The following is a 58,321-nucleotide window of genomic DNA, read 5'->3' as shown; positions in this document are numbered from 1 at the left end:
TGGATTCTGCGTCTTTTTTCTCCCAATCTCTCAGGTTTTGTAAGGTTTCCAATGGCTTCAGATCTTTTCTGTGTGATGTATGGGCGCGAGTGCAAGTACGGAGCTCCTTACTTCTCCGCCATCTTGCCCTCTTCTGTCAAGGTAAATGCATTTTGAAATACATTTGAAATAGATATGCATTTAGGAATCCATATGGAGGAGAATCATGAAAAAAAATAAAACTAGAACAGGTTAGTGTGGAGTAGGATTGATGCTGAAATGTGTATTATTTGGTAAAGTAAGGTAGATACTGTTTAAGCCTAACTGAAAACTTGGCATATAGGGATTGAAAGAGTGGAACTCATTTCTAATGAGCAAAATGCAAATTAGCTCTTCAATAGGATATCATTTTATCATTTACCACTCATGATACAACTTTTCAGTCAGGGTTCAGGAGAGTGTTAAGATATAATCCCTTAAGGTCTTGAACATTTGTAATGAATTAACTTCTCTCCAGTTCATTTAGAACAGTACTAGTTATATTCCATCCTTGGGAGAATTGAGAAGATTGTCACTCATTTCATTTTGTGTTCTGTGATTCAGATAAGAAACCCCAACTGAGAAAGGCTGTGAGAAGAATAATTTTAATAATTTGCTAATATACATTGAGGAAGAGGTTATATGAGGTAAATTTGTAAAATATTTTTATGAGAATTTGGCAATATACACTATAAATGAAGATGTACACACTCATTGAGGTAGCAATTTTCTTTCTAGGCATACACTTCTGGAAACATTTTCATGTATGTAGGTGTAGTTAGGGACAATAGTATTTGTATTAGTAAGATTTGTTTGGGAAAGGGGAGAGCAAGGGAGAGTAAATGAACTACAGCTGCACATTTTTATTTATTAAAGTGTTTTCTTTTTTTAAGAAATTTAAATCCAAATTAGGTAACATATTGTGTAATAATAATTTCAGAAATAGACGTTAGAGATTCATCACTCCCATATAAGACCCAGTGCTCATCCCACCCAGTGTTCTACCTGATACCCCTCACCCATTTAGCCCATCCCCCACCCAATACCCCATCAGCAACCCTCAGTTTGTTCTCTGTATTTAAGAGTCTCCTGTGGTTTGCCTCCCTTTCTGTTTTTATCTTAGTTTTGCTTCCCTTCCCGTGTTCATCTGTTTTGTGTCTTAAATTCACATATGAGTGAAATCATACCATGTTTGTCTTTGACTTATTTCGCTTAGTGTAATATACTCTAGTTCCATCCATGTTGTTGCAAAATGCAAGATTTCATTCTTATTTGATTACCATGTAATATTCCATTGTATATATATACCACATCTTCTTTATCCATTCATCAGTCAATGGACATTTGGGCTTTTTCCATACTTTGGATATTGTTGATAGTGCTGCTATAAATATTGGCGTGCATGTGCCCCTTGGAATCAGCACTCTTATATCCTTTGGATAAATACCTAATAGTGTTCTTTTTACATTTCCCCTTTTAGAAAGTGTGAATAGGATTATGGCTTATATCTCTTTTTTTCTCATGCTTAATAATTGAAAAATACTACCCATTCTTTCATTTAAAAACATAAGGAAACACCCTAAATATTTTGCACAACAAAGACAGAAAATAATACAGAAAATTCTGTATTTACTCTGGCATATTTACTGTATTATATATTATGCTGTTTGATATTTAACACATTTGATCCTTTATCTGCCTATCTCCTTAATTCATGCTCTCTCCACTTCTGAATTTCCACTTGTTTTGAAAAAAAATAGGAGGAATTAGATTTACTTCAATGTAACTTTCATATTTATTCCAATGAATTGTAACTTTGTTTACTATTATTATTAAATAATATATTGAAATTTAACATTTTCTTTATCCCTGATATAATTATACATATTTATTTTCACATATTTGTTAAGTTACATCTTACCTTCTGTTTACATAGAACAGATTTAGGATAATAGATAAAATTGCATCCTAGAACATTGAGTACTGTTAATAAAAACCATGTTTATAATATTTATTAATTTTCTCTGATTTTAGTGCCATTTTATTAATTTATTAAATTAGGACCAGAGTCTTTTCAGGACCTATCCTATGAGAACTTTATTTTTAATATTCTTCAACATATGCTTTATCTCTGCCGCTTGCTTATGATGATTCCAACATATCATATCTCAATATTTAATCCATTCTATATTTTAAGGGTAACCTCAGTCTTTAGAATTCCAAGGAAATTATTCTAGTTGAATGAAGTCTGCTCTTCATTATGTGGAATTAATAACCAATTTTAACTTACATATGGAACTTTGAGATTTTCTTTGATTTCTCCATTGTTACTGGGACTTCTCAGCGCATCCTACTAAAAGTCATCGTTGTCCAACTATCCTTATCACTAATTCGTATTTCTCTGATTTCTAATCATGATGCATATTCTCTGGGTTAGAAAAATGCTCTGTCTGGTGTTACAATCTTGCAGGTTCTCTGCCATTAACCTGTGCATCTTTCCTCAAGATGCATTTACTTTTTTAGCTGAGCAATCCTGCATCAGTTTTCATTGCAGCTGTAACTATAAGAAAATCAGCTTTTATTCTTTCTTTTTCCTGCCCACTGGCAGGTCTCCTCATGAGGTTTTATTGAATTCCAAGCAAATATTTCCCACTTTCATTTCCCTTCCCTTTTCTGTCCAGGTTGGCCTTTTCCTTTTGTCTTTCATGTGCTATAACTTTTTTAAAAGCCCATTTGTTCCAAAATTGATGCCGTCTGAAGTAAGGAAAGTATGTGCTGCAAAATGTAAATTAAATCATGCACCGTATCAAAGGTAAGCCTTTTCCCCTCTGTTCTAGTTCTTTTACTTTAGTGCTGATTACAGTTTCAAAAATAATATAAATAAAAATGTTCATGCATTTTATATTATAGGTATCTCTTTGTAGGGAGCAGTGATGAGGAACTGAACTATGTCCCTATTACACCAGTGCCCTTTGGCATTTATTTTAACATGAGGTATTAAATTGTTCAGACCTGACTTCAACAATGAGCTTTGCAGAAAGACGAATACATAGCCCTTGGGTTTTAAGCTATAGACCTTCAAAGGAGGTTCTACCATAGAATGAATCCTCGATTGGTAGAATCTAGGTAGAATGCCTCTAGACAGAGGCATTGTTATCCATATATTACAGAAGAGACTTGTCTGAACTACCTTCCAGTAAGAGTTAGAGGTCAAAATCATAGCAAATTTAATTCTAAATCCTGCACAACTAAATGCAATGCAGTGTTGCTTTCCATGTGACTTTCTGTCAACAAGGTCTCCCCTCTAGATGCCTTCATTCCTCATTAAGCCCAAATTAAAGTAATAAAGCTTGAAAGACAGGGCAGGCATAGTGTTGTCATTGCTATCTGATCTCATCCTGAAGTCACCTGGGAGAGTTCACTAAGGCCCTTATATTTTACTACACTTTTTAACAACAACGATCTTTACTGCCTTGATGTGAGTTTAGCATGTATGATTTTCTTTTACCATTAGGCACTGGAATGTCAATTGTAGGTTGCTTTTTATTTATGCACTCAACAAATTCATGCCAAGTAACTAGTTTTTCCTCAGACTTTAAGAAAGCAATGATTAAAAGTTGACCATGAAACTTAAATTTTAGTGACTGCTAGATACTGATGAATCCACTACTCATATAGTTTTCCTATGGCCACCAGAAATTCTCCTTTAGGACTACTCTAGATGAGACAGAGTATGATGGGTGAATGTCTCATAAGCTTCTACATGTTTAGTACCATCTTTTAGTTAGCTAGTCCTTTGCAATAGGAACTAAATTTTTCCAATTTCAAAAGTGCCTCCAGTCAACCTCACTGCATCATAATGGTGCATTTATGTAATTTCTAATATCATTTCTCTTGGAAAGCTTTCCAAGTACTCAAAATTCATAATGTCTCTTGTGAGAAAAACATTGAAACTAGCAAAGTTTAATCTATCATAAAAATTGTCATAATAGCAGAATCACCTTCTAGGAGATTAAATTAATGGCAACTGCTTCAGATCCATTTTATAATTCTCTTTTGCTATGAGTGTCTGCCTTCAGTCCTTCCTTCTAAAACTTCAGTTAACACCAGAACCAAGTACAAAGAGCCTATTTTCTGTAGTACTTTTATAAAGCCTCTTTACACTTACTAGTTATACGGGACCCCTTTTGTGATGCTTAATTTTATGTTTCAACTTGACTAGGCTAAGGGATACCCACATAGCTGGTAAAACATTATTTATGGATTTCTGTTAGGGTGTTTCTGGAAGACTAGTATTTGAATTCGCAGGCTGAGTAAATATTGCCCCACCATTGTGATGAGGAATCATTCAGTACATGAAGGCCCTGAATAGAACAGAAAATTACAAGAAGGGCAAATTTTCTCGCTGCTTAAACTGGAACATCTATCTATGCCTGCCTTCAAACATTAGCACTCCTGGGGTCCAGGCCTCCAGACTGGGACTGGGACTTACACCATCTGCTCCTCTGGTTCTCAGGCCTTTGGACTTGGACTGAAACTACACCACTGGTTTTCCTGGACCTCAGCTTACAGACAGCAGCTTGTGGGACTGCTCTGGCCCCATAATTGCTTGAGACAGTGCCTCATAAGAAATCCTTTCTAAATCTCTCTATGTATTCGATTGGTTCTGTTTCTCCAGAGAACCCTAACTAATATACCTATTATCTATTAAATAGAGCAATATTCTTGCAAATCAGGAATAGAAGACTCTCACCTGCCTGCCTCTTGTCCAGTTGAGCACAGCCCTTCTGTTGAGAGACTCTATACCAGTGTTTAAGGATGTGGGATTTGGTGCAAGAATATTTGGGTTCAGAGCATGGCTCTATTAATTACTGGTTATAAAACCTTGGCTAAATTATGCAACTATTCTGTCTCAGTTTCTTCATCTGTAAGGTAAGAATATGTGATAATAGTACCTACATTTTAGGGTTGATGTGAGACTTAAATGTTTTAATTAGTGTAGAACAGTGTTAAACTTATAAAAAGCTCTTAGTGGTTGTTATTATTTTATGATTGTGCATTAGATTTCATAGGGCTGTATTAATGGAAATTTGCATTTTCTTTTCAAATATTCACTACAAAAATTATTTTAAACAGTTTATATAAAATATCTCTCAATTCTAAAAACATTATATACACTTTTCTAATTCTCATTCAATACTTGTATCATTCAAAATTCTCCAGAGAAAGAGAACTAATAGGATGTGTATATTTATGAGTAATATATGTGAATTATTTATATATATGTGTGTTGCATATAAAGTAATTTCAAAATATATGTGTTATATAACATCTATATCTGTTATATATGTCTCTAAAACATAATATAATTATCATTTAATAGATTGAAATCTATTTATGAATTCCCTTTTCCCATGGAGCCTTCTATTAGAACACTATCATACCTATCCTCATTTCTGTCGTAAGACAAACATATTTAACAAATTGTCTTACTACTAGACCTCATTTCTTGTTCCATTTTATATCCTCAGTGTATGTCAGTTGATATGTTTCACACTCTCTGCAATTGCTCTTGCTTAAGGAATCAGAAAGTTCTTTGTTACCTTATTATTCAGCGTAGTTTATACTTTAAGTATTTTGAGGGTTTTTTTTTTTTTTAGGGTTTTGATACTTTAAATTAGTCTCCTTTCTTAGAAATGAGTTGTGAAAAAAATCCTACAAGTTAGAAGTGCCTTATGCAAAATAACTCATTGTGAAATATGTAGTAGATAGAATAGTAAGTAGTTTTTAAAAACTCATGCCCAGGGGCTCCTCGGTGGCTCAGTCGGTTGAGCGTCTGACTTCAGCTCAGGTCAAGATCTCACAGTTTGTGGGTTCAGGCCCCGTGTTGGGCTCTGTGCTGACAGTTAGCTCAGAGCCTGGAGCCTGTTTCAGATTCTGTGTCTCCCTCTCTCTCTGACCCTCCCCTGCTCACGCTGCCCACCCCCTCTCCCTCTCTCTCTCTCTCAGAAATACATACATACATACATACATACATACATACATACATACTCATGCCCAGCCAGAAACTCAGAATGTTACCTTGCTTGAAAATAGTGTCTTTGGAGATGTGATTAAGGTAAAGCTCAACATGAGATCATAATGGATTAGAATGGGCCCTAAATCCAATGAGATAGAACAGGACATACAGAGAGACAGGGAAGGAAATGATGTGAAGATGAGGTTAGAGACTAGATGGTTGTATCTACCACTGCAGTGATGTGCCTACAAGGAAAGCCAGTAAATGTGGGGAAGCCAGTAGAGCCAGGTGAAAGGCATAGAGCTGATTCTCCCTCAGGGCCTCCATAAGGAACCAACCCCTGTGACATCTTGATTTCAGACTTCTGGTTGTCAGAATTGGCATAGAATATGTTTTTGTCACTGCAGGCCACCAAATTTGTTGTAATTTGTTTTTGGAAGCCCTAGAAACTAATACAGGATTCATTACATAAACATTTACAAAGTAATTGTTACCTGCCAGACACTGATGTGTACACTGGGCATGTGACATTCTATAAAACCCTGGCGTAGCCATAAATGTTAAGTTTAAGTACAGTAAACTTGGGAAATGATAGTAATATAGATGGATACAATTTGTTAAGTAACTGAGTTTAAGCAATGGAATAGAAAAAAAAAGTTTTTTTCTTTTTACATTTCACTACATTTTGCTATGTTATATTTACATTTACTGGCCTTTCAATGACACTTGAGAGCTTTAAAATATGATCAGCTTCCTCTACATATCATTTACACTCTTCTCTATTGAAGAATGAAGGTAATATCTCATGGGTATAGGTCTATAGCTTTAAATGAAATAAATTAATATTCTCTCTTTCATCAGAGAAGATAATGATACTCAAAGTTATAACTAAGATAAAGCAAATAGAACAAAGTAATCTGAGTTGGCAGGAAACTGTAATTTTCCCTTAATTCTGTATAAACCAAGTAGAGGAAATATTAGATGTAAACACACAAGTTGCTGGAACTCAAAGTTTCAGTAGTGCTTTACTGCCTTGTAAGTTCAAATAATATGAAAAATCAAACAATTTTTTATTTTAATTTTAATTTCTGGGGATACTGGAATCAGATCTGAAATTCATCAACCTCATTTTCTTATTATTTATATATATATGGCTCAGCTTTTTCAAGAATTAAAAAAAAAACTTGTGTGAAGAGTCAGTACACAGTTTCTTTGCTTTCATACTTTCAGGATAAAATGCAAATTTATTTACCACAATCTATTTGGATATTTCAATATTTGGAATTCATGCTTAGGTTTATTTTTATCCATTGTGCTCTGAGCACAAAATCAATAAATCAGTATATTTCCCTACAGTGTCCTTTCACTATTTCTTTTTCCCCCATTATCTATAAAAGACATAAAATAAACTTTGAATATAAGCAGACTAGAGTAGTTTCTTATTATTGGAATACAAAAAGTAGGATTGAGAAAAAATGTGCTTGGAGTATTTTGCTTTCTCTAAAGAGAAATAGTGGGCATTTAAAAAAGAGGTTAACATTTCTTATAGTTAGCATGTTCAGTGGCAAGAAAGACTAGACTCAGTGAAGAATTTGGACATTGCAGCAAAAAATATAGGAGAGAGGTACAGTGATACCCGAGATGGATCAGACAGAACACTTTCAAAAGGAAAGAGGCATGGAAAAACCTAACTGGGTGCAAAATCAGCAATGAATAATAAAATAGGAAAAGGCTCCTTTGTTATTCTTTTCTTAGAATTGGGCCATTATGGTAGAGCATTTGTTTTGAGAAAAGTCACCTCAGGAGAGTCATAGGGGTAACATCAATGAGTTTTGCTAAATGTTTAGGCAGTGAGAAAAGGAAATTCAGTCATCACTGAATTATTTAGGGGCTGATTATCTAAGTGATAGACTCTTTGAGAATTTTTTTTTCCTATTTTCCATCTGTTGCTCACAATTGGTCATTTCACTGCTCATTAGTCTCCTTACCAGAGGGATGGAAATTGTTTTGAAACTCCAGCATCTTTAAATGCTGTATCTTGTTTGCATCTTAATCAAGATTTTTGGGGGTTTGGTTTTTTTTTTTTTTTTTTTTTTGACTCTCTGGATTTCAGTAATCCATTTTCTACTATCAAAGAATATTTTAGAGCAGGAACAACTCTTGAAAAATCATTTACTCCAATGCTACCAGAAATGTTAAATGATTTGTCCCAAGTCACATAGTTAAAAGGAAGGAAAAGAATTGGACCAAACTGCAGGTCTCCTTAAAATTAATGTGTCATTTCTTCCACTGAGGTCACTACCTGTCTTTACTACATTATCATGAAATTGAAAATTAGCTTTAAAAAATAGGTGCATTGGGAATTCTGTAGGTTTATCTACTTACTACTCAGGTCCATCTCACCTTCTCACAAAAGCTGCTCCATGTATTTTTATTTTATAATACCAGCTTAGGCTGCCTGCCATCAGACTTCATGCCTTAAAGGTTCTTTGCCTTTTAAGCCTAGCTATAGCATGGTAAGCTTCTTTGGTCCCATCAAAACAAGCATACATGTTCACTTTTTATGTTAGTGTTTAATGCTTTCTAGATCATTACTGCAAGAATAAGAATCAAGAAAAAGGACAGCTTATTTAGAGATAAATCCTTTCTTGAATGGTAACTGGAGATTTCCAAACTGGAGATTTCATTAAACTTGTACTCTTTTTTTGCTCTGAATTTGGGACTCTCATATGCTCCCCTACTTTCTAACCACAATCCTCTTAATTAATGACTCCAGGAATCAGTTGGGGAAGATAATAGGTATCCTTTGCTTCTAGTATGACTGTCACACTTGAAAGCATATACTTATTTGGGCTAAAGATTTAAATTTTTAAAAGTGGTGGAAAAGGATAAGAAGATAGTATTATCAGTGTGGTAAGTGTTTTTTTTTTTCTGTAAAGGACATTGCTACATGGTGTGTGCACATGTGCATGTGTGTGTATTAGTATGTGTTCTTTATTACCCAGTTTCTGTTTTGCATTTGAAATTAAGTCACCCAGGGGAAACAGAGTGACCTATGTAGCATTTTATAGTCTTTTTAAAATGGCATTTATACTGTTTTTCAATAAGTTGCCTACTTCATTACATTAACTTATAAGTATTTTGCAAGTAATAGTGGCCTTCTGTATTCTCGTTTTTTGGTAATTTTTTAAATTTATTTTTTATCCATAAAAATTTTTTTGCAGTTTTTTTAGTTTATTGTCAAGTTGTGTTCTCAATAATAATAGACACAGAAGTGAGGTGAAAATACCTATGTTAAAAGTCATTCAACATAAAGTTTAACAAACATTTATTTAGATGCTACTATGTCCCATTAATTACTATATCACAATAATGTGATATTTTATCACACTTTTTCTTTTCCATTAACTCTTCCCACATCCCTTTTCACGTAACTAGCCACCTTTATTCAGCATTCCACAAACACTATGTTGAGATTGAGAAGATTGGCCTGTATTTTCAAAACCCTTACCTCTTCATTCTCTGGCTTCTAAGAATGTCCTGTTTCTATAAAACCATATTATTTTAAAATTTTGTTTTTGCATTTTTGTATTAAAATCTCATTTCTTAGAATCGTTGTTCCATGCTTCTAGGTAGATTCAAAGTAGAGAAGTAAGGGATGCTTCGGTGGCTCAGTTGGTTGAGCATCTGACTTCAGCTCAGGTCATGATCTCATGGTTCATTGGGTTCGAACCCCACATCGGGCTCTGTGCTGACAGCTAGCTCAGAGCCCGGAGCCTTTGTTTGGATTCTGTGTCTCCTCTCTCTCTGACCCTCCCTGGCTCATGCTGTCTCTCTCTCTCTCTCTCAAAAATAAATAAAACATTAAAAAAAAATCAAAGTAGAAAAGTGAACCAATATTAGTCAAGGGCCAACCAAATGCCAAACATTTGCCATTTTATTTAATCCTAATTGAAACAAGTAAGTTTGATAACCTTTATTTTTACAGATAAGAAAGTAGAGCCTCAGAAAAGGCTTATTCAATATCATATTCAATATTATGTACAAGAAGTTGTAAAAGCTGTTACTTTGCCTATGATAAACTGACCTCAGATTAAGGTCTTTCCCACACTGAAGCTCTTCACTATATTTTACTATCTTTATGTATATACATATCAACAATGTTGCATTTTTAGCTATCTGAGAGGAGGAACAATAATTTAAACCTTTATCTCCACATATTTTGCCATATGTGGAAAAATAAATGTTTATTGAAGCAATTAAATAGCTGCTCAAAATTACAAATAAAAGAAGCAAATTATACAAAAAGATACACTGAAAATCCTATTATAATTAGGCATTAATAATTTTGAACTGTTAAGCAAGGTGAATGTGATTAAACATATAATAGGTACCTTCAACTGAGGAGGGGGAAGAGGTTCATTAAAAAGCTAATCCTGGGGTGCCTGGGTGGCTCAGTCAGTTAAGCATCTGACTAGCTTATGGTTCGCAGGTTCAAGCCCCTCGTTGCACCCTGTGTTGATAGCCTGGAGCCTGCTTCAGATTCTGTGTCTCCCTCTCTCTCTGCCCCTCTCCCACTCCTGCTCTGTCTCTCTGTCTCAAAAATAAATAAACATTAAAAAGCTAATCCTCAACTTAAATGTTTAAATAGGTTACTGAGAAATCCTGTACTTCGTGGCAATATTTCTTGGGGAACAAAATCTGACTTTGGTTTGTAAGTACTTCTGTAATAGCTGTTAGACTCACTTTAGTTAATCAACCTAGAAAGTTTTGCAATCAGAGCTGGAGCAAGATTCATAGAAAACACTAGGGTGCTTTCTAATAAGGGTAAACAGGATCCCTTCAAATGAAATGCTGTGTTAGCCATATAAGAAGGAGTCGAATCTTTTAACAGTTCCACATGTTATTGTTGCAAGCTGCTTATTTTGTTTGAATCATTGATTTTTTAGTGCCTAAGGTAGATAGATCAGTTCAATTGGGTTTAAATTGATTGATTATGCTTGGCAGTTTTCTAATATGTGAAAGTTAGTGGATTGCATTCCGTAAGGAGAAGAATCTTACATTGCTTGGGAAAGTGTGTATATGTGGGCTGGGTCTTTAACCCATAATAGTAATTAATGGATCATGGGTTTCATCTGTTATTGACTTATCACTCTTTTCTCTGAGGCTACAGACTAAAGCTATAATCCACTTTAGCCCTCAGTAGATGTATGTCACAGGCCTCAAAGGAATTGAGTCAATAAACACTCAACAAACACTGCTGTATTAGTAAAATCTCATACTCATCACTCAAAAACTATTCCTAAACATATGTATATTTAAGGATTGATTGGTGCTGTGATCACTTTACAAGCAATAACACCACCTTCCTACAAGGATTTCATAGAAACTACACAAATGATCGGTTCCTATGTTTTCAATTAGGGGTCTGCAAAATTTCTGTAAAGGGCTAAACGATAAATATCTTAGGCTCTGTAGACCATAAGGTGTCTGTTGCAACTATGCAACTCTGTTATTCTAGCATAAAAGTAACTAAAGACAATACATACACAAATGGCATGGATGTGTTCCAGTAAAAATTACTTAGAGACTTTATTTATAGAAATAGAGGGCAAAATATGACCTCCAGGCCAGATATGAGCTTAGTAAAGTGAAAAAAAAAAGTTTATTTATTTTGAGATAGAGAGAATGCATGCACGCGTATACAAGCTGTGAAGGGGCAGAGAGAAGAAGAGTCAGAATCCCAAGCAGGTTCCACGCTGTCAGCGCAGAGCCCAATTGTGAGGTCGAACTCGCAAACCATGAGATCATGACCTGAACTGAGATCAAGAGTTAAACACTTACCCAGCTATACCACCCAGGCACTCCTGAGCTTTAAAGCCTAGGCTTTAATTTACTGACTCCTACTCTAGATATAATATGGGAATTATTTTATTTAATGCTTATATGTGAATTTTATTATTATTTCTCCTTTAAAAATTAGTACATTGAGGAACTTGATGCTTAAACCTGCTGCCATTTAATTCAGAAGTCCAGGGGGTGCCTGGGTGGCTCAGTCGGTTGAGCGTCCAACTTTGGCTCAGGTCATGATCTCACAGTTCGTGGGTTCAAGCCCCTCATTGGGCTCTGTGCTGACAGCTAGCTCAGAGCCTGGAGCCTGTCTTCGAATTCTGTGACTCCCTCTCTCTCTTACCTTCCCCTGATCACACTGTCTCTGTCTCTCAAAAAAATAAAAAATATTAAAAAAAGTCCAGCTATGATTTGAAACCATATTTTTTGAACTCTTTACCAATACACTTATTCTTGTATGTATTCTTTTGCTCAAGTGTTTGTATTTAGACTAATTTCAGCTCTCAATGACCAAACAAAACAAAACAAAATATTAACAGCTTAATCAAGATAAAAGTTTATCTTTAATTTAAAGTCAGATCAGTGATCCAGGGTTGATATGAAAGCCAATAATGTCCAGAAATTCCATTTCTTTTATCTTGTTTTTCTGTGATTTTCATCAAGAACATTATAACTTGTGACTCTGCCAGGCTTGCCATGGAACTCACGGGTTCTTTCAAAAGGAAAATCACACACACACACACACACACACACACACACACACACACACCTCGCTTTCAGCAGCTTCAGCCCCTGAGAAAAGCAAGGAACAGAAAGACCCGTTACACACAGCCATGTCAGTAACAGATACTGTCCTAATCCCAAACCCTGAAGAAAGTAGAGCTGACATAATGGGCTCCAGAAGTTCAGGGGCACATGCACCATTGGGACCTGATCCTAGAGATACTCTTTTACCTTTTATAATGGGTTAAATTCAAATAGTCCATATTTTATGAAATTTGAAAATGAATTTTGGGGGTGGTTATATCCCACTTTCATAGGGAAGGAAAAGCTGTCAGTGGTCGTTGTGAATTCTTTGTCACCCTCCTGGAGGCTACGGAGATCTGAACAGTTTCCCACCTCTCAGCACAGCCTAAATAAAATTCTGCAGGGGTCCTGTAGAGTCCCCTCCCTCTACATCCATATGTGTAGAACAAAACACATCCCAGTTCATTGTGTATAGTCATAGAGTAGGCAGGAAGGCTACTGTGGCTCCTTCCCACCCACCTGGGTTAACAGAAGCATATCAAATATAAAATAGTGCAATGAACGAGTGAAAATTTTGAAGGTCATCTGTAAGATGTGATACAGATGGTATCAGAACAACAGATTCCATGGCTAGTGTGTTCCTTCCTTTCATATTTTTTTAGTTCCCGTTTCATGTTTAAACCAGCATTACACAAGACAGAAACCTTCATATCATATTGTCATTTTACAGCAGGGCCTGGACCTCTTGTAAATGTGAAGCACAAGAGTTGTAACTACTAGAAAATTAAGACCCACTTATGAAAATAGCTTTCTGCCACTATTCTTCTCAGCATAAACTTGGCAACCTCCTTGTGTTATCTAAGGCAGGGACATATGTGAAGCAAGCTGCTAAAGGAGGTGGTACTGCTCAGAGAAGAGAATATGAAAGGTTTGATTCCCTGGGGAGCATAGAAAATAAATCTACTGGAGAATCTAGCCAGGTATATATTTGCCTGAGAAATGTGATCATTTTTCCCCTTAATTATCACTTGAATACACTAATCCTCTCCTAAAAGAGAACACTATGACGTAAGGACATATTTAGGCCATATTCAATACTTATTTATATCATCTCTCTATTCCTGACATTCAGTCACTCATTCAAGTACTTTGATTAGTTTGGGCCAGGCAGGAAATGAAGCATTTGAAAATAATGGTAACTGAAACATATTCTTTTTCTGTCGTGGATTCAAAGTCTGGTAAATATAAGTAATTGAGATAACTCCTTTTTACAAAGATAAATTATCCTACTGTCATTACAGAAAGCAAATGTATAGATTGCATATTAAGAATGTTCTATCAGGGGCACCTGAATGGCTCAGTCAGTTAAGCATCCAACTTTAGCTCAGGTCATGATGTCATGGTTTGGGTCCATGGATTCAAACCCAGCATCAGGGTTTATACTGACAGCTCAGAGCCTGGAGCCTCCTTCAGATTCTGTGTCTCCCTCTCTCTCTGCCCCTACCCTGCTTGTGCTTGCTCTCTCTCTCTCTCTCTCTCTCTCTCTCTGTTTCTCTCTCTCTCTCTCTTTGTCTCTCTCTGTGTCTCTCCAAAACAAACATTTAAAAAATTAAAAAAAGAATGTTCTATCAGATGTGTTAATTGACTAGATGGGAGTATCCTTTCACAATTTATACGTATATCAAATCACCATCATGTACATTTTAAATATCTGTGTATTGTATACAGTTTGTTAGGCATACTTTAATTCTTAATAAAACAAATCTTTAAAAAGAGAATGCTCAGAGCCCCTGGTGACTCAGATTTTTACGTGTTGAGTCTTGATTTCAGCTCAGGTCATGATCTCAGGATTCATGAGTTTGAGACCCTCATTGGGCTCTGCACTGATAATAAAACACCTGCTTGGGGTTCTCTGTCTTCTCTCTCTCTGACCCTCCCCTGCACATGTACTGTCTCTCTCAAAAATAAACAAACTTTTAAAAAATTAGAATGTTTTTACCAGAAAAAGACACATTTGTTTTTTGCTGCATGCCTATAACTACCCTATATAATAATTATTAATAATCATATTGAAGACATGAAGTAATTAAGCTAAGTGTGTTTGGTTCTAATAGTATTTGCAATAATCTTTATTAGATACCACTAGTGTGCTGATGCTAAAATATCAGATGTAGCTATAGAATTAGATGCTGGAAAATGTAGGAATTCCTGAGATTTTTGTTTGTTTATTTTCTAATGGGGAATAGCAGGCCATTAATAGAAGATGCAGATTTCTATTAACATTTCACTAAACTTTTTTATAGTTTATTTATTTTTAAGACAGACAGAGCATGAGTGGGGGAGGGACAGAGAGAGAGAGAGAGACAGACAGACAGAATCTGAAACAGGCTCCAAGCTGCCAGCACAGAACCCAATGTGGGGCTTGAACCCACGAACTGTGAGATCATGACCTGAGCCAGAGTCGGACGCTTAACTGACTGAGCCACCCAGGCGCCCCTCTGTTAACACTTCAGAAAAGCCTTAAGAATATTTTGAGAAGTTTTGAAGAAAATGGATTATAAGTTGATAAGAATGGATCCATAGAGACAGGTTAGGGGGCAGATTTTTTAAAAATTCTAATTTGAAAAATGAATTCATGGTCTAGGTGATAAGAAGGAGATAATAAAATGATACCAGCTCTCTAAATGAGCAAAGGAATGGATGTACTTTAATGGATTACAGAAGCCTGGTAAAGAAAACTCTGTGTGTGTGTGTGTGTGTGTGTGTGTGTGTGTCTGTGTGTGATTTGTGTTTATTTTTCAAGAGAAGTGGATTCCCTCTTTGAAGCATATGACCTGTGTATAATAGGGATTAATGAGAATTTACTGAATTTATAATTTCATTTCAAAAATCTATGGATTATGAAGGATTCTTGGGTTTCAATTGGTGGTCTTCTCAAACCAGAAGTTTGCTATCTTCTTTCTAGCAAAGTTTTGTTGTGGGATTCTAAGAAATAACTATTCTTTGTTTGTTCCAGACTAGCAAAAGTAGTAATGTGACACTTGTTGGGACACATTGATGACTTTGATATTAGAGTTATGCTCTTGAATTTTTCTTTTTATTCAGTGGTAGCATCATTTTATGATCCATTGAACAAAATAATTTGAGAAAGGAAATTCAAGTTATGTTGAATACGGTTATTTTCATGGACTTATCTCTTTAAGCCTTTAACATCTGTTCTCTTTTCTTTTCATGTTTAAAATGTATATAATTAACTGAGCAATCATGTCATAAAAAAAGGATATGAGTGATTTCAGTGCACCCTGATATTCTTTATATAGCACATCTGTTACAAAAAGATTTTCTTCTAAGCACATGATTCAGGTACAAATCATAGGAAATAATTTTTTCTTTAATCAACTTTTTCTAAAATAATAGAAAACAGAAATAAATTTAAGAATTGTTTCCATTGAAACTACTTGGTAAATTATGGGCAAGAATAGGGTCATTCACTCCTTATGTTATCCACAGCACAAACAGTATAAGAGAATATATTTTATCTCCATTTTTATTTGTCATAACTTAGTAAACTCTACTAAACTTATTCTTAAACATGTTTTTTCTATCACTAGCACTTGTAACATGCTATTTATTCTACTTGAAACATCCTCATAGATTTGGAAATTGTTCTCTGTATAGCACATCTTTCCAGTCATGCTATGCTCACCTTATATTTGCCAGAGTATAACATATATACCCTTTCATTGCAATTATTTATCTATTTCCAGCAATAGATCATAAATTTTGTTAAACTGCAGATGTAACCTTCCTGGTGTAACTAAGTATTCTAAGAATGTAACTAATAATGTAAGCTCAAAAATATTTGGTAAACTAGTTTAATTAATAAATGGTATCCACTACAAAGAATCCACTGACCTATATAATATCTGAAGATGAGTCCAGGAAGATATATATTTGTAGAGAAGCTTTGTCTTTGAGTAAAATAAGAGGAATCCTTTCCTATGTAAATTTCAGTTTCACAATGGACATAGAAATATATGAGGGATATTCCAAGTTAAAAATTTTTTAAAATGTATAGATATGTGTGTGTTTATCACAAAAATAAAATCTCCAGTTACATGATAGAAACATTTAGAGAAAATTGTGCTTGATGAACTTTGAAAGTATCAACATTGTGAGAGAGGAACACTGTACTTAATAATAGAAAAATAATAAATTGGAGTGTAGAACCATTGCTTCATTGTAAATTTTAGAGGAAAATAAGACTTAGATATTTAAAAACAAAATCATTAAGTTTCCCCTAAAATGCAGTCAGCTGTAAGCATAAATTTCACACTACCTGGGAAAAGAGAACAAACAAAAACAATGCAAGAATAGTAGACCACCAAATCCTATTCCTTCATTTCCCTTTAGACACAATTGTTTCCAATTATCTTCTGTTTACACTCTATGTATTCCTTTCTTCTACTTCTTTGCTAACCACACAAGGGCCTATGTAGCCCCAAATCATGTTATCATGGATTAATTTCCCATGAATATGAAAGATCCCCAAATCAATTACTTTATTCTCATATCTTTCACCATAATTCTCAGAACTCAGAATCAGCAGAGTTCAAACAGTGCAATAATTTGACTTCTTTTCCTGCTCCTCTAGTGAAATGACTACTGCAAATATATATGTCTTGATCCAAATGTATTTTACATTCAATCTATTGAAATTTTCCATAGTATTCAGCCCTGTTATAGATTGCTTGACTAATTTATTTCTGTTTAATTTGATTTATTTTGGCAGTTATCTCCAGTGAAAATTACAGTGATAATCCTATTTTCACTAGTAGGAAGGACTAAATAATTAAGTATGACTAAATAATTAAAGCCAAAATACAAATAGAACTATAAGCAAAGAATATTCTTAATAGATATCCTTAAAAATGTCTGGCATAGGGGAGCCTGGATGGCTCAGTTGGTTAAGCATCCAACTTCAGCTCAGGTCATGATCTCACGGTTCGTGGGTTCCAGCCTCGCATCAGGCTCTGTGCTGACAGCTAGCTCAGAGCCTGGAGCCTGCTTCAGATTCTGAATCTCTCTCTCTCTCTGGCACAAAGTTAAGGAATCCTCAAAACCTTAAAGTGTGGTGAAAGTATAATCTTTGGGAAACAAGAGCACTCCAACGCTTGATTACAATCTCAGACTTTCTATCAAATTCTGGAGACCTTAAGGTTCTGTTTTACAGTTTTGAGAGATCTGAAAAATGGGATTTGAACACTAGAACTCACCAAAAGTGATAATCTAAGAAAATACCTCTACACAAAACCCCTAAAACTGTTTACTTTCATTTCAAGAGTGAATGGAGGAGAAATTCAGTATGCTAAAGAGAATAAGAAGAAATTCCCTCCTGAATTTTGATCATGTCTTCAGTGGAAATAAAGTCACAAGTGATAATTGATAACTATAACTCAAATCTTGTGTGATTTTTCAGTAATTAACCAAAATTCAAACTATGCGTATAGACTGAAAAAAAAAAAAACCCTGAAAATTTAATTTAGTGTGATCTTTACCTGAATGCACCAAGAGGCAGAAGTAAGTAAATACAAAAATGTTACAAGGGGCACAAAGAATATGAATTTATACTCCACAATCATAGCAAAATAAAATAAACACCATGAATAATATACAAAAAGAAAATCTTCAAAAAAATTTTAGATGCTTAGTTGTTTTTTTAAATTTAGGGCTCCTTAAACATTTCTTAATAACAATATATTTGGGAATGTGAGATTGTATATAATCTAACCCATTTAGGGCATACTGTCAACTCTACATAATAACTCCAACAGGCACTTTCACTGTGGTATGACAAATTCTGTAGGGTCATTACATTTGAAATACTGCATCTGATTCAATGTATATAATATGTTTTACCCTCAGCAAATTCTTTCTACAATCCAGACTCAATTCATCCATTAAATGAAGGAATTTGCAATAGAGGATATATAAAAGCATTTCCAAGTCTTTTTGTTCTTTGTGATTCTTTAAAAGTCAATATTTTGCTTATTCATTTCAATCTGTTCACACATGTGAAACCTTGGTGTTGGCAAAGCAGAGACAAGCAGCAGGGATATAGGACTTACAGAAAAATAAAATCAATAACCCCGAACTGGATGCTTCAAAGATTATGTGTGTCCTTTGTCTCTCCTCTGGGGGAAAATGCTTGCAAGGATAGAAAAGATGTCAGAAGAAAAAAATTAGAGCTCCTAGGGAACAGCCAGAAAAAAAAATAGAGGGCCTGGTTAACTCTACATAATAACCCCAACAGGCACTTTCACTGTGGTATGATAAATTCTGTAGGGTCATAGGGTAGGGTAGTAGGGAGAAGATCACAATTTCATTGAAAGGGCTTGAAAAATGGTGAGGTTTGTTGAGCTTTAAATACGAAATTTCACAAATGCTGCAAAAATTTTCTTATGTGCAGTTAGTACTTACGTAGTTAATAGGTAAAGTTACCCTTTTGTCTGTCTCCCAACTCCTCCTGCATATTCCCAGAAAAACAACCATGGCCTTCCTATTTCTATATAAAGAAAAGTTTCTGTTTAAATAAACAAATAAATGTTTAGAGATAATGCAAACATATATCAAGGTCACATACTTCTGTTTCTACCCTTTGCCCCTGCTGTCTATTATTTTTGTTACTAGGTTATATTTTGTTATTTTATTGTTTTGTACAGTTTTGTCTACATGCCCATTTCTATCTAGTTCCAGAAAGTCTTATTTTTTTCTTATGTCCACTTTTCCCCCTTTATGATTACCCCTAATAATACTCAAGGCAGAAAAAAATAGAGCCAAAGCATTATTAATGAGTATGCCTCAGAGATCTTGATCAAAGTAATAACATTTTGCATATGAAGAATAAGATGGAGGTGGAAAGTAACTCACTGAACCTCATTTAACCACTAGCAATGTAACTCGAATAAGTGATTCAATCTCAGTTACATAAGGCCATCTGTTATTAGATAAAATGGCAAAGAAAAAATTGTGTATTGTGGTTTTAACATCAATGAATATGTTGTTAAATTGAAATATTTTAATTAAAAGAAATTGTCTGTTTTTACTTACAACATGTTTGTTATGTTTGGTAAATTTCAAATAAGGTAATAAAGGTAAAATTATCTTTCTTCTAGTACTTTTAACCAGAAGTCAATTGAATGGTAGATCAGTAATATGATCAATTTTGTACTCCAGAAAAAGTCATCCTATTATTTCAATGAGAATAAACTCAAAGGTAGAGCCAAGAAAATGAATAAAGCTATCACAAAAGAACAAATACCTCATGACCCCACTTACTCATGAGAAATCTAAAATAGTCAAACTTATAAAAACAGAGAGCAAATGGTGGTTTCCAGGGGTTAGGAGGAATAGGGAGGGGGAAGTTGTTGCTCAGTAGCTACAAGCTTTCAGTTTGCAAGATGAACAAGTTCTAGAGATCTGCTGTGCAACATAATGCCTTTGTTTAGCAGTTCAGGGTTGTACTTAAAACTTTCCTGAGAGAGGAGCTGATGTTAAGTGTTCTTACTTCAAATAAGGGGAGTAGAAAGAAATGTTGGGGGTGATATATTTACTACCTTGATTGTGGCAATGATTTCAAAGATATAGTCTTATCTTCAAACGCATCACATTTTATACATCATATACATTGGAGAAAGCTGAGGCCATCAGGGTGCTAGCAGGTCTTTAAAAATCAACACTTGAGGTTTATTCAAGAGTAGACTGAGAAGAAATCCACCAGAGGCCCATCAAGTGCACTGCTATATGCATCATCCAGGGGTGCTGCCAAATTAGGGTTCAGGTACAATGAGAAAGCCAGTATCTACCTGAAGTTTATAGAGTGAGTTTACTTTTTATACATAAAGGATTTTGCTTCTCAAGCCATTAAATTTGCGAGCAAAGAAAATTAGCTCAATGATTGTACGGTTTAAAGTTAAAACCATACAGATAAAAAACTAGGTTCAACTATTGAGGAGAAGCCAACAGGAAGAGAATGAAGTGGAGTGACTTGGAAAATGGGTTTGGGTGTGTCATAGCAACTAGATTAGATAAAAATTGATAGTTATCTATTCTCTATATAGTTAGTTGATACCTCAAATTTTCTAGCTCTTTTGTAAACCTCATTTTCATTCAAAAAAAAATGTCAGTCTATTAGTTTATTAATTATACTTCAGTAAAGAGGTTTCTTAAAAAAAGGTAGAAGTGAGAGATTAGAAAATTACTTAAAGCTACTTACAATAATTTGAGTGAAATAGAGACCAAACGATTATTGCAGGTGAAGGGAGAGATGATTACTTCCAATTTTTTTGTATTAGATACTTTCATAACATTCAGGATCTAGCTTAGATAAGGATAAGCATGGATTCCAATTGATGGTAAGACAGGAACAGACTAGTTTTTAAAGGAAAAAATATAAATCAGCAAACAGTACATGTTCCATATGCATTCTATATGAGCACATGTATGAATAATCTAAAACAAAAGTTATGAATTTTAAATTCAGTCCTTCCATTTAACCACCCTAAAAGTTAACTACCTTGAAAGTTAACTGGTATTTTTCTTGTTGGGGCTGCTTTAACATCTAACATCTGTTTAAATAACATTTAACATCTGTTAAATAAAAGCAGTGAATTGTTGATTCATTATTTTCTGTATTTTCTGAGTTTCTGAATATTCTGGAACATTTTTTGTGTTCCCAAAAAGACATTTTCTTTAATTTTTTCACCGATTTATTCACTTAGTAAATACTAATAATACTATGCATTTTCACATGTAGAGGCCTCTACAAAGAATGGCCTCTCTCTCCAGTTCCCCATCTCTGTTTCCCACTTATCATATGCCTTCTCACCTGAGTAGTTTCCTTAACTTATCACTCCTAAGCCCCCAACCCAACCCCCTGAATAGCCATGATATATACCTCTGTAGTAAGAAATATATAACACTGCTCTTACTGCCTCTTACTATTTTTAGCATGAAAACATGGACTCATTTGGGCATGGAATGTTTCTTTTTAAATCTTTATTCTCAGTGACTCGGATGTGCCAGGCACAGGGTAGGTACTTGATAATTGAGAGAAGAATAAATGAAGACAGAATAGCATGGACACAAATGGCTTCCCAGTCATCTTAAATTATCTTTTTTATCAGTACATTTCCTGTGGTCCTTTGCAATATTATGCAAATCAGTTTCTGAGTGTGCAATTACAAGCACAATAGCTATCCCAAAAAAGAGTTACTTTTTATTGGAACATTAAAGATTACTGCTTTGCAGAATAGAATTTTGGGTAATTTGGCAGTCTATAGAGATTGCCAGTTGTAGATGATTCTAGTTCCTGCTGAAATCGGCACTCCTTTGATAACCTCACTTTCTGAAGTTATTACTAGGCTCATCAGGTTTCATATACAGCACCTAAACTGATATAATAGTACCATGAAAATCTGCCATGTGTGGGTTCTTAAGCTGATTGTCATTTGTATTATCTTACAGAAGAGGCAAATAAACCACTCAAATACATAAAGCATTGTTCATATGTAGCATTCTTTTATAATGATGCAGAATTGCAAGATGTCCAATTAGGTTTTATGGCACTAAGATTTTGATTTATATTATCTGTAGGAAAGAAAAGAAAAAAATTTAAATGGGGCAATGAAAATGGGACAGTGCCCTATCAAATAAATCTTAGCAACACACATTCAAAGTGTCATATGCAGAAACAGATATAAATACATGAAAGATGATATCGCTGCTAAAGTAATGGCTCATTGAGATGCATGTTTGCTGAGGAAATACCTCTCTATCATGTTTTGCTTACAGGGTCAAACTAGCTATGGAATAAATGCTAACACCTTTCAGTACAAACTGGATACTTTTTTAAAGAAATGAAGAACAAACTAATCAGAAATGTTTCAGATTCACTGTGGTCCTGATATTCTTACACAGTTCCTCAGATTCATCTTATTGTTTTGAAAGGGAAAGTGGATTGAGATTGACAGTTTAGCATCAATGGTCTATCTCGTATATTCTATGTGGCTTGAATGTTACACATTCTACACGTCACAGTCCTTAAAGAGTCATGCTAAAAATTCACGTTTGCTCTGGTTTTGCTTGTTGGTAACTGTCTTAGAATAGAAACACTTCATTTGAAGGATGGTTAGGGGTACAATAAAATATGCAGTACACCTCTTCACCTGATTTTGGAAACTCTGCAATCAAGATGTCAGGTCATAGAGCTGTTTTTGTATCATTTTAGGGTGGCAAAACTCTGCATGTGCCAGAGTCTGAGAAATTACAAAGACAGTTAGGAAGGACCTAGGCTCTTTCAGCCTTGTGCCATATATACATTCATAAACTACATTTCTTACTTCTGCAGCTGGAGTGTAAACATCTTTTCCCACACTTATGCTTACCCTCCTTCGGAACCTATTCAGCTGTTTATCTGTCTGTCTGTCTGTCTGTCTATCTATCTATCATCAGTAGACTTCATGCCCAATGAAAAGTCCAACGCAGGGCTTCAACTCATGACCCTGAGATCAATACCTGCACTGAGATCAAGAGCCAAACTTTTAATCGACTGAGCTACCCAGGTGCTCTATTTATTTCTTATATGGCACATACCACTCTCTGTATTATATGGAAATGACTTTCCATGTATTTACAGAAAATGCAGTTATCAGTAGGACACAAGACCTGTCAGCCTCTCTCTCTCTTCTCCATATTTCTATTTTTATTTCTTTCCCTCCCCAGAATGATAACACATTTTTTCTCTATTTTCTCTCTCCTCTCATCAAAGTCTTATGTTGTCTCTTATATTAGATATGTCCTGAATATGATATTCTAGAATCCACTTGAATTTAAATTCCATTAAAGTGAATAATTTGACACTATTTTTCACTGCTGTATCACTGATATGGAAATAATTCTATGTTGTAATAGTTTAATTGTTAAATAATAAATTAATGATCAAGGTAGAGTCTAGACTTTTTCTTCTCTGGAGCTCTCTCTGCCTATCGTATCCAGGACCTTGAGGTACCATCTGTAAGCTAGTGACTCTTCCACTTTTGGACTTATTTTCTTACATGTCTTAGCTATTGCAATATATCTTGAAACACTGAAGAATAACCTAGGTTTCATACTATAGATATCTCTACTATAGCCTTATAATCCCAAATTGTTTGTGCTTATTTAATTTTTGGATTAGGAATTGCTCATTTTGTATCCCAAATTTGTTACAAATTTTTGCTTTTCTTCCTCATTTTTAGCAAAAATTCAGACATTATTTCAGGTTCTGAGGTACTAAGTATCCTTTCAAGATTTTCTTTATTCTTTGAGTTTCAGCATCACATATTAACTTGGATAAGAATCCCATGTTATGTTCCATGGAACATTTTCTATTGGCAATCCAGACTCTCACTTTTCTTGCCCTAATGACCTATCCAACTCCAGATTTATAAAGAAAATAAAAACCAAAATAAAACCATTCAATTAATTTATTCCTAGTCAACTTGCCTCATTTTACTGATATATAAAATATATTAGTATATTATATATATATATAATATATATATTATACATTATATACATATATGTATTATATGTGTAGTGGCCTACAATAAAATTCAGTTTCTCTATAACAGACCTTATTATTTTTCCCTCAGACCTGCTTCTCTGTCATCTGCTTTGTTAATGTTTCCACTGTAATGCTGCAGAACTGTATAATGCACAGTACAATTTTTATTTTATCATCTTGCATAAAAACACAGAATGAGATAGGACACTGGAGATGGGTCAATATCTTGTGAATATCAGCAATGCAATTCAATCACCCATATTCTGAAATAAATGTCAAAATCATATGCCTTTGAACCATATTTGAGGTCTGATTTTTATTCCCTACTTATCAAACAACTGCCAAGCAGAAAAAAATTTTCCTGTGAATCAGGCAAGGGTATAGAACATTGAATGTATTAAGAAAACAATAATGATTTAAAAATTGCCAATAATGATAAAGCCAAAATATTGTTTTATATATGAAGGACTATAAAATCATTGACCTTACACACATACGTACGTACCTATACATATAAATGTCATATTTGCTATTACTAAATAAAAGCATTGTTTTAAGATACATTTTTTTTAAATTAACAATTTATCATCTATCTGTATTTTTTCATAGGATTGCATATTATGGGTATAGCAAGATTAGCTCTTTCTTGGTTAGTCATATTTAAGGGTTTCTTTCATAATTTAAGATGAAAATTACATTAGTTTCTGAAATCCTACTTTTACAGATGTAGTTTCCTTGGTCTGGAAAATTTTCTTCCCTGCTTTCTTTTTCCTTTTTCATGTCTCAGATGAAATGTCATTTCCTTAGAGAATATTTCTTTGATCTAATGGATGAGATTCCATTTTTAAGGGTTTTCCCCTCTCAATCTTTATTCTTGCCATGCTCCTATTATCTTTGAAATGTTAGGCTAAATATAACTGATACTTAATATAATAATACTAATTCTCTTAATACTAATTAGTGACTAATACCAAATCAACTCTGGTATACCTTAGTGTAAATACTCTGCCACTGTGTTCTTATAGTATCCTGTATTTATCTTCATAATTCTTTCACAGTTTATATCTAACTGTCTGTATGGATAGTTGATGTTTTTATTACTAATCTGTAATCTTCATGAAGGCATGCATTGGATCTGTCTTGCTAATCATCTTATTCCCAGTGTGTAGTATAGTTCCTGGCATAGATGCTCAATAATTGAATGAGTGAACAAATGATTCAAAGAATATCATTGAAAATCTACTTCTGTTTCCATTTGCAGGATTACTGAAAAAGTATATTCCTAGACATAGAATTGTTTCCTAAAGGGGTCTGTGTACTTAAATTTTGATAGAACCTGCCAAATTTCTTGAAGAGTTATGTGTGTTACACAGTTGTTATGCCTATTGCTAGTTAGCAGGGAATGATAATCCATCCAGGAATTAAGCTCAGACCAAACATTATTCTGACATAAGTGATTCAAAAGAGTTAAGAGATCATTTAAGCCTAGATAGAGAGACATAGGAATAAAGGCCAAGTAACACAGTAAATCAGAATGTTATCTGGGTGAACTTCCCTGGTCTAGTGAGGATGACCCTTCCCAATGAGAATGCCATTCTAGATTGTTTTCACAGTGAACTGACATGAACTACTGCCAATATATAAATATAAATATATATATACACACACACACACAAATTGCTGATTTATATATGTGTGTGTGTGTGTGTATGTGTATGTGTGTGTATATATATATATATATATATATATATATATAGCAGTCTCTGTCTCATTAGCATCATAAAACACTCCAAACTTCTCCCATTATTTACCCATTTTTCATTCCAGAAACTTGGAAGCTATCGTAGGCAATTCATGCATCATTTTTCTCCTTATTCATTATATTGATATTCTATTTTGAACTTCAGAATACATCTTAAATCCAAGTGCTTTGATATGCACACATTTACATTAACATCAATCTTGGTGGTTTATTTTCCTCCAGTAGCCTAGATATTCAACATTACATAGAAATACATAATATGTGAGAGGCCCCATGAAGGAAAGTAAAAGCACCCCACATGTTAGGCCTGAATTATGTTATAATGACAGCCCTCAAAATCAATTTGAAACAGAGTTTAACTCTTCCATAATAACTGAAAAAATGGTAGTTTTAAAATACTGAATACTGACACAATCAGTAATCAAAATAGGATAACTTTAGATAACTGTTAGCTGTTACTTGCTCAACAAATATATACAAAGCATCTATGAATCAGTAGTCTCATGAGGTTACTTTTTATTTTTGAAAAAAATATTTGCTGTTTATTTTTGAGAGAGAGAGTAAGACAGAGTGTGAGTTGGTGAGGGCACAGAGAGAGGGAGATACAGAATCTGTAGCAGGCTCCAGAATCCAAGCCTGTCAGCACAGAGCCCTATGTGGGGCTGGAACTCACGAACGTTGAGATCATGACGTGAGCCAAAGTTGAACGCTTAACCGACTGAGCCACCCAAACACCCTTCATTAAGTTTCTTTTTAATGGGAAGGGACAGATTATAAAATCATAAACAAGATAATTCTATAATTATATATAATATGTGGCAAAAATAAAGCAAAGTATATGATGATGGAGTGTATAATAAATATGCAGTGATCTTTTTTAGTACATAGTCAATATATGGTTGTATGTACTGCATACATAAAACATTAAATCTTAGCATTACGTTAGCTGTATTTCAAGTGCTCAATACCACATGAGGTTAGTGGATATTGGGTATCCTGTATTGGATAGCACAGCTCTAGATTATGCTCATATGGTTATTCAAGAGGGATAGAAAAGAGGATAACATCCCTTTAATATAGTGTTTTTCACACTTGGATGTACACTGAAATCACATTTGGGTGTTTTTAAAAATCTCAATGCCCAGGCTGCAATTCAGATCGATTAAATCAGTATGTCTCAGAAAGGGCCACAAGCATTAATATTTCTCCCTGAGTTATTCTACTATATGGCCAGCCAGAGCTAAGGACTCATATTATAGTATGTGACAATTTCAGAAGAAAATTATTAGAACAGGATATGCCATAGATTCAAAAGCAAGCAGCTCTCCTTAAAAAAAAAAAAAATGTATGACAACGTTACCTTTTCAAAGCACAAATGAAAGTTAATCGGTGTTGCATTTCTTAGTGTACATTCTAAGCCTGTTCACATCTTTGTTCACTTATAACTTTCCAAAATCCAATATGGTGCACCCTGTACTTTAGCTGGAGATTAACCAAACTCAGTTTAGGAAGCTGACATGATTAGATCTGTGCTTCAGACAAAGTATTAGACATTAGTATATACGATGAATTGCCAATGACAAGAGAGAAAAGTTGTAGAAAGATCAACTATAAGCGTGAGGGGATAAAAGCAAAGGATTTAGCCTTATAAAAGTTGCAACAGAAGAAAAAGAAGTATGAATTTACAGGTGTTAGAGTTTTTTTAATTTAATAATTCATGCACTTTTTAAAAAGCAACAACTCTTAAAATGAAAGATATTACCTACTGTTGAATTGTTTATGTTTGTGAAGGCTAGGGATCAATTCATTTGTGTCCCCTGTCTTATACTGAAGAGGGAACTTGGACAAGTCAGAGATGATTCAAAGATTCTTTTTCTTTTTTACTTGAGTATAGATGACACGATGTTATATTGGCTTCAGATGTACAATTTAGTGATTTGAAAAGTTTTTACATTATGCTATGTTCACCACAAGTATGGCTACCAGCTGTGCCATTACATTGCTATTATAATATCATTGACTATATTCCTTATATTGTGCTTTTTAAAAATTATTATTATTGGGGCGCCTGGGTGGCTAGTCGGTTGAGTGTCCGACTTTCGCTTAGGTCATGATCTCGTGGTTCGTGGGTTCGAGCCCCACGTCGGACTCTGTGCTGACAGCCAGCTCAGAGCCTGGGGCCTGTTTCAAATTCTGTATCTCCCTCTCTCTCTGACCCTCCTCTGCTCACGCTGTCTCTCTGTCTTAGAAATAAATTTTAAAAATTTAAAAATTATTATTATTATTATTTTCATTTATTTTAGAGAGAGAGAGAGCACAAGCAGGGGAGAGGGGCAGATGGAGAGAGAAAGAGAGAGAATGAGGGAGAGAGAGAGTTCTAAGCAGGCCTGACACAGAGCTAGAGCCCATGACCCTGGGAAAATGACCTGAGCCAAAATCAAGAGTTGGACACTCAACCCACTGAGCCACCCAGGTGCCCCAATATTGTGCTTTTTATTCTCATGACTTACTCACTACATAAATGGAGGCCTATACCTCCCTCTCCCCTTCACCCATTTTGCTCAATCCTCCTCACCCCCTCTGGCAGCCATGAGTTCTCTGTATTTATAGTTCTGATTCTACTTTTTTGCTTATTTATTCACTTTTTAGATTCCATTTGTGAGTGGAACCATATGGGATTTGTCTTTCTCATCTGACTTGTTTCATTTAGTGTAATACTCTGCAGATCCACCCCTTTTGTCTCAGATGACATGATATCATCCTTTTTTATGGTCATGTCATATTCCATTTAGTATATATAGCACATTTTCCTTATCCACTCATCTATTGATGGACAGTAAGATTGATTCCATGCCTTGACTATTGTAAATCACACTGAAATAAACATAGGAGTGCATATATCTTTAAAGTTAGTATTTTTTCAAGTTTTTTGGGGGTGAAAAAAAGCACATGAGCAGGGAAGGGACAGAAAGAGAGAGAACCCCAAACAGGCTCTGTACTGTCAATGCAGAGCTGGATGCGGGGCTCGAACTCACAAACCCGAAGATCATAACTGAACCGAAACCAAGAGTCCCATGCTCAGCTGACTGAGCCACCCAGGTATCCCTGATTTAAGACTCTTAATTTCATTGATGGAGCGGAGAATAATACCATGAACAAGAAATGAGATTCAAGATGTTGTAGAGGGAAACATAATTGATCTTACTTTTTTTAAGTTTATTAGTTTACCTGCAAGGTGTCCAGAAGAAAGCAAACTGTATGAGGTTGATTAGAGCTAGAAATGTAGATTAGTCTATATTATATTGTTTGCCAAAGATATCTTCTAATATTTCAGCCTTTGTAATTTTTGCTTATGAGCTTGATATCTAGCATGAAGCTTGGCACATAGACTTTTGTGGAACTTAACCAGCATGAATTACAAGGGAATTATACATGTGAATATGACTCAGAAATGGAGTCAATGAAGAGTCCTTGCTTCTAATTATTTGTACTAAGATTTAAGGCAACTTAATAACTGTAGCTCATAAAATATCTTGGATAGTAATTGATAAATAATATTCATAAGAAAACTACATCATGAGCAAAGAGTGCAAAAGAAGAGAGAGAAGATGGAAACAAACTATTATATAAATTCTACTTCAGAATCAGGATTGGTCAGTGTATTAGTTTGCTAGAGCTTCCATAACAAAATACCATAGACTGGGAGGCTTAGACAATAGAAATTGATTTTCTCACAGTTATGGAAGTTGGAAGTCTAAGATCAAGGTTTGGACAGATTGGTTTCTGGTGATACTTCTCTTCTTGGCTTGTGGATGGCCTCTTTCTCCCCACCCTCATTACCTTATTTTATCTGAATTACATGTTTAAAGATCATCCATAAAAAATAGCCGCATTCTGAAGTTACCAAGTGTTAGAGATTCAGTATATGAATTGTGGAACATGGGCATTATTCAGACCATAAGAGTCCAGGAATTGCTTTCTAATTTACATTGTTAATATGGGCCAAGAATGGCAAATGACAGAAATAAGGTAAACGAGATGGAGTAGGCTTGTTGCAGAGGGTTGCTTAGTTCAATTTGGATGTGAAAAAAATTTTTTACTTGGATGCCTGTGAATATTCATAAGATATAAATGAAGACATTAATTAGCTATATAAAGCCTAAAACTGCATGAAGACTTTTAGAAATGTATATAATTTTTGGCATTCTTAGAAACTTTAAATTAAAAATAAATAAGCAGAGTGTAGGACAATTTAGTTAAAAAATAAAATAAATCGACTATGGAAACTCATTATCTTCATAATAGCATAATGAAATAACAAAGTTTTTTTTTTTTAACATGAATACCTTTCTCGGCATTGATTGTTTTCTAACAACCTAAGCTATAATTTTGGAGAGAAAAAGTTCCAATTTTAATTAATACCAACAGTACACATAAATGTGAAAGGTGAAAAACACCTCATGTTTTTCTCTTATTTATAAAATTAAAGGATAAAAAAGTGTTTGTATATTTAAAATAAAGTTTCTTAACAATGAGTCATGGATTTTTTCACAGTCCTCTCCAAGCAGTGACAAAGTTTGATATGTGAGACTCACTGGCCTATATTATCTGTAAGCTGAAAGAATAAAGATTGAATTCAAACAAATAATATGTTGAACTTGCCAAAAGACGTATGTTGAGAGGCAATGTGTGGTTTATGAATTTAGAACTAAAATAAGTGTCTTTATAATAAAGTAAGGCCTTCCTGAGGAACTCTGAGGAAACAAAACTAGTTCTCTGATTATTCTTTCACTTTCCTCATACCTAGAGTTTGGTCATTCATCTCTTTATTAGGTATATGAAAAAAATTTGTTGTGTGTGTGTGTGAGATCTGCTTATCTGACACTAATAGACATATCATCTTCTGTAATTACATATATATTTATTAATGGACTTTTATAACTAATTTAGTTATAATTTAGACCGTTATTATTTTTTAAACATTTTATTGGGCCAAATATTGCAAGTTTATAAAAATGAAAATAACTCCTTAAATACAAGAGAAGAAGGCAAGGTAACTGAAAATGAATATGGAGAATTTGTGTTCAAAATTATCATAAGTTTTACTTTATGGATGTAAAGTAATGTTGGATTTTTGACTGTTAGGGAAGTATAGAAAATTTTATATAGTTTAGTATGAACCTGTGCATAAGGCATAAAGCCTCCAGTTAGCCTTATGGCACCTGAAATTGGAGTATGGCGTGTCAAGGTTTTCTGGAAGCAGTAGGAATTTATTTCTGTCTTTACATCTTCTATTCCATGACAATTCTAAAGAAATGGAAAACAAAAAGGACTAGTAATGGATCAGCGTGTGTAGAAATAGGAGGACAAGAGAACAAAGAGAGGAAAATAAAAGGAAAGGCGAAGGGGGGAGGATACACAGAATACACGAGAGGAAGTAAAAACATGGACAAAGGAAAATAGAATGAAAAGGAAGAAGGGTGATAAAGGACAATCATCATTTTCTTGGGAAGAAAAGGAGGTACTATTGGGAGAATACCAAATGAAAAGAAAGAAAACGGTAGGAAAAGGTGAGAAAAGAAGAAAAAGAGAAGGAGAAATACATAGAAAAGAAACAGAATTCTGAAGATGGAAAACAGTGATGATTTACAAATACTTTCTGTTTATATTCAAGTAGTATTCAAGATATTATATAGTTTTAGTTCAAAGAATTCTTACAAAGTATCTTTAAAATATAAGTTAATAACCTCATTGTATAAATAAAGTAAAAAAAATTAAGACATTACTATATGTCATGGCCAGCTTTCTGATCTAATGTAACATAGTACTTTATTTAGGATGGCAGTTTTGTTTTTGTACACTACAACCTAATAATTAATAGCCAGGAATAATTCTGCATAGCTTGTTAGGGTTATAAGCTCATAACAACACCTATTTTTCAAAATCTCTAATAAATGTTAAAGGAGGAATTAAAAGTAATACTCTATTAAATTTTACTGAGAGATGAACAGATTTTCTCAATAGAAATAAAAATTGTTTAAGATGAACAAAAATAGTGTCTTGAAAAATTGGTCATATAAAACTATGGAACTTCTTTGGTATAGGGACTAATAAAGGACGTTAGGGAATTTGAGGTCTTTGAAACTCTCTGGAGTCACACAAAGGAGGAAAATATATGTTTTATGTCATTAGTAAATAAGAAATACAAATTTTTCGGGGCACCTGGGTGGCTTAGTCGGTTAAGCATCCGACTTTCGCTTGGGTCATGATCTCGCGGTTCGTGGGTTCGAGCCCCACGTCGGGCTCTGTGCTGACTGCCAGCTCAGAGCCCGGAGCCTGTTTCAGTCTGTGTCTCCCTCTCTCTCTGATCCTCCCCTGCTCACACTGTCTCTCTCTCTCTCTCTCTCTCTCTCTCTCTCCCCTAGAAATAAATAAAAATATTAAAAAAAAAAGAAATACAAATTTTTCATTTGTGGAAAGCATCTATAGTTCCCATACAATTTGAACTCTCAGAGAACAAAATAAAGAAGAATTTGTTATGTTTTATCTGTTCTCCTTGCTGTTTGTAACTGCTTCTAGAATGATCTAAGAGTCACCTAACAAGATATCTCCTCAGGTGGGACTTAGACGGCCCCCATGGATGCCAACATATAGCCCAGATATTTTAAAAATCAAAATAAAAAAAAACACATTAGATAATAAATACCATGTGTCAGATGGAAGGAGGAAGAGTATTTTGGCTATTTTATGATTAGAAATTCCACTAGCAGGTGGATATTTGGGTCATATTGTTGTGATCAAACAATTAACTGCAGAATGCACACATTTTCTTTCCAGAAGATTTTGTGTTTCTATGAAGCATATGAACTCATAACAGTTAACAAACTTTTTGGCTACTTGTACCTAATAAATAAGTTATTTACTTCAATATTTTATAAACATGGATGATTCAAATTTTGAATGGCTTCACTTTTAGTGTTTGCAAAAAATTTTCACATGATTTAATGTTCCCCAACATCCCGTTGAATCATAGACCTGCATTCTCTACTTGATTTATCAGTGGCAATCTAAAGCACCAGAAATGTGGAATTATACTCAAGTTTACTCTAACTTTTTTTTTAGTATAGCTTACACACAATGTTACATTAGTTTCAGGTATACAACATACTGATTTAACACATCTCTATACACTATGCTATGCTCACAAGTGTGGCTACCATCTGCCACTATGCAATGATATTACAATATCATTGGCTCTATTTCAATATCATTGTACCTTGTATTCCCATGATTTATTCATTCCATAACTGGAAGCCTATATCTCCTACTCCCCTTTACCCATTTTGCCCATCCCTCCACCTCACTTCTGTCTGGCAACCATCATTTTGTTCCCTGTATCTATAGGTCTGATTCTACATTTTATGTGTTTATTCATTGGCTTTATATTTTAGAGTTCACAGTTGAGTGAAATCTTTACTTTTGAGTTATTATGTAATTTTGTCTTTAATTATCATAAAAAATTTTGTTCATTTGCTTTCATAAGAATATACTTTCTGCTGTGGTACAAATATAAATCTTGAAAAATGCATCATCATTTTACATAATTATCTTGGAAAGGTATTAAATGCTCATTAGTATTGCATTAGTATTAGCATTATTTTTTTGTTCGGCTTTTTATTAAACAGATTACACAAAAATTTAGTCTAGAAGACCAAAGTCCATGTCGTCATCAGACTCCTCTGATTCTTCTTTCTTTGCTTCTACTTCCTTCTTCCCAGCTGGGGGAGCAGTGGTGAAGGGAGCTGAACCTCCTACTGGTGCAACACCTGTTGCTGAGGCAATTCCACCAGACCCTACATTGCAGATCAGGATCCTGATGTTGACATTGATCAGGACCTTTGCAAACAAGCCCAGCCAGAAAGGTTTAACATTTACCCACAGTGCTTTAATGGGGACATTTATCTTACCCTCCATGACTGTCACCTCATCTGACATGGAGGATTAAGGCCAAGTAGATGCAGGTGAGCTCCAAGATGGAGGCCCTGGCACCAGCAAGTGCTGACCTGGTGCTGCCAGGCACAGTACTAATTGCAGCGGGTTGAAGTGAGGGCCTAGATTCCTAGGAACGACCAAGCACCTTAGCAGTAGCTGAAGAAGGCTACCATTACCATTGTTTTAAGAGCTAAACTGTAAAGAAAAATAACTTTTACATAAAATAAGTAAAAGAGCAGTATTTTAAGTGAAAAGCTTTTAAAGAGTATATGTCATCTAGGATAGTATAGACATTAAATTGATGAGTATTACATCCAGTGATACAGTAGTAAATGCTAACTGGTTGTCAGAAATTGAAAAAACGAAAAAAGAAAATGAAGGAAAAGAAAAGAAAAGAAAGAAAAGAAAAGAAAATGAAGAAAAAGTAGACTTGACTTTAAACAAGTGTCCATAAATGTTCCTACCTTAGCAGATTTCCTGAAAACAGAGCTGGGAAGAATCGTGCATAATTGGTTTCAGTGAGCTGGGATGAGCTAGCTCCAGTGGATCACTGCTTATATCTAAGTAATGTTTGAAGACATAACATAAACTATAAAGGTTAAATAAATATTCATTAAATCAAGCAAAATATAGTGGTTTCAAAATTACACTATTTTGTTACAACTGTAGATTCCAAAATTGATTGTCAGTTAAGTAAATAACTCATTCTAATGTAATACTTCCTTCAATATATTCACTTTATATTTTATCAATTGACTCAATACTTGTCACTGTCCCTGAAAGAGTGTGTCTAAGCGAATGACTATCAGTTCGGTAATTTATTTATCTCTCTCAACTTTACATCGATCTCTCTATATAGTCTGAATAGATATTCCTTGGTTATTTATTGTTAATTGTCTGTGTTTATGTATATTTCTAAAGTAAAAAGAATGTGTTCTAATATATATTTAATACACATTTAGCTAATCTATATCTATCCACTGTACACATATCTCTGTCCGTACTCATACCGGTATCCATGCTTATTCCATCCCCTCTGGTTTATTGATGTCTATTTATTATACTAACGTAAAGCTTTGTTTATAATTCACAATTTGAGCTAAATGATTTAAAAAACCAATGGACATATTTAACACATAAATATGAATTGATTTCTACCAAAATATAAATTTTAGCATTAGACTTTTCTTGTTTTCATATAAGGAAAAAGTCAAATACCATGAAGACTCTAGGCCCTTAATGAGGTTGGTCAGAGAATGCTAGTGAAGTTAAATGGAAAAGAAAGTCAGGTTTCATGCAAAAAATTAATTGCCAAATCCACAGTTTAGTTTTTCAATGGTTACTTAGATGGAGTTAAAGGTCTAGCTGAAAATAAAAATCCAGATATATCTATCTTCTACTGATTGTATTCTTCATAATTCCTTAATAATTTTAGATAAGTTTTAATAAAATATGAAAATTCATACATTATATTTTGCCTCATATAAATTGTCCTGTTTTCAATTATATGTCATGGCAATATATTTCATATAATATTTATTATTTTAGTCCTAAAACTTGTTAAACACCAGCAAAACCATGCTACTTTTCCTCAATAAGAAAGTGGAAATGACATTTAGAGAGATGAAAATAATTTCCTATATTTCTAAAAAAAGCTATTTTTCATTGTGATCAGAAATATTTCTAGTAAGCACCTTTGAAAAATAGAAAAATATTTTGTCCAGGTTATCCTTCTTCCCTTTGATGCCATGTACTTGGTGTGTAGCAATGAGAAGCTTATGGGACCTGTGAAAAATATTAAGTCAAGAAATATGTGCCTAATAATAAAATTGGAAGGCCTTTAAGAAATATGTGAAGGTAAGATAGAATTGACTCTAAGGAACACTATGAAATACAATGATGAATCAATCTCCCACTTCTGTTTCTTCATGCTCCTTTGACTCTCTTCTCCATATAACTCTTTCTTTCTGTACACTTCTAAAATATTACATGGACATTCTCTTCTTCAGTCAAATAATTCTCTCTGACTTTAGTACTGGCCATGAAGGGATCAGAACATAATAGAAAGAGCCCTGAGCCTAGAAGTCATCCTGTACATTGTGTGCACATTTAGAGGGACTTAAAAGTGATACAATACATAGGACGAATTTAGGAGTGAAAGAAAAAATGGACACAAAATTGAGCAAACTTGCAATCCTGGTTATGAGAGAAGGAAGAAGGCATACCCATTTTGTGGGGCAGTTGCTGAGTGGATAGCAACATCTACTATAAACCATTAACCAGAACACCATTCACGGATGCAACTGAGGCTCAAGTAGGCAGTAAATATCAGAGGATTAAATGAAATAATTGTATATCTTGAAAGGCCTTGGAATGTGAAGAAATAGAACCCAGGAACAGATGATAGTGTGCAGAGCACATTGGCAGAAAATGAGTCCTTTCAAGGAATTATATCAGTATGTATCAGGCCTCAAGTCAACTCAGTGGATTTAAAGAAAGAATTCTGATTACTTGGAAGGTTAGTAAGAAAATTGGCAAGGCTTTAGTTGAAAAGCATCCAAAAATACCTGGGAGGTTCTCTAGGTATGGATAAAGCGTATTAGCTAATGTAAAAATAAACTCTAGGGAAGAAGAACCAGTTGTAATCAGCAAGAGAGCTATTTAGTGCTGACACTTAGAGAATGGAAAAAAGCTATTTAACCTAGAGTTGAAAGATAAAATGTAAGACACTACGTAAAATTTGAATATCTTTTAATATTGAATAATTGCAATATTTGGGGCATATTTACTTAAAATTTTATTCTTTGATTCTAAATCCACTGTGTCTTTCTTGTGTCTATGTGTGAAAAATCTAATGATCTTAATTTAATGACAGCTTCATGCAAGAAGCTCGCCTTGTGCATTATACCAGGCCTGAATCTGTAAGAGAAGACAACTTTAGACAGAAGAATGTAGGGAGAGGTTGGGAATTAAGCAGTCCCAGGTATCTGTTTGGCATAAGTCTAGATCTGAAACGAATTTCCTTAAACTATTAAATTTTAATAATGATATGGAACAAACTGATCCCTTGATTTAGGTAGAGCATTGCTATATATGTAGCCTTCCACAAATTATAAATTCTAGTCTGTAGCATTCAGTGAAGGATAACCTGCCATAATTTTTGAAGTTTATACATCTGATAGACAAGCAGACATTATTATTATTATTATTATTATTATTATTATTTAAGTTTTTACTTATTTTTAAAGAGTGCAAGCAGGGGTAGGGACAAAGAGAGAGGAGTACAGAGGATCAGAAGCAGGCTGGGTACTGACAACAGAGAGCCCAATGCAGAGCTCAAATTCATAAACCGTGAAATCAGGAACTGAGCCAAAGCCACCCAGGCCCCCAAGCTGACTTTTATTTTTTAAATGAATTCCAATTTGAAATTTAATTTGAATTCTACATTAGCACTTTTGTCATGACTCTATATTTTATTATGAACTTTTAAGTTCTGGAAGAGTTAAGCCTTCTTTATTTGTCTAAGAAATGAATTATGCCACTCCAAATTACTCATTAGCAAGAATGATTATATCCAACAGTGGATGAATGGATAAAGAAAATCTCTCTCTGTCTCTGTCTCTGTCTCTGTCTCTCTCTCTCTCTCTCTCTCTCTCTCTCTGTCTCTCTCTCTGTCACACACACACTGAGATAGCTTTTAGCCATAAAAAAAAAAAAAAAAGAAGGAAATCCTGTCGTTTAGGACAACATGTATGAACCTTAGGATATTATGCAAAGTGAAATGTCACACAAAGACAAATACTATATGATCTCATTTATATGTGGAATCCCAAAGAGCCAAGCTCATAGAAATGGACAGTAGGGACACCTGGGTGGCTCAGTTGGTTAAGCATCCAACTCTTGATTTTGGCTCAGGCCATGATCTCAATGATCATGAGATGGACCCCCATATCAGAGCCCCATTTCCCCATTCGGAGCCCCATATCAGGCTCCACACTGAGCATGGAGCCTGCTTAAGGTTTTATCTCCCCTCTCCCTTTCCCCTCCCCAACTCATGCTCTCTCTTAAAAAAAATAAAATAGGTGAAGTAAAGTAAAATAAAAAAATAAAATAGAGAGTAGAATGGTGGTTGCCAGAAGGTAGAAGGTGAATAAAATGGGGAAAAGTTGATCAACTTCCACTTATAAGGCAAAGAGGCTCTGGGGTATCTAAATACACAGACTCATGACTATAGTTATTAATGCTGTTATATACTCTGAAGTTGCTAAGAATATATCTTAAATGCTTTTACTGCAACAAATAAAGTAATTATATTAGGTAAAAGATGTGTTAACTTTTTGTGGTAATCATTTCACAGTATATATGTGCATCAAATCATCATGTACATCTCCAACTTATACAGTGTTGTATGTAAATTATATCTCAAGCTAGAGTGAAAAAAATGTGTTTATTAAAAACAAATATCTGAACTGTTACCTAGATGTTCATAGCACATTCTGAATTCTCCATGTCCCCATTCAGGAAGCATAGTTTATAATTTCTTTTTCAGAAGGATTTGCTAGAAGAGGGGAATTGGGATATAAACTTATATTTATTGCCTGAGATTTTTACTTTATCAGTCTCTAATAGCAGCCATTACTCTGCTAATCCCATAGTTGTACAGTTGAGGATGAAATTTTGTTTACTAGGAATTTATGGTTTGTAGTATTAATATCCAGGCTTATGAAACCTATATATTATGCCCAGAAGCTCATGTGTTTGGGGTATAAGGCAGTGCTTTGTCCCCTTCATATCTTAAATGGGGATGGAGATGACAGTGGCTATACCTAGTAATGTGCAATTTTCTGGTTAAATTACTTTTTATATAATTACTAGTCCCTGCCTCTTTACTACATTTTAATACCAAGAACAAAAAGAGGCCTCAAGGTCAATCCCCAAAGAGTAATATTTTTATTAGTATAGAAAACAATCCTGGTAATTGTTAAGAGTTCTGGAGTCTAGGAGAGAAGTTTTTTGTTTTTTTTTTTAATATTTTTAAAAATTTATTTCTAGGAGAGAGAGAGAGAGACAGCGTGAGCAGGGGAGGGTCAGAGAGAGAGGGAGTCACAGACTGAAACAGGCTCCAGGCTCTGAGCTGACAGTCAGCACAGACCCCGACGTGGGGCTCGAACCCACGAACCGCGAGATCATGACCTGAGAGAAAGTCAGACGCTTAACCGACTAAGCCACCCAGGCGCCCTAGGAGAGAAGTTTTGACTGTTTGCTTTTCCCTGTATATTTTTCAGGAGGTGTTATATTAGAAGATTCCATATTTCTTTTTAAAAATAATATATAATTGGTAGGAAACATTAAGTGACAAATTAAGAGAAAATCATTTCTCTTTACTGCATGGGTGGGTGATAGGTCATTGTGATAGAAGGTATCTTAAATATGACTTCTGGGAGTGACTGGCTTCAGATCATAGAGGACACATGACTCTTTCTGTCTTCTAATACCAGAACACTAAGAAAGAAGATATAAATCATAGAATGAGACCATGAAGGTATTTCTTTGTTTACATCTCCTTGGAAGCATTTCTAGTTCTTTTTAATAGAATATGGATTCATATGATAATATAAAGATTTATTGTTTCTAAACAAGAAAGATCTATAGCAAAGGCTGAAATGAACAAGAGCTTTAATTATGAAACTTTTTACAAAACTATACTTTGGCACAAGGGTGTGGGGGGGGGAGAGGTCTCACTTTGTCTGATCTTGATCATTGTTTTAAGAGGAAAAAACATCTTAAGGGTCTTCAAGCCAGATTCAATGGGCTATAATTTTCTGATAAACCACAATAAAGATAGGGATAGAGACAAAGGGAAAAGGCTAATAATGTTATTTAAAATATTAAAAAATATACCCAAATAACAAAAACCTGAAATTTTTATAATTCATGGGAAGAAATGTAAAGCATGATAGTTAAAAGTATCAAAGCCAGAAGGCATCTACCCCTTCCTAGCTGTTTAAACTTTAGCTGGTTACTTTGTGTCTCTTGTCCTCAATAAGTGCATCTGTGCAGTGAGAATAAGAATAAGGATAATAAATACTAATTCTGGGGCACCTGGGTGGCTCAGTCGGTTAAGCATCCGACTTCACCTCAGGTTCATGGGTTCGAGCCCTGCATCGGACTCTGTGCTGACAGCTAGCTCAAAGCCTGGAGCCTGCTTCAGATTCTGTATATCCCTCTCTCTCTGACCGTCCCCTGCTCACACTGTCTCTCTCTCACACAAATAAATAAAAACATTAAAAATTTTTAAATAAATAAATACTAATTCTAATGATAACATTTATTTTATTGCATTATTATAAAACTAATCAAATTAATATATAACAAGTGTATAGAGCAGTACACATAATAAACACTCAGTAAACACTAGGTAATACGCAATATACCCTCTGTTCCAGGCACTGTGATAGGTATATTTCTGCTTATTGTAGTTGATTTAGTTTTAAGGTAACCCTAACAATAAGGACACATTATCCATACATTTTTCACATATGGAAACTTCAGTTTACAAATTACAAGTTAATGTACCCTCATTATACCAGGTCCAGGTTTCTATCCAAAATATCTAAACAAGTCTTAAAACTCAAAAGATCTGAGCAAACATCTCACTAAATATAATATGCAAGTGGAAAATAAACATATGAAAAAATAATCATCATTTTTAGGTAAATGCTATGTAAAACAGCAGTTACCTATTAGGATGACTAAAATTCAAAACTCTTAAAATATCAGCTGATGTCAAGAATATGGAACAGCAAGAACCCCATCTTGATGTCTGGTGGGAATGTGAATGATGCAGCCACTTTGGAAGATCTTGGACAGTTTTTTACAAAGCTAACCATAGTCTTAACATATGAGCCAAAAGTAAAGCTCCTAGATATATACTTAACTGATTTGAAAACATGTCCAGGGGCACCTGGGTTACTCAGTTGGTTAAGTGTGTGACGTCAGTTGAGGTCATGATCTCACAGTTCGTGGGTTTGAGCCCTGTGTCAGACTCTGTGCTGACAGCTAGGAATCTAGAGCCTGCTTCAGATTCTGTGTCTTCCTCTCTCTCTCTGCCTCTCTCTGCTTCTGTCTGTCTGCCTGTCTCTCTCTCTCTTTCTCTTTCAAAAATAAATAAACATTATTTTTTAATTGAGAAAAAAGAAAACTTATGTCCATACAAATACCTGTACATGAATGTTTATAGCAGTTCCATTCATGATTTCCAAAAGCTGGAGTGTATCAACATATACTTTAATCTGTAAATGAAAGAAAATATCTATGGTGCATCTGTAAAATGAAATACAAGTATACCTCATTTTATTGTTTGTTTCCTTTATTCTGCATCACAGATTTTTTTTTTCAAGTTGAAGGGAACCCTATGTCAAGCAAGTCTGCTGGTACCATTTTCCAACAGCATTTGGAAATGTTCTAATGACGGTTCCTGGGTGACTCAGTCGGTTAAGCATCCAACTTCGGCTCAGGTCATGATCTCATGTTTCATGGGTTCGAGCCCCACATCAGGCTCTGTGCTAACAGCTAGTTCAGACCCTGGAGCCTGTTTCAGATTCTGTGTGTGTGTGTCTCTCTCTGCCCCTCCCCTGTTCTCACTGTCTCTGTCTCTCAGAAATAAATAAAACATTTTAAAAAGTAAAAAAAAAAAAAAAAAAAAAAAAGAGAAATGTTCTTCTGTGTCCTCATGGAAATCACTTCATGTCTCTATGTCATATTTTGGTAATTCTCAAATATTTCAAATGTTTTCATTATATTTGTTAGGGTGATCTGTGATCAATTATTGCAAATCACTGAAAGCTCAGATGATAGGTAGCATTTTAAAGCAATATAATGTTTTTGATTTAAGATATGTGCGTTGGCTTTTAGGTATAATATTTTTGCACACTTACTAGACTACAGGATAGTATAAACATAACTCTTATATGCATTGGGAAATCAAAAAATTCATTTGACTCAGTTTCTTATGATATTTGCTTTATTGTGGTCATGTGGACTGAACCTTGAGTATCTGCAAGGTATGCCTGTACTCTTTAGTGATAAATAGGAATGAGCCATGAAAAATATGAATAAATAATAAATCACAAATTCATATTGCTAAATTAAAGAAACTAATATAAAAGGCAACACACTGTGTGATTATATTAATATGACATTCTGGAAGCAGCACAAGTATAAAGATAGCAAAGAGCTCAATGTTTGCCATAGATTTGAGGAGGTAGTTAAATAAGCACAGGTTTTTTGGGGTTTTTTGGTTTTTTTTGTTTTTTTTAGGCCAGTGAAACTTTTTAGCATGATACTATAATGGTAGATACATAACACTATACATTTGTCAAAACCAGTACAACTTTATGATATAAAGACTAGTGTATGCAAACCTTAATTTATTAAACAATAAAATTCTTTAATAGTCTGTTGAGTCACAGACTCAAACAGGCTCCAGGCTCTGAGCTGGCAGTCAGCACAGAGCCCGACGCGGGCTCGAACCCACGATCCGTGAGATCATGACCCAAGCAAAAGTCGGGCGCTTAACCGACTAAGCCACCCAGGCGCCCCAACTCAGGGTATGATCTTGTGGTCCATGAGTTCAAGCCCCATTTCAGGCTCTGTGCTGACATCTCAGAGCCTGGAGCCTGGTTCCGATTCTGTGTCTCCCTCTCTTTCTGCCCCTCCCCAACTCGTGCTATCTCTGTCTCTCTAAAATTAAATAAATAAACTTAAAATTTTTAAATAAAAATATAAAGGAAAAAGGAACCATACATACATAGCACATTACTCTTGTTGGTAAAAGATTTCTCATGGGGAACTGGTTAATAATTTTGAAGCCATTTTATGTAAATAATGAAATAACCAATTAAATAAAAGGATGACAGTTGGGAGGATCCATGCTTTTCACAATTGGAATGATGGATTAGATAGAAACAGGAGAAGGCTAAAATTACCCATGTGTTAATAGATTAGAATTAGATATATCTGTATGCATTCATGAGGATTTAAATACAGAAACAGGTGGTTAAATATAGAAATATTTAAAGATGAGTATAGATGCAGGTTTATATACACACATATATTACCTTGTGCTGTCAGCAGAAAGAAGCTAGAAGAAAATCTCAGTAGCAACAAACATAACTAGCTCCCACAGTTCCAAATATTACTTCCTTGAAGAAATATTTTATTCTAGATACAGAACAGAAATAATAGAAGGAGTCTGGAGTATTCTAGGGTGCCAGATAATTAATCCAGAGAAAAGGGGGAAAAAAGGAAAAAAAAGAAACTGTGACAGGGTCTCTCAAAAGACCCTCAAAAGACTTCTGTTAAAAGAGCTCCCAATGGCCAAAGCTGGAATAATTTTAAACAAAGCAAGTAAGAGAGAATGGGAGGGAGGAACGAAGGAAGGAAGGACGGACAGAAGAGGGAGAAGGGAAGGAGGGAGGCAGGCAAGGAAAGAAAGTTTGATTATTATAATAACCCGGGGTGTAAATATCCAAATATGTTTTTGAAGAATAGAAGAGGCAGAGCCCCAGTGCAAGAGAATTACAAATAATTTTTGTAGATGTCTTGCCCTCAAGGAGGTGGAGCAGAGCTCTCCACTTTTTTGTAATGGGCTGTGCATTGTAACTTCCTTCCAAACAGTACAGCATGAATGATTGAGATACAGAGTAACTTTGCACTGGAGCAACTTAACTAACTACCTCAGTTGGATAATTAAATTCAAGATCAACAGTGATATATCATGTTCATAAGTACCCTTGATTTGACATGATGAAACTGGTACTTCACCTCTGCAAAACCAGTAATCACTCCAGTCATGAGAAAAACATAAAACACATATTAACTGAGGCATACAGAAGAATACCTGCCCTATACTCCTCAAAACTTTCAAGGTCATCAAAAACAGGGAAATCTGAGAAACGTTAACAGTCAAGAGGAACTTAAGGACACATGATGACTCAATGTAATATGGATGTGATTGTACAAAAGAAAAATAACTCTAAGTAAAATTAAGGCAATATGAATAAATTATGAATTTTAGTTAATTATGTATTTTAGTTATTACATATCATATTATCTCACTGAAAGTGCCAAACTAATATAAGATTTAAATAATAAATGAAACCAAGTGTGGGATTTATATAAACTCTCTGCTATCTTCACAATTTATATGTATATCTAAAATTTTCCTAAAATACATCACCTATTAAAAACCGTCTATATGTGAGTACACACATACATACAGAACCAATATAGAATAGAGATTTTAATACTTTAGAGCATAAAATAAATGACATTTTTTCAGCACATGTTCTCATCATTTTTTAACAAGTGATTTTGGCAAAAAAGAATTGTTTTGATTCCACTTGGATATATGCAGCTCTCTTTCATTCATTTTAAAGGATTGTGATTGTAATCGTCACATTTTAGTTTATTTTTCCATTCTTTTGATGGGTCCTTGGATTACTTTTAATGTTTTGACTATAGCTGTGGTACTATGGACAGTATGCTTACTTATTGAGCATAAGAGATTGTCTCTAAAGTGTATAACTACAAATGGCATTACTGGGTAATGGAGAATACATATCTGCAACCAAAATAGGTATGACTCAGTTGCTTTTTTCAAGTTTATTTTTCTTAAGTTTATTTATTTTGAGAGAGACAGAGACAGCATAAGAGGAGGGGAAGAGAGAAGGGGAGAGAGAGAGACAATCCCAAGCAGGCTCTGCACTATCAGTGCATAGCCCAAGGTGGGGCTTGAACTCATGGAACCATGAGACCATGACCTGAACCGAAACTGAGAGTTGGCCACTTAACCGACTGAACCACCCAGGTGTCCCATCATTTGCATTTTTTATGTACACTCCTACTGGGAGTACATGAGTGTTCTTGTATCTTTAATTAAGTACAAATATTTAAAATTAGAATACATTGAAATCATTGTCATCTTTTTAAAATGTCATTTTAATGCATGCAACATATCTCACTTTGATTTTAAATCATGATCCTTTACTTAGTGAGATGGAGTTTTTGTTTATATGCATTACGTATTTCTTTTTTGTCATCATATATACATATTCTGTCATATTATTCTGTCATATAAATAAATATATATTCTGGATTGTAATGTTTGTCAATCATATATATGTGTGTGTATATATGTAAAATATGCACCTTTTGCTTTTTAATCATGTTGTTTATGCTGTCTCTGTGGTTTTGCTTTTTTGTTAAGAAAATTTTTGCTAGAATGATACCCTGAAGTTGAAGGAATTCAACCCACTTGGAATTTTATCTGGTGTCAGTTAGCAAATAATCCCTCCCCCCAATTAATATAAGCCATTGTTTGAGTACCTTAACTTTTTTGTATATACCATTATAACTCTTCCTCACTGGTTTGCAATTCTACTATGTCATAAATGAATCTGTCATATGTGGTTCTCTCTCTGGACTTTCAGCAATGTTTTATTGTGAATATATTTGATTATTCCTTAAGTGATTAGAGATAGTATATTTGGAATACTGGCTCTGTCACTGAATGTTTTATATGGTCATGGAAACTTTTATTATTTGGCAAATGATCAGAATAGTAATGTATTTATATTATGTTAACAATTTAAATTAATATCTAGAAAAACCTAACAGTGCCTATACAATAATATCTATTCAATAAGTGATATTTCCTTGTATTGGTCTTTCTACTCATGTTATATTTGGCTATCTTTTATTTCCTTCTCTTTCATATACATATTGGGATCTGTAGATCATGGATGTACAAAGATCACGAATAACCAAAACGTGTGTAACACAAAGATGAACAAATTTCTATACTTAGTGATTTGGATTCAGGAATTTCTATTCTCTTCTACTTTTTAGATAATTCTCTTTTTTTGCAAGAGAAAAAAAATATACACTTTATTTAGTTTTCAGTAAGTTTAAATCCCTGAGGAGTACAGGGAGTTTATGCCCAATATCTTAGGAGGAATGTTGCTTCAGAATTTGGCATAAATCATGCCCCTGAGGTTACCTTTCCCCAGATAACTCTGGTTTTGTTCAGTTTGCCATCAGGAGTCACTCTGTTGTTCTTTGCTTTGTACACATATGCACATCTCTTGCCTATTTAGAATTCAGTTTCATCTAAAACATGAGCACCTTCAATTTTAAGAAGAACTGTGCGCTCTCTCCGGTTCTAGAATCCTCACTCATAGCTAGCAAAAATGGCCTCGGTCCACATCTTCCAAACATTTTTGTTATTTTAGGAATCTTGTTGCCAGTAAGCCTCCACAGGCTCCCAGATGTTGGAGAGAAAAGGCTTCAGTTAATTCTAATATGTAGGAAGTCTGAAAACAATTGTTACAGGAACTAAAGAGCTAGGAAGACTAAAGAGGAAGACTGTTAGCTGGCAACTGACCCACAGATATAAAGGTTACATTAATAAATATGCTAAATCTTGTTCAAAAAGGCAGCATGGCATTGGGGCACAGATAGAGGGAAAACATAATAATTTGGAACTTTTAATTTTTTCTTTGTAATGTTCATTTTTTTCTTATATAACATGAAACCATATTTTAATAGGAAATCAGCTCTAGTAATTTTATCTTTATCATAAGTTAAATATTTTAACGGTATGTATGACCTTCTTTAACCCTACATTTAATACTAAAGCCTTGGTTTTTTTCCCTTTAAAACCTGTATTATCGGATATTTGTATACTAACACCAGCTTAAACAGCTCCAGTGACGCTGATGGTACTAGAGAAGAACAATGCCCCTCTCCCAACCACATCACCTCACACATATCATGTGTCACTAGAAGTTTTCCAGTATATTAGAAATGTTCATATATTCTTCTTTATACCTGCATTTGTAGAGGATTATTTTTTGATAATTACTCATTATAACTTCATAAACTGAGATGCCCCTAACAAGTAGGAAACAGTTTTTGCCAGTTCAGCCACCCATTTACACAGGCAGCTATTAATTTTCCCTGGTGCCTTGCACTCTAGTGCAGAAGTACCCTTGTTTTATGTTTGAAATTTTGTTACATAATAATGTTAAAATGGCTGAAGGGAATCATTTGTAGAAGTTTTATTCCCTCACATGGGAGAAAATAGCAAAATAAATCAACAAAGCAAATGTGTACTAAAGCAAGTGCAAACTGCACTGATGAATGATGAAAATAATGACATTGGATTTAAAACTACTTATCTTTATAATGACTTTTCTTATAGGAATTCTAACACCTGCCCCATTAAGTTTGTATAAAACAAAGTCATCTTTGAACAAACTTTCTTACATTAGCATTTATACCTATGATTTAGTAAAAATCCTAGGTTACAGTGTATATTTTTACATATTGTTTTATATAAATATAAATACAAATTACAAATAAGATAAAATATACTTTATAAGTGTATTCCATTATACTTTATATAATTATATAATACTTCATATAATGTCTAATATACTTTATAAGTGTATTCCATTTATTGGCACATTCAAACTGCAGAATAATTCTAAGGATTAAGAATTATTCTTTGCTAACTGAGAGGTGGATGGAGGTTGGTTTAAAGAGGTGATGGGTATTAAGGCAGGCACTTGTGATGAGCTTTGGGTGTTGTATGTCAGTTATGAATCACTAAATTCTGCTCCTGTAACGAATATTACACTATATATTAACTAACTGGAATTTGATAAAAATTTGAATTACCAAAACAAATAAATGCAATAAAAAGAATAATTCCTGTATTACAGTTATTTAAAAAAAAACTGAGCCATCAAATCAATTTCTCCAGGGTCACATAACTAGTCATGTCAGATCAAGGATTTGAATCTAGGTATTTGAAGCACACTTCATCTTCAATATTGACCAAGACATACTTCTATGTTATTTTTCCTCAGAGTAGTTTCTGTTCACAGGTAATTCTTTTTAGTACTTGCCCCTGTCTCTAGGCCATAGTAATGAATTGATTGGGAAATATTAATACCCAAAAAAGTAATCAACTAGTATATAATATTAGATAATTCATACCTAACTTGTAAAAATTGGAAGACAGAGTTTTATTCTTTAATTTAGTAACCACAATAACAACAACCTGACCTGTATTTGTTTTTTTTTTTTTATTAATGACTAAGTATGAAAGGAAGGATAAAAAAGAAAGAATGGAAGGAAAGTAGAGACAGGGAAGAAGGAAAGTCAGTATTACTTACAGGTAACAGTTGTGAGAAAGGTGCAGAATAAAAAAGCACAAGTGTAAAATAATACTGTTCTTTTTGAAAATATTCATAACTTTTCATAAGAATTGGAAATAGACATTTATCTGCTTTGCTGTAGAAGTTTATACATTTAATACTGAGGAATGCAAGTAAAATAATAGAAACCCAGCTGCTGAATAATGCATATTTATGAAGGATAGCAATTTTCCTTTTTCAAAATGATTTTTATAGAACTGATACGCAACTATTAATATTATCAAATACAGTGCAGTGAAGAATAAAAGAGGTAACAAATTAAAACACTGCCCATAACAATTTTGCTAGTCAGTCTTCCATTGTCATACCATGCAGACTTTAGTGCTTCAGTGATATATTTGGGAAAAAAGATTGTCAGTCAAAATAGATGTCATATATAATTGTGCCATAACTTAATAAAACTTTGATGTTGGACATTCTTTTTCTGAGTAGTGGCATATAATGTTAAAACTTAATTTAGAAGTCAATAAATTCAGGGAATTTATCAATAATTTACCATTTAGAAACCATGAATTTCTAAACTATGAGTTAAGAGAGAATGGTGATAGTGAATATTTAGGTCATCTAAAACAAGGTCCCAGGATAGAAAGACTATGCTAAGTCTCTCCTGAATCCAGCTAACTATCCACACTTTCTAACTTGTTTTTTCCTAAATCAAATGGATGCTAGAAGTTCTAGAAGAATTTTCTCCTTTTGTTAAGCAACTATTTCTTACCAATATATCATTGGGATAAAAGCCAATTGTTGTGTAAATGTTGCAATTTTATTTTTTGTTAAAATGTAATAATTTACATGTAAATTCTGTAGTATGAAGAGATGCATATTCTCTTGAGATTATGAAATTTTAGAACATAGTTGATCAGCATGTGAGGGCCTCCAACTTCAGCTGTTGACAGAGGTATAGTGAAGAATATGTGATTCACAATTTCACAGTGAATTGTGGAAAGTCAAATTGGAGACAGACCTGAATTGAAAAGAGTATTTGAGGCCAAAGGATACTAATAGAAATGTAGGTTGAAAAAACGGTGTTGAAGAATAACTGACCTCTGAATCCTGTCAGATCTTCTGAGGAGCTGACAGGAAGAAATTCTGAGAAAATAAGGACCTGTGTTTCACTAATGAAACTGGGATTTTATCTTTAAAAATATTAGCAAACCAGCCAAATATGGAACACATTATAAATATTGGACCGCTTACTTAAGAACAGTCTCTATTAGATATTGTAACTTAATGTTATTTATTTGGGAATATTTTTATAAATATATTCTAAAAATTTTATTAGTGAATGAAATTTATGCTTTATGACAATTTACTCTGTGATATAACAAATGCCACAGAAAATAAGCTACACAAACATAGGACTCATTTTTTTAAAAAAATAAAATATTTGAGGTTTGAAATGAAAGGATTTTAAAATTAGGAATTTCTATGAAAAGCAGCAGAGAATATGTCATTTACCATAGCATTGTGTATACAAATAATGAGGGATAAGTTTGGAAATGTAAAATCCTTAAAATAAAGGTACAATATGTAAATGTAGATTTTAGTGATGATAGGTAAAAATATTGAATTAATTCTTGCAAGGGGCTCTTGGGTGGCTTAATCAGTTAAGTGTCTGACTGTGGATCAGGTCATGATCTCATGGTTCATGAATTCATGCCCTACATGGGGCTGTCTGCTGTCAGCACAGAGCCTGCTTTGTATCTTCTGTCACACACACCCCCCCCCCCCCTTCATGCTCTGGCTCTCTCAAAAATAATTAAACATTAAAAAAAAAAAAAAAAGGAAGAAGTTGCCTTTAAATAATGTTTGGATTCATGAATGGCTCAGTCATTTAGGCGACCAACTCTTTATTTTGGCTCAAATCACAATCTCATGGTTCATGAGTTGGAGACCCACATCAGTGTCTGTGTTAACAATGTGGAGCCTACTTGGGATTCTCTCTCTCCCTCCCTCCCTCCCTCCCTCCCTCCCTCCTTCGCTCTCTCAAAGTAAGTAAACTTAAAAAAAGAAATAACTTTTGAAAAATATTTACTTTTATTCCTACCTACTGAGAAATGCAAACTTTCTCAAAGCATTTTAATGTATGTTGTGCATATATGTGTATATGTATATAAATAATATATATATAATTAACTTCTAAAAATGTATCATATTCCATTTCCTCCTGGAATGTAGAAAAATGAAAATAGAGTTCATTCTCTCCAAAGATAAGGGGAAAAAAGACAGATAATTAACTAATGAAACATAATTTTCTTAAACCCTTCAGAAAGCTGAAGTTTGGAAGGTAACAGGTAGAGAAATCTAAGAAAGGATAGCGCCCTCCCTAATTGGTTAATTAGACTGTCTTATTTGTTGCAGAACATGGGAAGGAATTGGGACCACAATACAGGCAGATGAGAAGAAATCAGCTAAAATTCCAGCTAATTGCTAAAGGCAGAGTTTGAGCTAGAGGGATATATATATACAGCCCTTAGAGGCACAGATAGTAGAGGGTTTGGCTATTTATAATAGTCTACCATGACTTTCTACTAGATGCTTTTACAAAAGCTTGTGGAAGTTGTGAAAGACCAGAGATCCTCTCTTCCTGGTACAGGTGTTGAGAAGACAGGAGGTACTCTTCAAAAAAGGCACAAACCCTACAGTCATTCTCAGAGACTTTTCTCAAAGCCTCAACCATCTGGGGGAGGCACAGAGATGATGAAGTGATCATACAATTTAACATATGTGAAATTGGAAATCCAGAAAGAGAAGAGAAAAATGTTTACATTGACTATTGCCAAGAAATTTTAAAATCTAATAAAAGAATCAAGCAGTGGATCCAAAAAGTGAAAAAAAGTCAAAGTAAGATCAATATCAAACTAAGATCAACACAAACACACAGACACTCACACTTGTACACACCCATAAACACAAACACACCAAGACAAATAATACTCATCTCAAAATCAAGACAGAAAGAAAATATTGCAAGTTAAAGACACATCAAATACAAAAAAAAATAAAAATAACAATGACAGATTTTTCATCAGTAGACTTAAAGACCTGAAGGAAATGGAGTGATTTTCAAATACTGAGGGAAGTTATGCAAAATTGTAATCTTATATTGAATGTAAATATCTTTCACAAGTAATATAAAGGCTTTCATACAAAAATTGAAAGAATGAAATGCCTTACAACATGCACTACAAGGAATGGTAAGAATGTTTATATAGAGACTTTTACCACAGGTCAACTTGGATCTACACAAAGAAATGAATAGTTCTGGAAATGATAAAAAGAAAAGTAAATAAAAGGCTTTTATCTTTATTTTTAACTACTTATAAAGATAATTGATTGCCTAAAGCAAGAATACTAGCAATTAATTATGAATTTTATATGATGTGAACTTAAATATATAATAACAAAGAATTCAAAAGATGAGAAAATAAATTGGAACCACACTGCTCAAATGTTCATATAATGTAGACAAAAATGTATGGTATATAAGGATCCCCTGTGATAAATTCTAGATATATGTTATAAAACTGAGACCAACCAATAGTAGAGTTGTGGAATCATTATGTTGTATACGTGAAACTAATGTAACATTATATGTCAACTATACTAAAAAAAAAATTATAAAAAACATACATTTAATGCAAAATCAGGCATAAAAAAGATTTAAAAAAACAGAAAAAAATGAAAAGCAAATAGGAAGATGATATATTTATTTTCAAACATATCAATAACTATATTAATTGTAAATAATGTTAGAACCCTAATAAAAAGACAATGATTGGAAGGTTGGTAATAAAAGCAAGATGCTTCCGTATACTTTCTACAAAAATTTAACTGTAAATATAAAGGTAGATAAGCTAAAAGTAAGGGGGAAAATCCATGAAAAATTAATCAAAAGGGAGCTGGAAAAGCTATATTAGTATCAGAGTAAAGCAAGCTTCAGATCAAGGACTATTATAAGAGACGAGGAAGAATATTGCATAATGATAATAGACTGTATTTAACAGGGAAACACAACATGCTTAAATGTTTCATGTACTAAGAATAGAACTTCAAATTTCATGAAGTAAAACGTGATGGAATCAAATACGGAACTAAACAAATTGACAGAGTTTAAGACATCAACCTTCATCTTTCAATAATTGATACAGCCAATAGAAAGCCTGTCACGATTCAGAGCTCTGAATACTATCAATTAACTCAACCTAATTAATAATTGTAAGAATGCTCCACCCAGTAGTAGCAAATGCATGTTCTTTAAAGAGTTCCTTTCTCTATAGTTAGTATGTTACATTAACATGGTATATTTGTCATAACTAAGAAACCAAATATGGTACATTATTATTAATTAAACTCCATGTTCAATTCAGATTTCACTAGATTTTCCATTGTTTTCCACTTTATATTCCAGGAATCCATCCAAGATATCACATTTCATTTAGTTGTCATGTCTCTTTAGTCTCTCTAGTGTGTAAAAATTTTCCCATCTTTTTTTTTTTTCACTATCTTAGAAGCTTTGAGGAATACTTTTCTCAGTTTTTCTCATATAATTCTCTTAATTATATTGAGGTTATGGTTTTTGAAGGAACAAAGATAAAATACCCTTTTATCACATCAGGTCAGGGGTACATGCTATCAATATGATTTATTACTAATGATGTTAATCTGGTTCATCTTGCCAGTTTTTGCCACAGCAAAGTTACACCTTTACCATATCCTATTCTTTGAAAGCAAGTCATTAAGTGTTGCCTACACTCAAGGGAGAGGGGGGATAACTAAGCTTCACGTCCTGAAGGGAAATGTATTTATATGAACCACTTGGATTCTTCTTTAAGTAAAATAGGCCTCTCTCTTCTCCTCTATTTATGTATTTAATCATTTGTTTACATCACTATGGAAACATGGATATCTATTTTTTTTTTGCTTAGGATTATAATGGAATACTGTGTATGGATTGCACATTAATATTCATAAAATTATTAGTAAAATATTAACAGTTACAACTTACTGAACAATCATTAATTTTGAGTGAAGGGCATATCAAATTTGCATCATACCATTTCATTTGTCATTGCTTTCTAGTTAATTAAATAACTTCTTAGAGTGATTATTTTTAAACAGGAAGTCCACATATAAACAATTTAACTTATCAATCATTCTCCCATCCTTCTATTTCTGAAAACCTTCATCTGTTTTCAATTTTTTTTTATTAGGCAGACGAATCTTCAGAGATGGGAATATCACCAAATATTAGTGTCAATCTTGTTATTACTACAAATCATGGCAGGTCTTTTTTCATTTTTTTGTAACAAATAAAAAGGGAACCAGTATTCACTTTATGTGCTCTATTTTTGTTTTCATTTTAACTGGGTTGTGAAAACATTATAAGATAAATGAGATGTGAAGATTACAACTTATTGATACATCTTGCTTCAGTTTACTTCTGGGCAGAATAACACATGCTTTTATTGTGAAGTAACGTATATATGCAATCATTCTCTCGTGTAGAGCAGAGATTGCACATTAAATGTGTTTCAGCAAATATACTTATTTTAAAGTCTTTTAATATTTAACATATCCCATATATTGATGTTAGATTGCATTTTACCTGAGGAAGATGATTGTTAGTAGTATAGGCAAATAGAAAATGTCCCCGCCTGAACCCTGAAGAGGTGTAGAGGAAAGTGTTTATTACAACATCATAGTACAACATTCATCTGTCCTATAAAATTCTACTAGAATCTGTGGAAGAGAAAAATTTAAAAAGGAACAACAAAACCCTGATGAAATAACTCAAATACTAAAGAGAATTATCTTACCTTTCAAGTCTGAAGTGAATCAGTTCATCTATAAAAATTGATAAAGATGCAATAATCCTATTTTTAAAATTTTATTTTTAAGAAAAACTGCACATATTTAAGGTATACAACCTTTATTTGTTTTGATATACATATACAACCTTGATTTGATATACATATCCATGTTGAAATGGTTACTTCGGTCTTGCCAATTAACATATAATCTCACATACTTACCATTACTTTTTGTGTGATGAGAGCACCTGAAATCTCTCTTGGTAAATTTCCAGTATTTAATACAGTGTTATTTACTACAATCGTATCTGTATATTAAATCTCTACTTTTATTCATCCTACATAACTGCAACTTTGCAGTTTTTAGTTAACATTTTCCCATTTCTCCTACCTGCTCACTCCCAGTAACCATGTTTCTACTCACTGTTTCTATGTCTTCAACTTTTTATGACTTCATGTGTAAGTGAGATCATTCCTTTTTTTCTTTCTGCCTATTTCACTTAGCATACCTCCAAGTCATTCCACATTATTGCAAATGGCAGGATTTTTTTAAAATCTGATTTTATAGCTAAATATCTATGTCTATTTACCTATCTATATCACTATTTCTTTTTTCTTAAATAGTTTATTGTCAAGTTGGTTTCCATATAATACCCAGTGGTCATCCCAACAAGTACCCTTCTCCATGACCATCACCCCCTTTCCCCTCTCTCCCACCCCCATCAGCCCTCAGTTTGTTCTTAGCATTCAAGAGTCTCTCATGGCTTACCTCCCTCCCTCTCCCCAACTATTTTTTCCCCTTCTCTTCCCCCATGGTCCTCTGTTAAGTTTCTCCTGTTCCACTTATAAGTGAAAATATATGGTATATGTCTTTCTCTGCCTGACTTATTTCGCTCAGCATAACACCCTCAAGTTCCATCCACGTTGCTACAAAATTAATCGCTGGACTTGAAAAAAGCATGGAAGACATCAGAGAAGCTATTACTATAAAGACTATGGAGCTTAAAAATAGTTGTGATGAATTAAAAAATGCTGTAAATTAGGTGTATAATAAAATGGAGGTGTCCAATGCATGGGTTGAAGAGGCAGAGAGAATAGGTTAATGAGAAGACACAATTATAGAAAAAGAGGAAGCTGAGAAAAAGAGATATATTGATCCAGGAGCATGAAAGGAAAATTCGAGAACTAAGTTATACAATCAAAGGGAACAATATCTGTATCATAGGAATTCCAGAAGAGGAAGAGAGAGACTAAGACACTGAAGGGGTACTTGAACAAATTATAGCTGAGAATTCTCCAATCTGGGGAAGGAAGTAGACATTGAAATCCAAGAGGCACAGAGAACTCCCCTCAGACGTAACTTGACTCAATTTTCTGCATGACATATCATAGTGAAACTGGCAAAATATAAGAACAAAAAGAGAATTCTGAAAGCATCTAAAGATAAAAGGGCCCTAACATACAAAGGGAGACCCATTAGAATAATTATAGACCTATCTACCAAAACTTGGCAGGCCAGAAAGGAATGGCAGGAAGTCTTCAATGTGACTAACAGAAAAAATATGCAGCTAAGAATCCTCTATCCAACAAGCCTGTCATTCTGAATAGAAGGAGAGATAAAAGTCTTCCCAAATAAACAAAAATTAAAAGAACTTGTCACCACTAAACCAGCCCTACAAGAAATCCCGAGGGGGACTCTATGAGGGAAATGTTGCAAGGAACACAAGGTACCAGAGACACCACCACAAGCATGAATCCTACAAAGAACACAATGACTCTAAACCTGTATTTTTCAATAATAACACTGAATGTAAATGGACTAAATGCCCCAATCAAAAGGCATAGGGTAGCAGAATGGATAAAAAAAAACAAAAAAACCAAAATCTATTTGCTGTCTACAAGAGACTCATTTTAGACCTGAGGACACCTTCAGATTGAAAGTAAGGGGATGGAGAAATATCTGTCATGCTACTGGAAGTCAACAGAAAGCTGGAGTAGCCATACTTATATCAGAAAATCTGAACTTTAAATTAAAAGCAGTAACAAGGATGAAGAAGGGCATTATATAATAATTATAGGGTCTACGCATCAGGAAGAGTTAACAATTATAAATGTCTGTGGACCAAATTTGGAAACACCCAGATACATAAAACAATCACAAACAGAAACAATCTTATGGATAAGAATGTGCTAATAGCAGGTGACTTTAATATTCCACTTACAGCAATGGATAGATCAACTAGACAGAAAATCACTAAAGAAACAATGGACTTGAAGAATATGATATTTATAACTCTGTCGTTCTTTCTAAGGATTTTTTGGGTATTTTGAATTTTTTGTGAGTGAATAAAATAGCAGCTTTAGCATCAAATTGAAAATAAATGCAAAGATTTGGAATTTCATTTGCTGATGAGAACTATCAGAACTACTGCCAAATAATTTGTCAATATTCCTTCCTGGTCATTTTATTTGTACTAAAAATCAAGTATATAAAACTATGATATGGCCTCTCTCTAGAAAAATATACTTTAGATGTATATACATTAAAATGAATTACAAATTTATTCTCAAATTTGTTTTTCATTAAGTTCTCATGGGATAAAATTCAAATATGTAAAATTATTTAGGGAATTAATATTTCTTGTATTTTTACCCAGTATAAAACTTTTGATACATATTAACTTCTTATTGCTTCATAAACCCTCATACTTCCTGATCAATTTTGCAGCATTATGATAGAGACTGCCATAGTGATCTGCACTAAATTAGCTGTATCCAGAGTCTGTGTGACCCAGTTCCAGAAATTTAGTCTGACATATGGATAATTTTTCAAGCATATAAGACTTTATTGTATGTATTTGATGTACCAACCCTGTCTCAGTTGTCCACATTATTTTACTTTTGTCTATTTTTCATATTAAATTTTATGCCTGGAATATGTTGAATATAATAAATTATTTGCACCTTAATTTTTCTCTTTTTTGCATCTAGATGAATTACAAATCATTAAGTAAAATTAACATCACCTGAAATTTTATAAAGTATTTTAGAAAGTATGATCTATAGTGACTGTGCCATTCTACTTAATTTTTGGTTGTATCCATTTCAGTAATAGATCTGTCATTAATACTTTTTGACATTAGAGCAAATGGAAGAGCTTAAGGCAGACTAGTTAGAGGAAGATAGTAAAAGTCACTTCTAGATATAAATTGTTTATTAGCATCAGGTTAAATAGAATTGTTACATACCAATGAGAAGGTACTAAACAGACATATATGTGTTTACCTATATATCATCATATTCATAAAACAAACCTAAAGAGGGTCTAGAGATGGCACAAGAAGGAAGTTGTGAATTTTATATAGTAATTCTGAGTAAATATCTTCCTGTTTTGCATTTGGCAACAATGAAAGAAGGAAAAAAAGCAACATCAGAAACAAGGCTTACTAGGAAGGTAAAGAATAGATCCTTTTGCCAGCAAAAGGAATAGATCCACAGCTATAAAAATTCCTCATGTTACAGGCTAGGGTTTCACTCAAGTATACTAGAATGTGCCTAAACAGAGTTGGGATCGAATAGTGCTATACTTTCTTCATGTAATATGGGATTGTCCATTTTATTTTAAAATTTTGATTAAAGTATTAAATCTGATGTTAGTTACTTTGTGTAGAAGTTCTGCACACCTTTTATAAAAAATAACTGTTTTCAGGGGCTTCTGGGTGGCTCAGTTAGTTAAGTGTCTGACTTTTCATCTCAGCTCAGATCATGAATTTAGATCCTCAGATCTCAGATCTTAGATCCTGAGATAAAGCCCTGTGTCTGGTTCTGCACTGGGGATGCAACCTGCTTAAGAATCTCTCTTCCCTCTGCCCCTCCCAAGCTCATATGTGGACATTCTCTCTCTCTCTAAAAAAATAATAAGAATGATAACTGTTTTGAAATTGTTGACATTTGTCTAGTTGCCCTATTGTTAAATGTATCTAGACTAAGATCTTGTTTTTATGATTGTGTTTATATTGGTAAAAGGCAGGTGGACAAAAAAGTATAATTTTCATTAGTAAATTGTGGAGTTATTATCATCATTTTTAATAAACTTTACTTCATTATAATCAAGTTTCTCAAAACAGACTGGTTTCAGTTTTCAACAAATTTTATAGTCATGTCTGATGAGATTATAAGCAGGATATTTTAAAAGTATCACTGTAGTTTCTTTGCTTTAATAATTTCAAA

At 33.9% G+C, this 58,321-nt stretch overlaps 1 pseudogene; it reads right to left on the bottom strand.

Annotated features, from left to right (window-relative positions):
• Positions 1–33,699: 33,699 nt before the first annotated feature.
• LOC120220961 lies at positions 33,700–54,503 on the bottom strand (annotated as a pseudogene).
• Between the last annotated feature and the right edge of the window lie 3,818 nt (positions 54,504–58,321).

Source organism: Hyaena hyaena, unplaced genomic scaffold, assembly GCF_003009895.1.
Source record: "Hyaena hyaena isolate Hyena2069 unplaced genomic scaffold, ASM300989v1 scaffold_739, whole genome shotgun sequence".
NCBI classification, from domain to species: domain Eukaryota; kingdom Metazoa; phylum Chordata; class Mammalia; order Carnivora; family Hyaenidae; genus Hyaena; species Hyaena hyaena.
The sequence above is the reverse complement of the archived record's forward strand: the minus strand, read 5'-3'. Positions and strand labels throughout refer to the sequence as shown.